The sequence below is a fragment of the Nelumbo nucifera genome, chromosome 4 (genome assembly GCF_055504915.1).
Source record: "Nelumbo nucifera cultivar China Antique chromosome 4, China Antique-T2T, whole genome shotgun sequence".
Taxonomy (NCBI): domain Eukaryota; kingdom Viridiplantae; phylum Streptophyta; class Magnoliopsida; order Proteales; family Nelumbonaceae; genus Nelumbo; species Nelumbo nucifera.
This window is the reverse complement of record NC_142652.1, coordinates 86,928,437-86,999,845: the sequence shown is the minus strand read 5'-3', so window position 1 is coordinate 86,999,845 and position 71,409 is coordinate 86,928,437. Positions and strand designations below refer to the sequence as shown.

Here is a 71,409-nt window from a genome sequence, read left to right as displayed (position 1 = left end):
GTAATGGACTTCCCTTATGAAGTCTGCTGCGAAGAGCTTCTCGACCTCCTCGTCGACCGCCCTCCAGCGTTCTGGGGCTAAGTTGCGTTTCTTCTGTCTAACGGGTCTGACTACAGGGTCAGTGTTAAGTTTGTGAGTTATAAGGCCAGGGTTAATACCAGGCATATCGGCCGCAGACCATGCAAAAATATCTAAATTTTGAAGTAAAAAACTCACCAGTTTGGTTCGTAGGGGCTCCTCGACGGAAGCACCGATCTGGAGTGTGCGAGCTGGGTCCGTAGCCAAAGTCGGGATTGCGACTGTTTCCTCTGTGGGCTCAAGCTTGAGCTTGATCTGAAATTTGAAAACAGAAATTTATTCAGTAAAAAATGTTTTATTTATATTAAAAACTTTCAAAACTCAAAAATAATAAACATCTGACTATTACTTAGAAAAAAGAGAAGAAAACAAAAAAAATATATAATATATATTTTTTATTAAATAAAATATATTTTTATTATTTAATATATAATATCAAATCGGACTTAGGTTTGGGCTGAGCTTTTTTGAAAAAACCCAAACCCAATCCAAAAGAATGGATTCGATACTTTAGGCCCGAACCCGGTCCCACAAGCCTAAATTATGACCAAGCCCAACTTATAACAAATCGGACCAGCTAGTAAGAATGTGGGAACAGCCAGTAATAGGTAGCGCAGATCCGAGCCGAAAATAAAAACGAATACAGCACAAGAGTTCCCAGACGTCCGCACGTCTCTTTCAGTATAAATGCTTAATCACTTTTTTTTTTTTTTATTTGGCTCGCTTTCATTGGGAAAGCAAAGTGCTGTGCGGCCTTTGAGTTGTTGCACTCATCTCAATCCTTCTCTTCTTGCCACTGCAACACAGAAAAGTTATCTCACACACTCAATGAGAAGGAGTCAGGGTTGTGGAAAGTTGCTTATAAACTAATCCTACTTTAGGAGGACAGAGGGTTTGGAGCAGAGGGAACATGATGGCCTCCATGTTTACCTATCCGTGCCTGACAGTATCAATCCTTCAATAAAGGAGGAATTGAGGCGGAGTCGGAGATGAATCTCTTGAAATTCTCAAAGTGCTTTTTTTTTTTCCTTGGACTGGACCTACTTTTACTCTTATTGGCACTTTCTGGTTTCTACCGACATCTCCTCACTCACCGAGTTTGTTTCAACTCGTTCTAGTTGGCTCAGTTTTTTGTTGGATTCTATTTCTGCCTCTGGTAGTACCATTGGTACTGGGTTATGCGTTTCTCTCTTGTCTTTCCCACGTAAGTCATTAACAATGGCTCAGGCTCTAGCTAGGGCTACTACTGAGTACTGACTGGCCTAGCTAGCCAACAAATAATGGAACGGCTACACCTCACCTAGCTAGCAATTGGTTTGCACTGGGTCCAGCTTCTAACAATAGATTGAATCAGATGAAACAGAAGTCGAGTTGGGGAATGAATTGCCACCTGGCAACATCAATATGTGATTAGAAGGGTGGGTGGGTCGGGTCAAGGAGTTGCACGCCTACAAGAAGAAATGAAAAAGGGGTTGAAACTAGAAAGATTACTTGTTAGTGCAGTGCAACACAGGGAGGGTGAAGGAAGGGTGAAGGCCTGAAGGGCACGCAGAGAGAGAGAGAGAAAGATAGAGACAAATGATGTATGGGCGTGTGTCAGCAGTGAGGGACATGATGAAACAGATCTGGACGAGTTACGAGCCTAGGGCAGAATGATGGCCGATGTAGGGGAATACGATATGCTCACAACAATATCTCTAGTCTGTAGTGTGTAGGCTGTACTCGTATCATACTACTGAGACCCAATAAGGGCAAGAGGAAAAGGAGTCAGTCACACACACACAGACATCCCACCGGCTCACACGCATGGAAATGGAATGATGTTTGCGTGGGCATCGAGGGAGATTTGGGTGGAGAAACTAAGAACCCATCAACCCAACACCCAACACTACAGGGTTCGGGCCTTTTATTGATAATTTAAAAACAAGGTTGGGACCTTGGGTTGGCTGCTTGCACGAGGAATGATGTGGTGCCCTGCCGAGCTTCATCCAGAGATATGGGCTCTCGTTCTCTCGCCCAATTGGATGATTCAGGGCCCATTGGGAATCGTCATTCCCTCTCTCTCTCTCTCTTCTATTTCAGCTGATTTTAATTCTCATTTTGATCATCTAAACTAAATACTAAACAGATTATTAAAGTAACAGGGAATTTGGTTCCAATTCTGATCCTAAGTCCAACTAGAGACCATCAAAGAAATAGGTTGCCACAATGAACAATATTTTGTTGCATGGTGGGCCCAAAAGGCCAAAATTCTAACAACACAGCTAATAAGGCTACAAGCTTAATAGGATAGGGCACACCAGAAGTGATTCATCATTCTTCATTCATGTGTGGGGGACACATCTAGAAATGGAGTTGGTACGAATACGTACGTACATGTACGCGAACGGACAAAAAAATACGGGTCCTATTGAAGTGAGACCTTCCAATTCGAATCCACATCCGGCCGCACGCTCGCACATGTGCATACTGCATACATCGTAATCACGCACTAAAATCTAAACGGAGGGGTTGGGTTGTGTTGTGGTGGTGGGGTGGGCCGTGAGGCTCAAGCCATTGCATTTCGTGCGCGTGGGTACAGTACCCAATTAACCATGTATCATGTATGTGGTGTATGGGTTGGTGCAACTGCTGTCTGCTGGAGATAGATCCGTAACGATGGAGGACGTTGCACGTGTAGATAGGTTGTGGACGCGTGCGAGTCCGTATGGCGGCTAAATCCAGTTGGGATGGTTGGCAACAAAGTGCAGGTGTCGCTCAAGGAGGGGCACACGGGGGTCGATATGTCGAGGATGGATTAGGAAAAGGGCCCTGATTTGTCAAGGAGTTGGGGCGCAAGGGTGGATGATGTGTCGCTTCGGTGGGGCCATCCACAGTAGTTGTGTCGGAGCACACAAAACTGAAAACCGATGAGTGGGACCCATTATAGGGTTGGGGTGAATGATGAATGATGCCTGATGCCTGATGCCTGATGCGTATGCGAGTGGGGAGATGAATATTGAAGGTGAAGGGCAGTCGCTCACACTCAGCAGCAGTGTGGGTTTGGGGCTTACTGCTTAGGGTGGGGACTGCCTGGGGCCCTGGTGCTTTTGGGCTTTAGAATGTGACTTATTTAGTTTAGTGGGCCAAATTAGGGTTTTACGTTCTAGGGTTCTTCTTTTCCACTTCAACTTTTCAGGTCAAGAATATTAGAAAGGTCAAAAAAGATTTAGGCTTTGTTTTACTGTGACGGGATCTGCTCTTTATAAGTACATCTACCACACATTAGGAATATTTTGCATGAATAATAATCAATAAGTATGGAAGATGTTCACAATGCATGATAAGATATACGTATGAAGCGCCTTTAAGGCACCAGGCGTGAGGAGCAGATTTCATCTCTGTTTTACAAAGACTTAAGAGTTGTTTTGGATCCTTCTTTTGATGTAAAAGTTGGGATTTTGTTGTTCAATTGATGGTTCAGTTCAGACGTTCGAGTCTTTTAATTAAGATTTGATAGCTGGCTGGCCCTGGCTGGAGTGGTGTGGTGTGGGATTTTGGTTGTTGACCAGAGAGGAGAGAGGACTGAGGAGGGAACAACAAATTTCAAATTCGTTGGATAGAGAGAGAGAGAGTTTTGTTTGTTTGCGACTTGCGAGTGAAGTGAAGGTACAGAAAGAGAATCAGGTGATATTCATAGGTGTATGTGTGAGAGTGAGTGCAGTTTTGTTTTTGTTTGTGTTTGGTGGTTCGCAGGTGCATGCGCGCGCGTGCAGCTTCCGAGGGTGAGAGGTGGTCATTATGGGCTGCCAGCCACCATGATATCACATTCATGACGCATATTCCGAATCATTTCCGCCGTGCCCTAAAAACTGCAAATTTTGTTCCTAACTCAACAATTTCACATCATTACTCTCCCTCCCTCCCACTCTCCTCCTCTCACCATATTACAGAGGGCTCTGTTTGGTTCTTGGGAAATTGAAACTAAAACGTCTCAATCTAATTCCAACAGTATGATTGGGTTGGGCAGAATCCGAATTCGATTCTCATTCCTGGTTTCTGATGAAATGGTATTGTCGTATTTGAAAGAATGACTATTCCCTCTCTTTTCCTTGAAAATGAGAATTTCATTCCAATTTATTCATTTCCATTTTAAAGGATTTTGATTCCCGTTACAAACCAACCAAATGGGCCCTTATATTTTCATCTTATCTCTATGCCCCCATTTTCATTGTCATTTTTTTTTTGTATAAATTACCACTTTCTAAGGGCATGAATTAAATAGGTTGATCACAGTTGTTTAATCAAGGCTTGATATAATTTATTGTTGTTAAATTATTTTTTAAACTATCTAAGTTCATCATGGGTCACAGTGAAAAACATTAAGCACATCTTACTCACAGTTTCACATAGAGAGAGGAGAATCAGAGAAATGGAACTCATCATTCAATGAGTCCTCCCAAGAAGATCTTCTGCACCCAGAAGAAAAAAAATATTAATTTCAATTGCATGATGCCTACCATGCAATCTCAGTCGGATAGAGCTTTTGGTTTTGGTGTCAAAGACTAATTATGGGGCACCCTCCCAATTTGAAGGTCCCCACTCCAACAACAATAGCATGCATTTTCTTCCTTCCTTCCATTCATCTGCTCTATTACAAACCAGTGTTCTAATTTCTAAACCAGGACCACAATGTCTGCCTTAATTGAGCTTAAGCACGATCATGGTTGAACCAGGAAGATGGTTCAGGTTCAGCACTTTTATCAACCATCATGAGTGGTTTGGCCCATTGCGTGGATTCATTCATTCAGATGTAGCTTATTATAATATATGATTTTCAATTAAGGATTAAAATATTAATACGTTTGATACCTAAAAATGGATGTATTGGTGCATATCAATATGATCAATACTTTTATCTTTTTTAGTTTATAAAGATTATAAAAATATAACTTATCATTTCAAAATTTAAAACTTTCAAATTGATATATATATATATATATATATATCAATATATTTATGTGTATTTGATGCATCAATATAAATATCAATGCTGTGTATCATTATTTTAATCCTTGTTTCTAATGCAATTTGATATAGAGATAGAGGGTTTTTCCATGGGTTTTTAATGAAAAATTTATGCTTTGGTTCCTTGTAATTGATTGAAGTCATAATTGGTTGCATTTCCAAACTAAGAGAAAATTAGACTAGCCAAACTTCTGTATGTCTTGGCTTGATTTGACTAAAATACCACTCAATTCGAACTCTATTTCCTGGTTCGAGTTGCAACTTAATTAAATTCGAGCCCAAACTATTCGCTTACAACTCGATTTGAGTTCAAATAAGTAATTGAAGTTACCTTAAGATTCAAACTCAACTAAGATCAAACCTATTCGAACTTTAAACCAAACTATTCTATTAGAACTCTATTCCATTGCAGCCCTAATCAGAAATTAGCTAAGAAATAAGAAATACCAAGGTTTTAAAAATCAACCCGGAAATGGAACCTTTTTGGCCACCAGTTTTTGGGTCAGCATTCAACCGTCCAAGTCAAACAGTTTAGGCGGTTTAGACTATTAGGGCAAATAACATTCATTTCAGTCTTATGTAAGAAAAACACAAAAAGAATTGTCAGCTAAGAAAGAAAGAAAGGAAAGGAAAGAAAAGGAGGGAGGGAGGAAAGAAGGAGAAGGAAGAAGAAGAAGAAGAAGAGGAGAGAAAAAGAAGAAGAAGAAAGAAGAGGAGAAGAAGCATCCGACGTTCACAGGCGATGGTACAGAAAACTTAGCAGCAAAATCTCTTTGTGATCTCAGATCTGCAATCTTCTCTCTCTCTCTTTCTCTTGAATATTAGTGATCACAGATCTGAGATCTTAGTCTGCTCTGCAACTGTCACTTCTTAAAACATGAACTATTGTCCAGGTTGAACGAGTAAATGGTTCAACTGCCTGAATCAGCAGTTCTCTGATCAAGTCAGTGTTTTTTGCCCAAAAGCAGATTAAGGGTAAAATAAAACCGGTTGCCTGAATAATTTTTTGACCAAACATTCCGACCATCCGGATCAACATAATTCCAAAAAAACTGAAAAATAACAAAGAAATGATGAAAACGTTACCTACACAAAAAACCAGGGAAACCTACAAAGGAAAATGATGGCTATTCCTTCGTGTCCAGTACGATCCTCCCTGATTCATGGATATGCTCATTATTTAGCTGCCACACTTGATGACTTTCTTTCTTCCTTTTTCTAGTTTTCCCAAACAAATGTTATTAATCGTAGTTCTACGATATTCCCAACTATTAGTCATGGAGCCGGGTCGATAGAACCAAAATTGAACCGAACTAACCCAATTATATAGGGCCATTACATGTCCCGATTATGAATTGGATCAGTTATTGGTTTTCCTATTTTTTTCAGATTATAATAGGTCAGGAACAGGATCTGCTTTGGTTTTGCATGAAAACCGATTTTAGACTCAAAATAACAATATTAGCATGCTACAAAAGATATCTTCTATCTAATACCTATTCTTCTCTTGAAATACTTATAAAATAATATTATCGTATTATGATGTGCAAATGTATCAATTCAAACAATAGCTGTATTCATTTTCTTTTATTTTGAAATTACAGAAAAAATAGTCAATTATAATTGGGTCACTAATATTCCTCATTAATGATTGTGTTAGTTTTGGGTCGAGGTGTTTTGGGTTACCCTTGAATGGTTTAATTGTTCAGATTGATTATTCAACTTACTTAAATAAAAATGCAGAATATGTTTTCAGGTTGTTTTAAGGCTATTTTGCATAAAAAAGCACAAAACAATTAATATTAGAGGTTATAACAAACTATTGATACACCCCAGTATGTCAGAAGGGTGCATCGGTACTTTGAATCTACCATTTTTTAAGTTTTTTATTTTTTTTTTCAGAATTTCAGAGGTGGTGGAAATAATGTTATTTAACATTTAAAACAATGACTTAAAAATAACATATTAGTGACGTACAAGTCGATAAGTTGCAAAAATTTTATCCTTAATTATAACACTTATTAAGACATGTTTTTAAGGTAAATTTGACCAAATCAGCATTTTTAAAAATCAAATTATCCAAAAATCATTTTGGACAATTTGAAGGAAAATGTAGGGAAAAGAAAGGTAAGAAAATCTTTACAAACCTTGTATTGGTTTCCTTGTCTTTCCCTTCCTTTTCCTGCCTTTTCCTTCAAACCAAACATAGCCCAAGTGTAAGTCTAACAACATTGTATTTAAATGCAATGAAATAAACCTAAAGCTACACATCAGTTGGGTTTTATCCATGTTAGGGTAGACGTGAACTGATAAGAAAACTCCCGGACCAAGTTATAACATAATAGACTTGGGGGTTGTTTGATAATAGCTGAAGTTAATGATTTATTATTTTATCTTTTAGTAAATAAAATAATAAAATATTTATGGTATAATAATTTATCCAATTTGAGCTTCAAATATTAAGGAGCCCCCAACCTCCTTAAAATCTTATTCATTAAAAGTTAAAACAATAGGCTTTTCAGTTCAGCCACTTCGATTAGCTGTTATCAAATAGGAGTTTCGATCTATTGACCACAACACATTGCTGGCCACATTCATCAGTCACACATTGAGGGCATCTCTTGTACTATGTATAGCCAATATTCCTGTTGTGCCCCCTTGGAAGAAGCTCTATTATTATATTAGTAATCCCAATTGTGGTTCTAACCAGTTAATACCTGATCTTAATTAAATAAGACTATAGTTGTCAATTCTCTTTTTTCTTTGAAATCACTATTAGGCACCATACTTCATTCAATCAAGAAATTGATACAAAAAAAGTTGACAAGGCCAATCAGAAAACGCAGAAATAATTTCTCAAGAGAACAAAATAAAATAATGGATGAAAGAGAATCAAAAGATCTTCAGCAACTGAGAAATGGTGAGATCATATCACCAACAGAAGTAAATAAGTACATCTCCAATCCACCACAGATGGCGAACGAAACTGGTAGAGGAGGATTCCAAAAGACTGTCATCACTGGAAAACAGCGAACAGATCTCACCATGAACAGTATCAATTGGAGAATCACGAACGAGACTCACCGTGAACAGCAACTATTGAAGAACTGCGAACTGAGAACTGTGAACAGATTCAAACTACGAACAAAGAAACAAAACCTGGAAAAACTCAAGAGAAAGCCTTGAGAAAACTCGAAAGGAAGGCTCTTTCAAGACAGAGAGAGAGGGAGGAGGGAGAAAAACCAGAAGGAGGAAGGGGAAGGAGAACCCAGATGGGCGGCTCCCTTCAAGATTCCCTATAGAGAGCCACCCCCAAAAAAATCCCTTTAAAAGCACCTCTAACAAAAAACCCTAGAGAAAAATCTTAGAGAGAAACCCTAGAGAGAAACCCAGAGAGAAACCCGAATAGTAGCTGTCAATTCTCTTCATCTCCATATTCTAAGGATATCTTATATATCTTTAGCAAAATGACATTTTTAAACGTCTTGTATGATAAAATTTTAGGTATATAAAAAGTTGGGAATATCTTTTTATTTTGAATAGAATAAATCAAAAGAGAGGACTTATTTAAGACTGTCAGTAGGTTAGACCCAAATCAATCAGATTTGAATCAGTGCCAAGATGGATTTTACTTCTTCTAACCCAACTAATTAAGAATCAAATTATGTAAATCTATAAATTATAATATGCATGTATATATTAATCAAGATACTGCAAATAAAAGCAGATAAATAGTGTCTGTTTACTTTGTACAGGCTTTTCCTACTTTTCCCTTATTTTTCCTACATTTTCTTTCAAACCAAATACATCATTAGTTCACAGTGTAAACCCTCGGTCTCATATTATTTCCAAACATAAAAAATGGATGCTTTAGAAAAAAAATTAAACTAAAATACAGAAAAATAATAGCATTAATCTCAGAATTTTTTAAGAGAACATTCTAATGCTTTGACAACCGTAGGATCAAGTGGCAATCTGATCAAAAGCCTCCCTCTATACAACAGTAGGTGAGACTGATGAGAACAGAGGTGGGATCCCCACATACAAGGGTCGCCCACCCCAAGGCCCATATGATAACATCATACTGATAAAAAGTGGATGTTCCCTAATGCTGGATCAAACCCTGATATCATTTTTTCTTCTTAACAAGTAATTAATTCTTTAACACTACAACTATAATTGCAACACTAAGCCCCCTCCTTTATTGTATTTATAAAAAACCCACGTCTGTATGGGAGTTGTTACGTTCTCAGCACTGTTCAAATTAATTGATTACCATTAGCTGAGCTCCTCTGCATCAAAAACTTGATAAACTAATGAATTGAAAATTGGAAAATTTAGCTTATAACTATTATTACTGTAATTCTGGGTGAGCTTGAATTGATGAATAATTTAGAGTTCTGTGTCACCCATGTCCAAGTAAAAGTGTGACACAAAAGCAAAATCTAGGGAAAATGAAAGCAGAAAATCAGAATTCAGAGAGCAGAAGGGGGGGATGAAATTAATCCTTATTTGTGTTGCGAGTATATATATATATATTAAATAAAAAATTGGGACTCCCACTAGAATGCGCGTGGGCTGAATTTCCGTTCCCCATTCCTGTCTCATGAAGATCTCGCAAAAATAATCATCATCTCACTCATTATGCCTGCAATGATTATTCTTGGTTGCCTCGCACGCATGCCCCCCTCTCCCTCCTCCCATCTCTCTCCCTCTCTCCTCTCCTCCCTATAAAATTTCCTGCACCCTCTCGCTCCCGTTCACTCTCACTAAGCAGTAGCAGCTCTCTCTCTCCATCTCTTCCACTGGTTTAATTCCTATCTACAGCTAGCTAGCTAGCTATCTCTCTGTGTCGATTTGTTTCTATGGCTCTCTCTGGGTTTGAAGGCTTTGAGAAACGCCTAGAGCTCCATTTCTCAGGCGACGACCCGGTGACTGAAGGTATCGGACTCCGGCAGATCGACATGGAATCGCTAGAAGAAGTGCTCGACGCCGTGCAATGCACTGTTGTATCGGCGGTCGGAAACAGATACTTCGACGCCTATGTGTTGTCCGAATCCAGCCTCTTTGTGTACCCAACCAAGATCATCATCAAGACATGTGGGACTACGCAGCTCCTGAAATCAATCCCTCCATTATTGTCCCACGCTCGTGACATGGGCCTGGGGCTGTGTGGGTGTAGGTACACCAGAGGCAACTTTATATTCCCCAAAGCTCAGCCTTACCCCCACACCAGCTTCAGAGAGGAAGTGATGTACTTAGAGCAGAGTTTGCCTAATAACCTTTGTTACAGAAAAGCTTGTGTTATGCCTTCAAAGGTGTCATCACACTCGTGGCATGTCTATTCGGCCAGTGATGAACGCCACATGGTGTTAGAGAACATGTCCAATGTGTTCACCATAGAGGTTTGCATGACGGAGCTCGACCGTGTGCTGGCACGTAAATTCTACCGGCGGCCCGGAGATGCTAACTCCGGCGACGTGGCTGGGAAGGAGATGACGGAATTGACGGGTATCGGTAACATCAACTCGCATGCGCTTGTGTGCGATTTCGCATTCGACCCATGTGGGTACTCCATGAATGGCATAGATGGCCCCCAGTATTCGACGATACACGTTACCCCGGAGGATGGGTTCAGCTACGCGAGCTTCGAGTGTGTGGGCTTCACCGACGACCACGACGATATCGGTGAGGTGTTGAAGAAGGTGGTGCAAGTGTTCCGGCCGGCGATGATGTCAGTGTCAACTACTTGCGTGAGCCAAGACGTATGGACGTGTGTAGCCAAGACGCTGGAGCCACTTGGGTTGAATTGCCGGAGTAGCATGATCGATGAATTCCCGGCTGCAGGGAATGTTGTGTTCCAAACATTTACGACTCGCCGGAAATAGCCGGAAAAAAAAAAAGAAAAAGAAAAAAAAAAAAGGTTTGTATTGGTAGTCATATAAAAAGGACTCATGGAGGAGATCAGTAGGGGTAGAGTTGAAGGAAAATTTTTTTGGGGGGGATTAATGGTGATCATGGATGATGATGGGTCATGGATGATGACATATGGGGATGATGATGTGGAATTAGGGCATATGGGTTTTATATGGTTGACCATAGAAGGACAGCAGAGACTGCAGAGTAAATGGAGAGAGATGTGGAGGGAATGGGGATGATGTGGAGGTTTTGATGGGTGGGATCATCATGATAATGCACCCCACTTAGGTGTGGCACGCCTAAGTTTGTGTATTGTGTAGTGGGGGGAAGTGACTCTGTCTGTTTGAGACTATTTTTTGCCCACTCCCTCCCTTATCTCTTGTTTTTATTTTTTAAAAAAAAAAAGCTTAAAAGAGGACAAACTTTTTCTCCTTTACCTAATATATATTCTGTTTCTCCTTTTATTTGTCGTTTCTAGAATCCTCTTCCTCTCTTTTCAGCATCGTATATGCTTGCTCATTTTGGTAAACAGTTGGTGGTTCTATTGAATGTACATGTTTGGAAAAAGGACCAAAAGAGTGGATTCTTTTCAGGACTCTCTGGTCCAATCCAATGTGATCAAATTGGTTCAGGATCATCTTATAAGAGCTCTTTCTAACTGGCAAGCACCCATTAGAGTGTGGGTCTCACTCTCACTGCCTTGGGCTCTCACTAGTCACTACCTATGATGGCATATGGTTCAAAGATTGAAGCTCAAAAACTAGATAGATATGGGTGGTTTTGATCATAATCAATTCACCAAGGAAGGGAGGAGACCCATTGGGGCCCACCATAAAATGGGTCCCCACCAAATAACCTATATTCTATAACAATATGTGCGCATCAGATGAAGTACGTACTTTGGATGTTTGTATCATTTGTTGAGATGGAGGTACGACTAGAGGAGGATAGCTAGCATAGCAGTGGAGGTGTGTGCTGCTTCCGTGGATGCCATTTGGCAGCTATATAAGCTTTTAAGGTCATAGAAGGATGGGGCCCAACCCAATCACATAGCATTTTGTGTGACGATCAGCAGCTATTGAAGAAAGCAAGGTCTACTTGGTATCAAAAAGAGACAAACGTTTGACATTGACTCCTCAATGTCAACCAACAAAGCAATCCTTTCAATTCAGCTTTCAGACAATCAAACATTACGGCCTTTTAAGGCTACATGTTGGACTGGCCTAATGGGCATGGGCATGTTTTATCTCAGCTTAGCAACCTTGGACTTGGATCCAACTCCAAGGTCCATCCAAAGAGCGGTCCAATTGGTGTGAATTTTCAACCCAGATGTCCCTGCACATCTCCTAACTTAGGGAGGTGTATGGGCTTGTAGTTGGCCCAAAGTAGGTTCGTTTTCAAAGGGCACGACCATTTTTATTAAATACATGAATCATGTAAGGATGAAATTGCTGGGAGAAGTTGCTATCTGACTCAGATGATTAGGTCAGCAGAAGTATTTCCCACTGGGCTGAGATGAAATCCCGCCTTCACCCTCCCCGACCTCGTGTTTTTTTAAGCCCCCAACTTCAACTTAGCCCGTACATCTTTTCAGGTCCATTAAGCCCATTAAATTTTTAATGGGCCTGGACCCTAATTCAAGCCTTATGTAATTGGAAACCTTCAAATCGGGCAACATAATTTACAATCACTACTGAGGGGCCCATTTGGCTCACGGCAATAGGGGACATGACCAACCATGAACGAACACGCCAGTATTTATACATATAGAACCCACATGAGGCAGATCATGGGTTCATAAAATGAAGCTAAATCATCCTAGTTTTTCTTAACAGTTGAAAATTTCGGAAGTAGATCTTTTTTTTTAAATACTAAAAATATTCACTTTAATTTTCATCGAAATCCCTGCCTTAAGTGCCTTTTGGTTCACCTTACATTAACTGGTGCAGCGAACTATATTATTTTCAAGAAAAAGAATATATAATCAACTTAGATAATTTCCTTCATGGTGGTGGTGATTCCCAAACAGCGCCTCAAAATTCAATTCAAGCCAGACTACAATGAGGCTGCCTTCATCATAGCTGCATTGTGGTGCCCTAGTGCCTTCCCTTCAATAAGCATGTGTTTCATGTCAGAGAATCTAGAACCACCATTAAATAAGTTTCATCAGATAATTTATTTAGACATAGAGTGGGACCTATCTGATGGTGGGTCCCCATCTCTTTAAACTAGACACTTGGTGGTTTGGGAGGGTAGCTGGCTAGAAAAAAAATATTATAAATCAACCCATTCAAATTAATTAGGCTAAGTATGTCCTTTGTCTAGATAGGTAAAGCCCAAGGATCATTTATATGGCGCATTGATGAGTGTATTGTTAAAGGCCAGCAATTTAATTAATTAAATCGTCAACTTAACCTAATGTCTACAATAAAGGTAAAGAAAAATTAATTACACGGTATATGCTCGGTTTGTTCTGGAGTCTGGACTGTAGGGCAGTAGGGGTGTCAATTGGCTCAGATTTGGTCCATTCTACTCCGGTCCAATATAAATTTATTACTGATAGATTAGGTCTGATCTAATTTAATGAATACTTTGAATTATTTTGGACCAGTTTGATTCAATGTTTGGCTGTTCAATCTATTTAATTATTCTTAATTTAGATTGTTTCCAATCCAAATCTGGTCATTAACACCTATATTCTTATTTTTTATTAATGGATTGGATATTGGTTTAATTTGACCAATTTAATATAAATCCATTATGAATGGATCAGGTCGAATCCAATCCAATAAATACTTTGGACCATTAATTGTGGATTGGTCCAATTCGTCTAAATTGATTTTGATTTGGATGGGTCCAACTCAAAACTGGTCCATTGACACCCCTATTTTGGACAAGAAAAATTAACTATTTTCTGTTTGTTTCTGTTTGAGACTGATGCTGCATTTGGAAGCAATGTAAATCAAGAACCAATGTAAATTATGATCAACGTAAAACTTCACTCTGATTCAGTTTTGCATGCATTTGGATGGAGTGGAGTTTTACATCGATAATTGATGTAAAACCTTATCAAGCATAAAGTTTTATATTAATAATCGATGTAAAAACTACATCAATTTTATCAATGTAAAATTTTGCACTCTTCCACCCATTTCGTTTTTCAAAAAGCAACGATCACTTTCAAGGTTCAGTATAAAACGTTATCAGTGTATTTTTACACCAATAACATTTTACAGTGATTCCAAACACAGCCTGAGGAACTATTTTTCCAGATGAAATATTTGGGCTATATATTCACCCCATTTACGATGGAAATTTTTTGTTTTGCTTGCATTTGCATCAATTAAAATATATTAAAAGGGCGATCAGGCAATATTTTGTCCATGGAGGGGATGGAGATATAATAGCTCTAATATTTCAGTTTGAAAAAAAAAACCACCCATTTAATATAATTTTGGTGTTAATGATTACGCCCCCGATGACTAATTCAACAGATCGCGATGTCGTTGGCATGATTTATGTAGCGCGCATCTGCTGTCTGTGACTAGGGGTGATTATTCCTACTTTCGTAGCCCAGCTTGGAAATCCAGTCCGGCCCAGCCCAAGCTGGAGATAAGTCTGGAAATTTGTATGCCAGGCTTGGGCCAACCTTTTAAGATCAGCTGACGATCTATTATAATATTATTATGTTAAGTATATAAATTTATAAAATAACATTTATAATATCTATTATATATAATATTTTATATTATATAAATTATATCATATATTTTATACATATATTAATATAATACAAAATATTATATACTTGTTAAAAATTTTAATTAATGACTTAGGCCTAGAGTCCCTAGGCTTAGATTATAACCCAAGGTTATAAAATTTAATTATATACTTTTGTTTTTATCCTGAATTGTTATTTTGAAAAAAAAAAGTTGAAATGGTCAAAGAATTGTTGATACGTGCAGTTGAGTTAATTTGTTCAACTCGGCAATGATTAGGTCGAAATTAAAAGAAAAATAAAAATAAGTATTTCAATCGGATAGTCCTATATTCATTATTTAAACCTTTACAAAACTTGTATAGGTTTCCTTGCTTTTCCCTTCATTTCCCTATTTTTTCCTTCAAACCAAATACAACTTTAGGGTTTATCGAGTCTTATTTCTCAATAGATAAGACTCTCAAACCTCAACGATTTTGAATATCTATAGTAGTTGAGGTGAGGGATGCAATCAAGGCATCCATCAACTCCCTTGTCTCTTGCATGGTTGCATTTACAACCCAAGGCTATAGCAACTTGTCACAGGGCTAATTGATGAGGTCCCATGTGGCACTCGATTGGGTCAAGTAAGTTTACGAAACAAGGCAACGAGATATAAAAAACAACAACACTGACAAACAAACTAGTGAGAAGGCACTTTGTATTACATTAAAAAATGGCAAACACAAGGGGGACTTCATGCTTAACCTTTATATTGGCACCATTCAATTACCTACCTCCCCTCAAAGAATAACTTAAGCTTTTGAGGAGTGATAAAAGGAAGCATCAAAGGTGTTGAAAAATCATATTAATAATTATAATAATGCCATTGGCATTCCCCCCATACAAAATACATAGATTGCCCCACCCAAGACATACTTAGAGACACTTGAACATCATGTCGCGGACATTTAGTTGTGACAGTTTAGTGAAGATGACCATCAATTCTTTCTATTTCTTGTTTCGGTGATTGCCGTTGAGGAGGAAAATATTTTTATCCCTCTTCTAATTTCCTGTAGTGGTTGGAAGAAAGTTAGTATTTGATAGACAAGGCACAGTAGCATTTTTTTTTTCTTTTTGGGTAGTTAAACAAAGGAGGAGAGATTAATAAAAAGGTAAGAAAGTTGGCTTGGTCATCTAAGCAAGCAGGCATTTGGAGTCTCTTTTGGTCATGTGTACTTTGGTTTACATTTTTTAGTTCTCTTTTTTTAAGATGTTAAAAAAAAGGGACGATACATGGTGTGGCATCCAAATTTATTACAAGTCTTAAAAGTTCGACAAAATCTAATGGTAATATTGGCATATTATGAAAAATTATGTTATTTATAAATATAATTATGATGTCATGGGTCAAATAGTTTGACGTAGATGATTGAATCATTGACTTGGAAACCAAGGTCAAAGTGATTCCATTTTTGGGTTAGATTTTAAAATCTTGCTATAGTAGGGTTGAGGCCAACCCTAACCCTAACTAAATTCCTTCAATCCTAATCCAATCCAATCCAACCTGAAATCAACTTCGGGTTGGGCCCAACCCAACCTTCTTTCCATCCCTTAAAATCACAGAGAACTTTTTAATTTCATATCTTAGCTCAACTTTCACTACATATGTTAATCTTATGTTTTATTAGTACTTGTTTGTTGGTGTTTTTATTGGTTCTTTAATACAAAATTCAGAAAAAACAAGTGTTAATGACTATAGTTTATTATTATTATAACTTATGATAAATCTTTAATGGGAAGCAAGTTATGGGTGTCTAACAATAGAGAGGAGATGAAAAATAAAATATGTTATTAAAGCTCAGTTTGGAAGGAGTACAGATACAAATATGTACAATGCAAATACATGCAAAATATAAGGTTTTGCACTCTACAAATTTGTATTTGTACTCTTTCCAAACTAAGCCTAAGGTTTTAATATTTTTTAGTAGAATTAAGTGAAGTGGTTATCTTAGAGAAAGACATAATAGTATGTGGTGGGGTCTATACAACTATCATGCATCTAAATAAATCAATGTATGATATATTGTATATATATTATATATATAATCTACTTATATATGACATGTACTATAGGGTCGGGTTTGAGTTGGGTTGGGTTTCTTAAGGGGTCATCCTTAACCCAATCCAAAGTAAAATGGAGTTCATGAATTTCAATCCTAACCCTAACCCTAACCTGAGCATCAACCCAACCCGACCTAACCTAATTTTTTGGGGTTGAATTTGGGCCAACTTGGTCCAAGTTGCAGTCTTAACTATAACTCTTATTATAGGCATAAAACCATGACCAGTTATAAAACTCCCTTATGACCCCCAACCAAACACAAACATGTTAGTAGTGGGGCACATGTAACCATTTGTGTATGTGAAGTCCATTGACCTTACCACAAAGAAAATATGGCTATGCAGATTTCCTTTTTTGGAGGGGCATGGACTGATCATCTCAACTATTGGATCATCATGATAAGGTATTTGGTGTTGAAAAGAGATGGGAAAAAGCAAAAGTTTGGTCTTATATTACAATTTATAATATTTGATCAATTTATTTGTTTTTAATCATTTTACATTCATTAATTAGTTATTAGTTACTTTATTTTATTTTTGGTAAATAATTAATTATTAATTACTTTATTAAATAAATTAAAAACTTTCAAATATCTAATATTAAAATAGTCAATTGCTATTTTTCATAACCAAGAGAATTTATCCAACTTCAAAAAGTAATTATTAGAGATACAACCCAGTTTGAATTAGACTTTTATAAAATACTTTCGTACTTTTGAAAGTATAAAAGTATGAAAAACATGGCATAGTATTTGTATTATGTACTTTATACTTTTAAAATTATGAAAAACCCCAAAAGCACAAGGTTAGCTTTTTATACTTTATGCTTTTGGCGAAATTGTGCTTTCATTTTCGTGCAAACGGGTGGTCACGTGACCACCCTTCGATAAAATTCTCGACCATACTTTCGCTCACCGCTGTTAGAATTGGATTGCCGTCATTGGTCTCAGACCCCGAAACCACTGGAAAACTGTCACCGGAAGTACAAATGGACATGCTTTTGCCGAACAGAAAATGATACTTTTGTTTAAAAAAAAAATACTTTTCAAATTTTTTTATCCAAACGGTTTTCAAAATAAAAATATTTTATATACTTTATACCTTGACATTTTTTTTTAAAAATACAAAAGTAAAACTCTATCCAAACATCGCCATCAAATGTCATTGGAAAAGAAGAGGCCTATGTGGTGCTCTATCATATCTAATGTTTTTTTTGTCACATATTATATCTAATTTTGTGGCAAAATTGTGTCCGTTTATCATTATTATGCTGATTTGGTTAAAATTTACCATAAAAGTGTTATATTTTATAATATTTGTCGTGTTAAATTTATTGATTTAAAATAGGTTTAAAAGATTGTTTGCAAATGCTCACTAATTTTTTTTTCTGATTTTTTCACAATTTCTGTTTTTGTGGATCGGACGGTCCAACCGTTCCACCCATGACCTAGTAGTGATCAAAAGTACTAACGTCCGTTTTGTCTGACAAGATTGGTTAAAATCGAAATAATCAGAAACTGTTCCACCCCGTTTGGCTCGTTAACGGTTCCAGGGGCCTGTTCCTGTTGTGTTTCTGCCTGCTTGTGTATCATCAATTTATTGACGTTTCAGATCGAACCGTCCGGATGGACCGGATCAGTCTTAAACCACTACGAGTTATGACGATTGCAGCCCGTGTGAGCAGAACTCGGATATCTCATTTTATCCACAGAAGGTTTCTTTCCTGTTAGCGACAGACGCATAAACAGGGAAAAGAAGTGAGGACGAGAAAAAGAGGTGTTACTCTTAACTTGTCTGGAAACTCTAAATCTAGTCATCTGTAGATGTTCTTAGGGTTTATGGGTTTTATAGTTGATTTTGATTTTTAATATAACTTATCAGTTAAATGAGAAGTGCAAACCTGAGAAATCCGTATCATATCCTTGGCAAATCTTGGCTTTTTTTTCCTGTCTGTTCTGTAATTTTTTCTGCTTTAATCTGCAGTTGGTGTTGTGAATCATAATCCTGTTTCTTTTCATTCTCCTTTTCTTTTTATCTTTTAATTATTTTTTCAATTTCATTGAATTTGGGATATTCAGTTCTGGTTTTCGTTATTCCATCGTTATTCATGAAATGATTCGTTTTTCATATATTTTTACTTCCATGTTTTACAATTTAAAAAAATAAATGCTAGTTCAGTCTTCTATTCTCACTACATTTGTGTTCTCCTTTTGTTGTTCTGTTTCATCCAGTAAGCAACTGTGAGTTGTTTCAATTGTCATTGTATTAAATTCTTACATTTAACAGACCACTGAATTTTTATTCTTCTTGTGTAGATTCCCTGATACCACAAACACTTAAAAACATGAAGGCTCTCAGCTATACTGGCATTACAAAACCCAGTTTGTTGCTTTCGCATTCAGAGTTATCCGCTCTTACCTTCCGTATTCCACAGCTAAATCCTCCATCTGTTCCCAGAGTTCCAAGTTTAGTCGGGAAGAATAATGGGTTGGTAACCAGAATTGAGTGTTCCATTGCCGAGAGAACATTTGCTTCTAGTTCTGCAAATTCATCTTTGTCAAAGTTGTCCACCACTCCTTCGGTTCAGCATCAAAGAGGCTCATCTTCCTTGTACAGTAGGCCCAGTTTACTGGAAATGAAAAATGAGAGAATTGCTAATAGAGCCAGAATTTATGAGTTCTTGAGGGGACTTGGTATTGTTCCTGATGAGCTTGATGGTCTGGAGCTTCCTGTCACAGTTGAGGTCATGAGAGAGCGTGTTGACTTCCTTCACAAATTGGGGCTCACAATTGAAGATATAAACAACTACCCCCTTGTTCTTGGCTGCAGTGTGAAGAAGAACATGATTCCTGTGCTTGATTATCTTGGGAAATTGGGAGTCCGGAAATCCACTTTTACAGATTTTTTGCGGAGATATCCTCAAGTCCTCCATGCTAGTGTTGTTGTAGATCTTGCACCTGTTGTCAAATACCTCCAAGGGATGGACATTAGACCAAGTGATATCCCTCGAGTTCTTGAGAGGTATCCAGAGGTATTGGGGTTCAAACTTGAGGGGACCATGAGCACATCTGTGGCTTATTTGGTTGGAATTGGCGTGGCAAGAAGAGAAATTGGAGGGGTTCTAACCAGATACCCAGAGATATTGGGAATGAGAGTTGGCAGGGTGATCAAGCCTTTTGTGGAGTACCTTGAGAGCCTAGGGATACCAAAACTAGCTGTGGCTAGATTGATTGAAAAGCAGCCTCACATCCTCGGATTTGGATTAGACAATCGAGTGAAACCAAACGTGCAAGCCCTTTTAGAGTTTGGTGTGAGGAATGAGGCACTTGCTTCTGTGATAGCACAATATCCTGAAATTATGGGGATTGATCTGAAACCAAAACTTGTATCTCAACAGAGCTTGCTGAACTCAAGTATTGACGTGGGTCCTGAGGATTTCTGTAGAGTTGTTGAAAAGATGCCACAGGTTGTTAGCCTCAGTCAATCTCCTATATTGAAGCATGTGGATTTCCTAAAGAATTGTGGATTCTCCTTACCACAAATCAGAAACATGGTTATGAAATGCCCCCAGTTGCTTGCTTTGAATCTCGACATAATGAAGCTTAGCTTTGATTATTTCCAGGCAGAAATGAGTAGAGATTTGGATGACCTGGTAGCATTTCCAGCTTTCTTTACTTATGGTTTGGAGTCAACAATAAAACCTAGGCATCAGGTGGTCACCAAGAAAGGCTTAAGATGTTCTCTTGCATGGCTTCTTAACTGCTCAGATGAGAAGTTTGAGGAACGGATGGATTATGAGTCTATTGACATGGAGGAGATGGAAATGGAGACATCATTCAACATGAATACACTGTTGGGACCAAGGGGAGATGAGTTGTCTTCTGAAGATGAAGAAGACAGTGACGATGAATACACATAAACTGGTATTGATGAGAAGCATTACAGAATTGTCTGTTGTGGAGAAAATACAGCTTTTTTTGAGCTGAATCTTCTTGAGAATACCTGGGACTAGTACTTGAGAAGTAGAACAGGTAAAGGATGCTAAATATGTATTGTATTTTAAATTTTAGATTGGGACCAATGTGGAAGAGAGAACATTTTAAGTTCCATGTTGATCATTATTCAGTGCATAGCTATAATAGTTTCCAAAAGAATTGATCCAATCCAATTTGCTACCATATTTGTAATTAAGTGTACTATTTATAATGGGATCAATTTTGGGCTCTGGAGAAAAAAAAATAGTGAGATATGTTGAATCAGTGTACCTCATTTACTAAGTGCAATTACTGGGTCCTCATTTGTTGACTGGGTGTACCTCACTCAACCGAAGCCTGCCCAAGTTGCATCTCTATCACTCTTAGACCTAGTCTGAATCGGGACCTGGTCTAGATGTTTCTTATAGATTCAGTACAGGGTCTACCCTGCCCTGGCTCAAACCTGAACCATTGTGACTTGTGAGACCAATTACAAGTGGTTATTGGGAGTCTTACAACTAGTGCTTGGAAAAAAGTCAGGTTAAGCATACACCACTTGGGACATATTTATCATTTTATAGGTTATTGTTCATGTGCCAAAAGGAATATAAAGGTTATGTTCTTCAATTATGACTTAAATATGACTTTTACGATCAGTTTGGGAAGAGTGCAAATACAAATATGTGCAATGCAAAACCTTCTATGCAGCATTTCTAAACCAAGGTTCAAAGTATCAATATGATACACCCCGTATCAGGCATATCGTATCCTATAGTTGGGTTTCTGATACACCCTGTATCAGGCATATCGTATCCTATAGTTGGGTTTCTGATACACCTATTTAAAGGTGTTTTCGGGAAACCAATTATTTTATTGATTAAAAATATAAAAATATGTATAAAAATGAAAATTTGAAAAAAAAAAGACTAAAAAAATGTGTGGGATAAAAGTATTGATACACCCCTGCCGATACATTTGGGTGTATTGATACTTTAAACCATGCTCTAAACCTTGCACCTGCATTGTACATATTCATATTTGCACTCTTCCCAAACTGAGCCTTAAATGATTAATGCACCTTTAATTCTATAGTAGCATTTATAATTGATTTCTTCTCATTTCCTGTAGTAAGTTCTAAGGTAACCAGTCCATGACTCCAAAGATCCCGGTTGGTTGGGACAAGCATTTGGTAATGGCCTTAGTCTATTTCCTCACTTAAGATATTTTCAAATCCTTTATTTTTTAATAAGTTTTTCTTGTTTATGTTCCATACCCTTGTTACATAGGGGTGGCAATTTCTGACCCAATCATCTTGACCCACCCAACTCATCCACTTGTAACCCGCCCAAATCCATTCATGTAGTTTAGTGGGTTTGATGCAGATGCAGAAGCAAGGAAAGAATTCATGGGGAGACAAACTTATTTTCCAATTCCTATGTCAGTTTTAGAAATTTTGGGTTATAGGATATTGATATTGTTTGAGTTTTTTATTTGTTTTCTAGTTGGTGGTGCCTCAAACATGGTTCTGTTTTTTGGATTTCAAAATTACTATTTATGGTATCTCTCGGAATTACTATTTATAATAGCTGGCAGCGCCAACTATTTGTTATATATACTAGGGCGACAACAACTAAAAAAATAAAAAGGTAAAAGTACAATAGTACCCCTGCGGTACTATACTTAGGAAAAATAACAACTTTCAACACTCTCCCTCAAGTTGGGACATAGATGTCAATCATGCCCAACTTGTCACATAAATCATGATGCCGTGAGTGGTGTAGCCCTTTTGTAAAGATGTCTGCAAGTTGATCCTCAAAACTGACATAAGGAGTGCACACTTCCCATGTGACAACCTTCTCTCTGATAAAGTGTTTGTCGACTTCGATGTGTTTAGTTCTATCATGTAGCACTAGATTAGCAGCAATTTTTATGGTTGCTTTGTTATCATAGAATAGGGTCATAGATCCGTCCATTGGAAAACCCAACTCACTCAACAGATTCTTTAGCCACATAATTTCAGCCACTCCATGAGCCATTGCTTGATATTCAGCTTCAACACTGGATCTAGCTAACACATTCTGCTTTTTGCTTCTCCAGGTAACTATATTTTCTCCTATAAAGGTACAATAGCCACTAGTTGACTTTCTGTCATTCAGGGATCCTACCCAATTTGCATCAGTGTACACTTCAACTTTCAAATGTCCGTGCTTTTGAAACAACAAGCCAACACTTGGGAACTTCTTAAGATATCTGAGAACTCTTTCTGCTGCTTCAAGGTGAGTGGTCTTGGGAGCATGCATGAATTGGCTAAGAACACTGATTGCGTAAGCAATGTTTGGGTGGGTCATAGAAAGATATAACAATCTTCCTAAGTCTCTGAAACTGTTTCACATCCTTGATAGGTTCACCTTGGCAGTCACCTAATTTGTGGTTAGGATCAATAGGGGAATCAACTGGCTTCACTCCCAATTTTCCTGTATCCTAGAGTAGATCTAGGACATACTTCCTTTGGGAAATGAAGATACCCTTTTGTGAGCGGGCAACTTCAATTCCAAGGAAGTATATTAGGGGACCTAGATCCTTTACTTCAAACTGTGTAGCAAGAAAAATCTTTAACTTTTGGATTTCATCATTCCAATCATCAATGATAATTATATCGTCAACATATACTATCAAAGCAGCAATTTTTCCTTCCCCTCTTTTCACAAACAATGTGTGATCAGATTGACATGCTTGTATCTTTTCTACTAAACCGCTGCATGGAACCTGCTGAACCAGGCTCTCGGTGATTGTTTCAGCCCATATAATGACTTCTTCAACCTTCACACTTTCTGTTCATTACCTTGAACCCGGAAACCAGGGGGTTGTACCATGTAAACTTCCTCTTCAAGGTCACCATTCAGGAATGCATTCTTGATCGGTGATTGTTTCAGCCTATATAATGACTTCTTCAACCTGCACACTTTCTGTTCATTACCTTGAGCCCGAAAACCAGGGGGTTGTACCATGTAAACTTCATCTTCAAGGTCACCATTCAGGAATGCATTCTTGATATCAAGTTGATGTAGATCCCAGTCAAGATTAGCAGCAATAGAGAAAAGGACTCTAATGGAGTTCATCTTGGCAACGGGTGCAAAAGTCTTTGCATAATCAACTCCATACACTTGTGTAAACCCCTTTGCCACTAAACGAGCTTTATATCGTTCCACCATGCCATCAGCCCTATGTTTGACTGTGAACACCCATTTACATCCAACTGGATCCTTTCCCTTAGGAAGATCTATTAGTTCCCATGTGCCATTCTTATGTAAAGCATTAATTTCTTCCTTCATAGCATCTGTCCATTTAGGTACTGAAAGAGCTTCTGCTACATTCTTGGGGATAGGAACACTGTCAATGGAAGTGAGAAAGGCCCGAAAAGAGGGTGAAATGTTTTCTTAGGAAACAAAGTGGGAAATGGGGTGTTTAGTGGTGCAAGATCTAACACCTTTCCTGTGCGCAAATGGAAGGTCAAGGTCATTAGCATCAGTGGTATCAATAGCAATAGGGTCAGGGACATCGATAAGAACCAAGATACCTGAGTGAGTATGATCCACCTCTGGAGAGTTTGATGGCATTGGATGTACAACTTCTAGGTTCTCCACAGCTCTTGAACTTGGTTGGCCTTTGTAACGACAAAAGAAGACACGAAAAGGAGGAGGATCAGGAATAGGAGGGAGCTGAACCAATTTCTCCTCATTCCTACACTCCCCCTAAGGAGAAACGGGGAAAAAAGGCTCACTCTCAAAGAAAGAGACGTCCATGGAAACATAAAACTTCTGAGAATCAGGATCAAAACAACGGTATCCCTTCTGAGTGAAAGAATACCCCAGGAAGATGCAAGGAATAGTACGAGGGTCTAATTTTCCACGAGTAGGTGACAGATTTTGGACAAAACAATGACGACCAAACACACGAGAAGGAATGAAAAGAAGGGGAGCCTTAGGAAAAAGAAGCTGATGTGGGGCCTTGCACTCTAACCAACGAGAGGGCATACGGTTGATGAGATAAGTAGCACAAAGGACAGCCTCAAGCCAAAATCGTTTCGGGACATTCATATGGATTAGTAAACCCCGGGCCACTTCAATGAGGTGTCGGTTCTTTCTTTTGGCAGCACCATTTTATTGTGGTTTTCGGGCATAAGAGCTACGGTGAAGTGAACCACGTGAAACAAAAAATTCTGTGAGATCACTATGAAAATACTCTTTAGCATTATCTGATTGAAAAATTTGGATTTCAGTTTGAAATTGGGTGAAGACCATCCGTTGAAAATCTTGGATAATTTTTGGTACTTCATCCCTGGTCCGCATGGGATATACCCATGTATATCTAGAATAATCATCGATAATGGTAATAAAATACTTGTAGCCACTCTTAGATGGTAAAGTAACAAGGCCCCACACATCAGAATGAACAATGTGAAAAGGAAATTCAGATTTATTAATTTTTTAAGGAAAACGAGTTTTACACTGTTTACTCAATTAGCAAATTTGATAAGAAAAATCCGAAACTGACACTGACTTAAACAATTCTGGAAACACCACTTTTAAAGACTCAAAAGATAAATGACCAAGACGACAATGCCATAAATAGACTTGACTCTTACAGGACTGACTCTTAGACTCTGTGACTTGAAGACCAACCTTATTCTCCAGCATGTAAAGTCCATCTGCCATATATCCTCTACCAATCGCCTTTCCCGAGGCCAGATCCTGGATCACACAGTAAGAAGGAAAAAGGTTACTGAGCAATTTAAGGAATTAGTAATACTTCTAACAGAGAACAAATTAATGGGAAATTTCGGGACATGTAAAACATCAGAGAGGGTTAGGCCAAAAGGAAGAGAAATGGTTCCTTGACCAGCTATGGTAGTGTATGATCCATCAGCTAGTCTCACCTTGTCTCTTCCAGAAAGGAGGTGATAGGTTTGAAAGTAAGAAGGCGTACCAGTCATGTGTTTAGACGCTCCAGAATCAATGATCCAGGGAGTGTCAGGGGTATGAGATGCAACATTGAAAGCTGTGGTAGAGTTACTTGATGTAGACGCAAATGAAGTTGAGGGAGGGGCATCCATTTGACGAATTGCTCTACCATAGAGCTCTAAATGGTCATAGAAGGAATTAATAATATCCTCCCTTGGGTCAGATCCAGAGACGTGAGTCGATGTCACAGTAGTAATGGGGGGCTGATTTTCCTGAGAGGCCATGTTTGCCACAATGTTCTTTCTTGTACTTTGCTGTCCTGATTTTTTATTCAGATCTGAACCTTGCTTTTTATTTAAATCTTAAGCCCATTTTGGCTTCCCATGAAGATCCCAACATGTATCTCGGGGTTTCTGGCAATGAGTACACCACAGTTTGTCTTTGTCATCCGCCCCCTTTTTAGAGTCCCCTCTCTTAAAGGTATTCCCACCACCTGTAACCATACTTCCTTTTGCTGCTAACCCAACTACATCCCCTCCAGAACTGTTCATCAAGTTCCTTCTACTTTATTCTGATTGTACAAGAGCATAAACTTCCTGGATGGAGGGAAGATCTTTGCTACCTAGGATCTGAAATCTGATGGATTCATATGCCGGATTCAAGCCATGTAGAAAAGCAAACACTCTCTGCTGAGGTACAAGTTTATTGTATAATTTTTCATCTTCGTTACACTTCTAGTCCACACTCTGATAATGATCTAACTCCTTCCAGACAGAGGTCAAGTCTGAGTAGTACATAGAAAGACACCTTTCCCCCTGTTTACAAGTGGACGATTCTGCCTGTAACTGATAAATCTTTGCATACTGACGCAGCTCAGAATAGGTTGATTGTGCTTGTTCCTAGATTTCATTTTCCGTTTCAGCCCACATAAAGTTCCTTCTTATTTAAAGTTGCATAGACACTAAAAGCCAGGACATGACCATGCTGTCTTCCTGGTTCCATCTGTCATATTCAGCACTCCTAGAATTGGGTTCTTTGATTCTCCCATTTATATAACCTATCTTTCCCCTTGCAGTAATGTACAACTTAATCCCCCTTGACCATTCCAAATAATTTAAACCGTTGAGAGGAATAACTGCCATGGGAAAAGATAGGTCGACACCCCCACTCATTCCATTCTGCATTGAGGAAACACCGGACGTAGCAGAATCTTCACTGCTCATGGTAACAGATTAAAAAAAAAAACTCTTGAGAGTGGGGCAAAACCTTAAAAAAAGGCTAACACCAAGGGAGAAAAGGGAGCCCCCCTTTTTCTTTGAAAAAACACAGGTGCTGTTACAGCACTACAGCACTAACAGGCCCCCTTTTTGATAAACACCAGTGCAGTTACAGGGCTGACAGATCAATTCTGGATTTACGCATCAAACACAGATGCCGTTACAGCAAGTACAAGTCACCTTAACCTTACAATTCAGCATAAAATCTGCTATCGCTGCACATAAAGGTCTTTATCGACCTACAGATTTTTCCAGGGGTTAGTCGACCCCACAAAAAAGGAAATACAGAGGTACTGGTCACCTCACATTCAATCAGCAGACCTAATACAGGTTCTGCCCTGGTGCAAGGCCAGAAAAAAAAGAGGGAAGAATAGAGATTACTTCAGGCGTGAGAACTGTAGATGATGGCGGCTGATCTTTAATCACTCGAACTGTAGATGGTGGCGGCAGATCTGGAAGTCTGGGCGATCTCTCCTTTTCAGATCTAATGGTCCCGCTCTGATACCATGTTATCAGTGCAGTGATGAAGGAGAAAAGAAGAGGAAGAAAGAGGAGAGAGAGCAGAAGAGAGAGGAAATATTTGAGAGTCAAAAAGCATGCTGGCAGCGCCAACTATTTGTTATATATACTAGGGCAACAGCAACTAAAAAGATAAAAGGTAAAAGTACAATAGTACCCCTGCAGTACTATACTTGGGAAAAATAACAGCTTTCAACAATAGTAAACTCACAGATTACTATTTTTAGTAATTTTTGGTGTCTTTAAATTAAGCTAGTCTTAGTGGGATTAGGAAAGTGTTATTAGAGTTGTTTTAGTAATTAGAGTCCTCATTGGAGTGTTTTTATGGGTCATCTATTGATTTGTCATGGTATTAAAACAATTAGGAGATGTTTTGGGTCAGTTTCCTAATCCAAATTGGAGACTGTAAAGGGATATCCGAGTTAATAAGTTGAGTCTATAAATAGAGTCAGTGTAATTGGAGTTAACGAGAGTGATTTGATGAAATAAAGATTGGTTCGGTGAATTCTGGTTGTTGCTAGAAAATTTTCTCTTTTTTCCCCTCTTTCTCTTATTTCTTCTTCTTCTTCTAAGCTATCTCTATCTCTTTGGTGTTTACACTGACAGCATGCATTCTACTTGCTTCTTCATCCATATCCTTCATCTCTAATCACCCACAACCCCTCATTCACCCCACAAAGCTCACCACCCAATAACCCTTGCCTTGTCCTATATCATTGGTGTAGATTGATTGACAACCCAATAACCCTTTTACACAGGGGTAGCAATTTCTGCCAACTCTCTTGACTCACCCAACCCATCCACCTGTAACCACCCAAAACCATTCACATGGTCGAGCACCCCCATAGTTAGTGGGTTGTAGACAGATTGATAAACCACTTAAATTTGGTCAAATTTAAGTGGATGGATATGGTTGGGTGATGGTTACCCGTTGCAATCTCTCATCTTTATAGTCTAGGTAGGACATAACTCCAAGAATTGATCTTTTAGCCTGTGAGTAACATTTGCCAATTATTTAAGCAGGCTATTAACTCATGCTCTTGATGTGAATGATTGTATGCTTTCTGTAGAGATGATGGGCTGAATGGGCCATAGGACATTGGTATTTTATTTATTTCTGTCCATGTTTTATTTGTTAGTTAGTGGGCCTTAGTTATGGGCCTGTTTATTTCTTTCATTACTGTTTTTAGTGCTGGTTTCCCTACTAAGGGTATACATGTAATTATACCTTTTTTACAATGAAAGATATACAAGATAATTGTGGGGGCTGGAAAGAGGTTTGAATTATTCTCTTCCTTCTTCCCTTTTTCTTCCATCTACTTTCTCCATTGTTTTCTCTCTTCCATCTTCTTCTTCTCTTCTATTTTCTATTTTATTTCAGATTATTACAGGTGGGGTCTACATCTCTTTCAAGTCAGTCCAAAAGTAAGAGTAGAGGTGGACTTAACAAAGCCATCATACCTTAGACACAAAATTAATGAATAAAAGAGCCAAAGAGATTTTTGTTCCTAATACTACAATCAACAAAGACATGAAAAATTAAAACCAGACTCTGATCTGGGCATGGCCCATCTATCTTCCTTTCTATGGTAGATATGGTATGTGATGGAAAAACCATTGGATTGGAATATTTATATCTCCAAGGTTAATGATATATGAGAAAAGGCTTTTATTAAAGATTATGAACTTTGTTAAAGAAACTGTTGATTGCTGGTTGCTTTCCCATGATCAGAGTTTTGGAGTTAGATCCCTTTCAGCATGCCAAACAAGATTCATTTTCCCTATCAGACATATCTGAGTTTTTCAGTTTGATTCCTTTCAGTTTCAGTTAATTTCCTTCTAATTATTTCATCTCTTTCTTCTTGGATTGATAGACAAGATTCATTTTCTTGGCTTGATCTCTGGTTGCTTTCCCATGTAGGGTTTAGACAAAATTCTTTTGAATTGCTAGCTTTTTACTTGTTTGGAGAAGTACATATTCATTCAAGAGTAAGGATTCATTTATTCGAACAACTTGTGTTGTTCCTTCAAGTTAATCTTTCCTGAGCATGGTCCAAAGGTGTTCACTGAATTGTTTGATTGTGAGATTATTTTTTTTCTTTTTAATAATTAATAGAATGGAAATTACGATTTTGTGATAAGTTGAGATTGATGCTGGTATGCTGTTGAAATAAGAACAAGAGTGGGAAGATAATAGGATTAGAAAAAAGTGATGTAGTTGGGAGTCCTGTTAGTCTCACACATGTGAGTCTTTGTCTCATGTAGTGGGATAGGTGGAGTGTGATGTTGAGAGCATTGTTTGGAGCAGATCCGGTTGTTGAATAATGAATATCGAAACCTATGCCCCTGAAACTTGGGGAACTCTTATGTATTGATAGCCTCCTTAACGCTGTCACCCTGTTAACACCTCCTCTAACCTACTTCTATGCTTGAAATTTCTTGCATTTCTTTATCCCCCATAATGCCAAAGAAAACAAAACTGCTAATGGTGTCAATTCATACCACATTTACTTCTTTTGCTTAAACATAATCACAACTTCCATACACCCAAGAATTCTTCCACAGATTTGTAGTTCCTTTGACAGTGAGAAACAAATGGGACTGTTTCTGAGTGTTCCAAGCATAGTCCACAGACTTCGTTGTTCAGCTCCAGCACCATACCTCTCCTTTTTGAGGTTATCAATTGTTAAACTCTTTTCCAATGTCCTATTCTCTTTAATACTAAATTACTAATACCTTGCTTGGTGTGGATTTTTGAGAATATGTAGTGGAGAAATTTTCCAAATGATTCTTAAGAGGGTAGATGAGGTCTTCCGCTTGATTGGCATGTAATTGCAAAACTACAAAAAGTTTGGTGAAAAACTCAAAAACACTAATTTTAACCCTCAAATCTTTATAACAGTGAAGAATGGAGGTCTGCCAGCTACTTATTGTTTCCATTTGTAGGCTTTATTTTTACCCCTTCACCTTTATCTTCATTTATTTTATTTCAATGAAGCATCTCACTAGCCATTTATCCTCCCACACCCATGCCTGCAAAAAGGAAACAAGTAAAAGTTTGGTTCACTGCCCTTCATTCCTAAGCTTGAAGATATGTGTGCATCTGATTCAGTCAGAATTTTTGAGATATGGAGCTTGAGCACAATATAATTGCAAACAACTGAAAAGGAAAACAAATGGAGGACAAAGGACATACCAATTCCCATGTAGTGGTTGTTAGAGTCAATTTCATGTCAAACTGGTATCCTGGAATCACAGGTTGGATCAAGGCCAATTTTAATTGATTAACTTTCTCATTATTTTTGATAGGCAATTGTTCAACCTAAACAGAGGTAGATATGCTTAGCTAAAGAGAAAACAAGTGGATGGAGTCAAACTAGCTCAAGCCACTAGGCCCAACTAAGGCATGAAGACGAGGAGATTATGACATGACTCTAGTCTCTACTCTCTAGTATAAGTGTATAACAATGTTTAGCCTTTCATGAGCAAATAACTGTTAGCAAGGCCTCTAGGTTGGTGAGGCTGCATTGGCATATGATGACACTGTTATTGGCCTTGGGGCTTGGGGTAGCTTCTTTGGTGAAATTCAGATGTTTAAACATTTAGCTCTTCGTGCTTTAAGCATAAACTCTCTAGTAACTTAGTAGGGATAGGAGAGACAATATGAAAGCCAATCTCAAAGAACCTTGATGGGCTGGGTGCTCATGTGAGTCATTGTACTTTTGGTCCTCCTATTATATTGTGTGTGTGTGTGTGTGTGTTCCATTCCAAAAGCTTTTCATGAGAAACTTTGTAATTTTGCTCATAAACTCTTGAAGGAATAGATGCCCTTGCTTGCAACTAGTGGGGGTGGGGTGGTGTGGCCAGCTGAGCATTTAAAACGTGGCTTGCTGTGTGTTCAATAAATGGTATCCGCATGTGAAATCATTCAGAGCATGCGAGTGTTTTTCTGACTGAAGGCCTGGGTCTGTGTGGACGTGTTAGTCATGCAATTGCCTTTTCTTTTTGTTAGGGTTTATGGTTTCACTTTGTTTGGGTTTGAGGTTTGTTTCTCTTCTCCATTTCTTGGCCACCCTTTTGCTGCTACTGTTCTTTCTCCTCTCTTGTCTTTCCCTTTCAAGATTGGGGCTCAGGAGCAGTTGACTGTAGAGCAGGTTTCAGTTAGGTTTGTGTGGAGGTTTCTGGTTTATTGGTGCCTTGGATTCTTTTCCGGTTGCTTCGTGGCATGACTGTTGCTCTTTTATTTATAATTTTGGCCTGTCTTTTGTTTGGGATCAAGGAGGTGTTATTTTTCTTGTAGGTTGAGCTCTACAACACTAGAGTAGCATCAATAGAACCTTTTGGTGTTTACTTAGGCGTGGATAGCATGCAAATCCACCATTGATTTGGTGTTGCAGAGCGAGATGGTGTACTAGAGGATCCTCAATGCGAACACAATGGTCGGGTATCAGATGATGTATGTGTCTGGGTTTTCTAAGTGGAGGGCTGAATTCAAGGGCTCCGATTGTGGTGGGAGGGTATCAGTTGGAGAATGCAGTTGAATTTGGGTACTTCAGGACTGGGGTTCAATTCTTTGTTCTTGACCAAACAAGCAACGTGCTCCAACTTCAACCTGCATCGTATTCACAGAGGGTCCTCATAATTGTGAAGTCTAATACTCATGCTTTGAGGATGGATTGAGATCTGCTGCTTTTTTTTTTTTTTTTTGGTTTCTAGATTAACACGTGTATTTACAGACATATAATAGCATTGGGCAAACATTTCTACTTTTTCATCTTAACAGATTCCCAAGTGACATTGAAAATCTGAGAAATCCATTTGAAATTTGACATGAGTTTTGCTTATTTTCTTGCAGGTTGAGCTTAGAATTATGAGGTGTCACATTAGCATCTGTCTTGCAACAACCAGTTGCTGCTTTCCAGATTTGTAATAGACTTCTCCAACTTTCTGCTTGGTCTGCCAGTAATATTTACAGGGTCTGCTCTTTGTCAATCCATATAATTAGTTGGTTGAAGACTTCTGTAATCCATCAAGCTGGTTGCATATTTAGTCAAATTTCATAGTTGCATCAAGTTGATATTAAATAGAATGGATTGGTGAAACAGGATTTATGTAGCTAACCCCATATAGTTGGGGTAAGGCATGGATGATGATGACTGATGCGATGCAATCTCTTCTGAAGTTCATGTAATATATTGTATTGCGCAGCTAAGTATTTGGCAAAGATTAATCTCCAATACCCAACGTACTGCTTTGTTTCACAAGCAATTGTCAAAAATCACTTATTCCATGTTCTCCTTATCCCTTTAATGATGCAATGCATTAAATGATAAATCTCACATTGTTGAGCCTGGTATTGTTGTTAGGGACCAGACCACAATGGCCACCCTGATTACTCTCTTGCCATACCTCTTCCTTGTGGCTTCCCTATTTATGCTGAAGAGTGGGCATTCTTCCATAGAGTGAAATTTGCACTTGACTCATTGTAAACTCTGATGTTGGAACTGATAGCCCATTTGCTTCAGGGGAATAGGGGTTTGGAGTCAGAATCGGCCATTCCAATTTTAACTGTTTGGTTGGGTGGAATCAGAATCCCATTTTCATTCTTGGTGGAATGGCATTCCCCCATCTAAGGGAATCTGGGAATGGCCAATCTCACCCCCTCCCTTGGAAATGAAATCTTATTCCAGCTGATTCCAATTTCTGTCTGAACTAAACATATGGAAATGAACAATTCCAATTCGGATTCTGAGGGATTTGGACTAGGAACCAAACGGACCCATGAAGGAAAGACTGCTTTCCCTTCTGCACATGAAATTGCAATATTATATGCCCTTTCTTTGAACTACCATCGATTGTACTATCAAAGATAAGTACTATGGTCAATTGTAACGACGCCTTAATTTTTTTCTTTTTTCGAACACAACCATCAATGGGCTTTTTATTGCTTGGTAAATGATGACGCCTGATCATGTTACCAGCACATGGCAGCTACTGAATTGTGTTGATCATTTTACACAGTTGGGCAATTGGTTGCCCAATTACCACAGCAAAAATATTCATTAGTTTGCATTCCTTCTTTTCACAGATTATCCATCAGTGAGTCCTCAATGAATGTTAGGAGCTCAACAAAATTGTCTCAACCAGAGATTTGCCTCACCCGTCAACAGGCATGAAAATCAGTGTGAACTCTGAATTCCATATTCCTAGTTAACCTACTGAGCCCTTCTTCATTTAGGGCCCTGCTAAAGTTTTGTTTGACTATAAAAAGTGTTGCTGCTTATTGGGTTCGAGATGAAGTACAGTTTTTTTGCTAGGTGAGATGAAATAATCGAATAATCGATGAGCAATTGTATCGAGACACCCACCAAAAAGCAGAAGACTGTTCTTGAAAGCCAACAGGGGAATACAATAGAAAAGCCAAAACTTTTCATACAAAGATATGACTTCAGGAAGGGGTTACGTTCTGAAAACCTCTTCCTAAAGAAAATTCCACTTCTCTTCCGATTATGAGACCAAAAGGTCCAAAACCATCAAATCCAATCAGACTGAGACCATTTGCTTGTTGGGTCTTCGAAATCGTTTCCCTTTCCTATGATTTTTGGCCTCTTCTATGTTCTGTTCTTTCTTGGAGCATGAATTTGTTCAGAGAATTCCATATTGTTTATGGCCTACCTAGTACTTCTTGATAGAAATCCCCAATCCTTCATTTTCGTTCCCATTTTCCATGTCAATTTAGGCTTCCTCCTTTATTGAATTTGTCTAGGAACGCATTGTTACCGAAAGGAGATCCTTGTTTAATAAAATAAGGGTTTAACGGTCGGTGCACGTTGTCAGGTTGTCTTTGTGTTAAAACCTTTGCAGAATTAAAGAAAAACGCCTCAGATTCTTCCTTTCCCTATCATTAAGGTGGTTTTGCATCTAAGTTCATCTTTTCCAAGAGTCTCAGATCAGCATCATCATTAGAATTTGGAATTATCGTAATGGGGAGGAAGTTGCTTCGGGATTTTTGACATTTCTGCAGAGAAAGCTTTCGTTCACGAAAAACCCAGATCACAATCATCTCTGCAAACCGAAATTCTCTTTTGGAGCAGAGTTCTAGTAATCCAGTTGCTTCTTTTATTGCATAACACTGGTTTCGCTTCTTCTCTATTTCGTTCTTAATTCTGTCCCAGTCCCAGAGCAGAAATTCTGTGCAAAAATAACTCACGTTAATTCCACAATGTTACTTTCTGTAAAAGCCCATTTTCCCGCTCCCACCCTGATCTGACACCATTGCATTTGCTTCTAAGGATTTCCTCAGAAGTTGCGTTCTCTCTTTTTAATTCTCACATCATGGGTTGCATACATGGTAAGTGCTGTAGTCGTTATCCATCCTCCTCTGACGGAGATATCCCAGACTCGCAAGAAGTTGGTCCGTGTTGTAGCAGCAGCAACCTCCATGTTCATGGAAATCATGGCGACGCACTCACTGAGAACTCGTTGGAGTTGGCCCTCGTGCCTTCCCACAAGTTCTGTTTGGGGTATTCGGTCCTCACTAAACGAGGCTACTACCCTGACTTTCCTGATAAAGAAAATCAAGATAGTTTCTGCATCAAGACCCAGGTCCAAGATAATCCAAACCTCCATTTCTTTGGGGTCTTCGATGGGCACGGTCAGTTCGGCACCCGGTGTTCGAATTTTGTTCGAGACAGGTTGATAGAAATCCTCTCTAGTGATCCTGCATTGTTGGATGATCCTGTAAAAGCATACACTTCTGCATTTCTAGCCACAAATTCCCAACTTCACGATAGCGAGATAGACGATTCAATGAGCGGTACCACTGCAATTACTGTTCTGGTCAGTGGAAACACGCTCTTTGTTGCAAATGTGGGTGACTCAAGAGCAGTAATGGCGGTCGAGAATGGGAATCGGGTTGTTGCAGAGGACTTGTCACACGACCAGACACCATTTAGGAGGGATGAATACGAGAGAGTGAAGCTTTGTGGGGCAAGGGTTTTGAGTGTCGATCAGGTAGAAGGACTGAAGAACCCAGACATTCAGACCTGGGGTGATGAAGAAAGTGAGTGTGGCGATCCCCCAAGGCTGTGGGTACAGAACGGGATGTATCCTGGGACTGCATTTACCAGGAGTGTGGGCGATAGTACAGCTGAGAAGATTGGTGTAATTTCTGTTCCCGAGGTATTGAAGATTCAGCTCACACCTAACCACCTGTTCTTTGTGATTGCAAGCGATGGTGTTTTCGAATTTCTCTCCAGCCAAGATGTTGTCAATATGGTAAGACCCATGAGCATTAGAGAAAAGGAACTTTCTTCAGCTTGTTTTACTGATTTATGGTTCCAATGCTTTATCTTCACATCCAAATGGTGGTGAACAATCTGCAATGTATTTCCTTTTTCTTCTTCTGAATTTTGTTATTTTCTTTTGTTCACTCCAATATCTTGCATCTTGATTGGATGGATTTCTCCAATTTCTTGTTGGGGTTTGGAGGGTCATTGGCTTAATCTTTCTCAATTTCCACTTTCTTTGCACATTGGTAGAAATATCTATAGGATTACTCAACTTGAAGCAAAGCATGTGAAAAGAGAATACAATAGGCATACCATTATGCAATGGAAAAAAGAAAAAAAAAGCTCAAATAAAGTAGGTCTAAGAAGTGATTAGTGATTACTATAAATATGGCTTCTAGACATCAAATGGGACCGTTTGCATATATCAGAAACTTAATGTTTAATTTAGCATCACCTTCAGCTTCTCTGTTGTTAGTCTTTTTGTGCAGCATAGCATGGGCAAATTCTTTAAATTATCTGCTTGGTTTACTGTGCATTCAGTATCAACCACTCATCCTCGTGAAATACATGTTAATTTTTCATTTCCTCCTATTCTCAAAACCCTAAAACCTAAATTCTCATTGTCTTCATCCATAATTACCTAAAATTTACAAGGCTTTCTTTTCTTTCCGTTAGATCTTAGAGATAAAAGAGTATTTCCTCTAGTGATTTTCTTCACTGGCAAAGTCCAATAGGTGGAAATCCTATGGATTGTGTGCTGATTGTAGCTCATGGTTCATGAAAATGCATTTTGCTCTCAGAAATACCTGCTTAACCTGTCTTTACTTTCTTGAATGAATATGGGTTTTGCACAGGTTATATATATATATATATATATCTTTTTTGGTTAAAAAAAACTGGGGTTAGAGCTGGTAGGCGTTTTCTGCTTCTTGTCTGGCTTTCTCTTTCCTGCATGGTTTTGTATATGGTATGGTTTCCCACTAGGCATGTTAAATGGCAGAAGATGGAAGTCCACAGGAGATGTCTCCATGTGTCAAGGACACCAGATATGGGTTCAAAATCAAAACCCATCTACATTGATTAAATTTAGTCAAAGGGAGTGTGTCTAGGTGCTACCTAGGAGTGTGTTACCAACCATTTCCCTAAAAAAGAAAAGGATGGTGGAAATGTTACCAGTGGAGACATATGCATATGTATCTATGTAACTATAATGTGTATATATGCATGTGTAATAGACCATTTTCAGGTTATTTCTGTGGTAGTGTTCACACATCTATGCAATGGAACCCTCATTCCACCCCCACCCCAACCCCCAACCCCCAACCCCCAAAGGAGAAGATCAACTGAATATTCTTTACCTAAATATGGAAAATGGGTGGAAATAATGGAAATAAACATTTTATTGGTATTACTTGATCGTTTTTCTCACATCAGCCTAATCAGTGCTGGTTGTTTCAGTGTTGTTTGTATGGTGTGTACAGATCCATAGCAATAAGCTTATGTTCCTTTTCTTTTTTGTTAGTTTTGAACATTGTGGGACCAAGATAACTGAGTTTGGAATTATTCATACCTTCTATCAGTGGTGGTATCTATTTTTGTTTATGTCTTTCCGAACTTTGTTGTACCCTTTACAAATTCCCCATTATTTTCATATAGGTGATGGGATATACAGATCCTCAAGATGCATGTGCTGCCATTGCTGGAGAATCATATAGGCTATGGTTAGAGCATGAAAATCGAACAGACGATATCACAATCATCATTGTACATATTAAAGATCTAACTAATGTATGAAGGGGATAAGTATTCCTCTCGCCACTGGTTTTAGGTGCAAATGAAATCAGATGTCCCATCAGGTGGTGGTGGGTGGACTGTAAGCCTATAGTGGTTTAGTCATGTTGTGATAAGAATGCAGAGGAGTGACACTGTGACACCACCTGCTGGAGATGGCTATTTATTGCAGTTAATCTCTACTGAAAGGTTGTTTGCCAGATGTTTTTGTGAGTTCCATTAGTCAGGTTCTGATGCTACTGATGGAACAAGTGGAGACGTGGAGTTACCAGCAAATCAGCTCTGTTGATGATAGGAGAAGGATTTTCTGAAATACCTGTTTCCACCAGATCAGAAGTATACTGTTGAATGCAACACAATTTTCAGAATTGTAGCCTTGTCAGCTTAATATTCTCACAAAACACACTGCATGCATGGTAAAATCTCTTAACACATCTTACTTGCTTGGAAATGGTTGCTTCCTCGTTCTGTGCTGAGTTCCTCATTGTTTCCACTTCTCTCTAATTTAAGACTGGTTTTTCTTTTTCATTGGCAGTAATAAAGTTACACGGACTTCAAGTAGTTGCCTTTCATCGCTCATTTTACTACATAAAGGGTACCAACATGCTATTCACAAATAGAAATCATGAACTTTGTTTAAATCTTTTTTCTTTTGGTTTGGGGGGGAGGGGGGGAGATGCATTTAAATTTCAATTACATGCTTTGTTCATCGTGTTTGTTTGTGTGTTCTGTGGAGAGTAAGCAAGAGAGTACCAGTTGTATGATCCTAAAATTAACAAGTTTTTTATCAAGTGAAATTTCCATTCATTAGAGTCTTTGTTGCTGAATCATGTTCTTTTGGTCATGACTCTGAAGTTGCATAATATCTTGTTTAACACTTTAATTTGCAAGAAATCTTATCTTTGTAGAAATACTAACTTATCAAATCATGGGTGGAAGATCTCTCACAAGTTTGTGGCCCCATCCCCCTGGTCTAATGAAGATATGGAACTCTTTTTAAATTTCTGGCTATAGGATGCATTTTTTCCCATCTAGAAGTGGCAGACAACAAAGGTTTTGCGGCCAAAGGGGCAAAGATATAAACAAAATATCTCGAAGTAAAAAAAAAAAAAAAAAAAAACTCCCACCGAAAAAAACGAAGCTAAATGAAAGAGCTTAAAACCGGACCGGATCGGTCATGTCTTGTGAAATGCCTTACAAAATCTGGTCATGTCTTGTGAAATCCAACTTTTTATTTATTTTAGTCTTTCTGTTCCGATTTGGCATAGGAAGCAAGATTTTTTCTTGGTAATTAATTACCAAGGTTTTTAAAACCGGACCGGACAGGAAGCAGTTCTGGGCTCTGGTTCCTGGGTCAAATGGTCTGACTGTCTGATCCGAATGGATTACCCACTGACAAAAAAAAGTCAAACTATTATCCGAGTTGACGGTTCGACTGTCCAAGTCAGCGATCCGTTGACTAAATCAACGTTTTTTTGCCAAAAAAAAATGGTTTTGGGGTGAAATGGAACCAGTCAGGTGACTGATTCCTAGTTTTTCTGGTCCGATTTTGAAAACACTGTAAATTAAGATAGATTCCATCCTCTACAACTGTTCCTAGTTTTCTTTAATTTACCCACAAGCATGCCTTAAAGATTTCATCCTCCACAATTCCCTAGTTCCTCTTCATATGTTGCTTTGAGATTTAGAGCTTATGTAACCTTCCCTAGATAGCTTAAAACGATTGCCACAGAACCAAATATTGTGGAACCGATTCAAATTCACCACAAATGAAAACGTTACCTTAGAAATTAGAATCATCTAAGAACTTGGGTGCTTTTTAAAATGGCTGCCGTTTTTTGGGCCGTTGGCTTGCCTTGATTAGCAGAACAATACCAATGCAACAAAAGGTCGAGGTAGTCTTTTACGTAGAATTAGAAACCTGTTTAGATTTAGAAAAAACAAATATTGATGTGGTAATGAAAATGTTCTACTTTACCATTGTAATTGTTCTCTAATTTAAGTGTATTTGTAGTTTCAATTTGCTGTTGGAGGAGGCATTACTGCAACTCCCATGTTAGATAAAACTAGTTGGGCTATGAGTTCAATATTCTGGGATTGATAATTCCCAACCCAAGTCTAGACTAGTTTGAGATCAGACAACATAAAAAAAAAATAATGGTGTGTATATTAAGATGGGAAACAAACAAGCTCTTGGCATGTTTTCCCTTATTCTGATCAATTTGTGATTCTAAGTATTCTGACTAATTCTTCTTCTGTAATCAAAATTTATTTACGAAGTAACATTTAAATAAAAAATTGCCTAATGTAAATTTTCATTTAAAGAAGCCATGTTTGTTGTTTCCCAACTCGCAGAGTGCGTCTTCAGCGAAAAAAAATAAAAAACAAAACTCGCACAGGGCGTCAGTCGCCAAGATGATTTCGTCGCAGCTATCATGGTGGAGCCTGTTCATATCTATATCCCACCATAACGATTCCAAGAAATCTGCACATAAATAAATTATAAATCAATAAATCAAATTCAGCTTTACATCCTATGGAGTGTGGGCGTTCACAGTTGGAGAAAGTTCCCGGCTCCCCTAACTGAAAATTTGGTCATGAGGTGACACAGAGAAGTGAACCTTTCAAATCTAAGACTGCCCATGGTTGGAAACCTGTAAGACATATCTGTTAGCCGACAAGATTGAAACCCCAAGAGGTTAGTAGTCAATTGTAGACAGGCGTGGTGGTGTGGGCCAAGTTGCAATCCTTCGGTCTATTTGGGTAACACCATTTTACTAGTTAAACCGAAAACTTTCTTTCTTATCGAGTCGCTTTGTATAGGGTATAGGCATTGACACCAAAGTGATTAAAAATTAATTCATGGCATGCTTAACAGTCAAAACTTAGGTGGCTTTTGAAAATCTAAATAGTCCATCTTAAGTTGATTTGACTAAATAAAAAAGGTTGGTTGATTTTAGTTTGCATCCATATTCTTTTAAGAATCATCTTAGCCAACCGAGGGGTGGCTCAGTTGATATGTTAGCTGGTTTATTCCCACAAAGATGAGGATACAAATTCCGCTACCACCAAATTTGGACTACTCAAACGGGCCCCAAGTGGCTTCTTAGATTCAAAGCCATATTCTCACACACTTGTCAGTCCAAGGTTCTACAATTACACCAAACAATGGCCCCTTTGTTCAACATTCCATAGCCTATGGAAGAAAAAAGAAAAAAAAAAACAAGGGATGGTCTCTATTTTATTAATGTAAGAGGGAGATGCAAAGACAATTATGTGTATGTTAAGACAAAGTATAGGAGAAAACAAACATATGAAGGAATAAAGCCCTTGTTTTTTGATTGCAACATATGAAGGGAAGCCCATGTTATTTTGAGCACAATAGATAAATAAAGGAGAGAATATTAAAGTATGCTCGTTACAGAATGAAAGAAAATGTATCAGACCCTTATTTTAGCTTAGCAAGATAGAGTCAAACAATTATGAAGGATTTAAAAAAAAAAGAAGGGAAAAAAAAAGGAAAATTACATTTTATGGCTCTCCAAGTTGAAAATTGGTCATTTGTGATGCCCTTTTATACCCCCTTTACTCCATTTATACAATATGATAGGGTTTATCTGCATTACAAGGAGAATTATTAGACCCCTTATATGGAAACACCAAAACAAGACACATGGAAATCCAAAGACAATGCCTTACTGCCTAGGTGTTGCCTTGACAACCATGAGAAAGACTAAGAGTGGTCTCAAACAAACCAGCCAAATCTATAATTTTAGATTTTAGAATAACTAGCTTTGCCTACCTAGACCTAGTTCAGAGGCTCCTTTTTATTATTAAACTGAGCTTTCTCAGACTCTTCATGTGCCACTCAGTAAAAACATCTATGTTGCACCAAAACACCATACTATGGAGCTTTCAATAGCTTCTATGCTTGAAACAAACCATCCAATGGAAACCATTAGCTCTGAGAATCTCTCATTCATAAAATCAGAAAAATACAAAGGGCAAATACGATAGGATAGGGACAATAAACATGAAGTCAGAATCCATAATTCCATCTTTCAGTAAACAGGAGAAAGAATTCTCATAATGGCCAACAACCATAAAAAGAACTATCATGAGAAACAAATGAATCAGCATCTCATGCATCTAAGAGATCGAAACCTAACATTATTAAGACTAAATGCCTCAAGGCTCATCCTTATAGCAAAGAGCCAAAGACTAATAATCTGTAAGAAATTACTCCACTCCATACAAATATCGTTGTTCATTACATATAAGATTCAAAACTCTTGTGGAGTTCTCCATGAGGGGCAAAGTTTATGCTATTCTAGTATTACATGAGAATGAAGTTGTTGATGAATCAAGAGAAATTGAAAAGCTGCCAGCATAAAGGATGGCATTCCTAGTATTTCCTTGACCCTCGGAAACAGTTTCCAATGTAAGCAATAATTTAAGATAAAATGCATTATGCAGTCCATATAATCTCACTTACAAGTTTGCTTGGTGCCAGGTGGATTGGTACAAATATTAGTTCCCTTTGTCATTCTTTTTGTTCCTTCTCTCATGGCATGCCTTTAAAGCTTGAACTTCTGTTAAAAGTAAATTAAAAACAAACATCTGATCCATTTAATATATGAGCTACAAAATTGGCATTTATAAAAGCAAGAAAACAGTACACCTCGTCAAAACTGAAAGACAAAGAAACCTAAATTTGGCTACCATAATCAGAACAACAGGACACTTAACATAGAGAGACAAGTCTATGGGGGGAAATTTAGGATTTGGATCCTTTTATTCACATTCTACTTGGCATCTGAAAAAAAGTTGAAACTATTCTTCTCTTTCCTTTTTCTAGTTTTTTCTTTTTTCTTTTTTTCCTTCCCCATGAGAATTATAAATGACAATATACATCCATGTTCCATTAGCTGACGAAAGCCAAAGACAAGTAGTTCTACCAAATGCCCATAAGAAGAGCAATGACCTATAAGAAAATATATAGTAAACCATTTCAAAAGCAGCAATTTCGAACACATAATCATGGTTGAAATCGAAGAGAATATGATAGATGAAATGAGGATGAAAAATGAAAACACACCCTTCTGGCAAGATTTCCAATTCCTATTGTTTTCAACAAGACAGTCCTGCAAAATATTACAATGGAATCTTGAAATTCTCAGAAACAGTGAAATTGACTTCTGGCCTAGGGTTTCAAACCCAAAGAAACTAGAACCCAAAACTACAACATTACCTGTAAGGAGAGGTAGAGGGCGGAGCATTCTTTGAGCTGCTTAACGTTCTCATCCTCTTCGTCTGCATCGGTCTGGTGAAGGGGAGGAGGTAGGGAAGACGATGGGGGCTGGAAGGTTGCCTTGGATTTTGTTGGGTCCATTTTAAATCTTCCCTCCGGAGGATCTCTTTCGTTGTTTTGTGATGGAGAGAAAAGTTACGACTGCTGAAGTGCTGAGTACTGGCCAAACCATACCTTTGCCCAACTGGTCAAAAACCAAAACAAGTCAACCGGTTAATGGTTAGTTCAGTTCGGTTCCGGTTTGAACATTTTTAAAAACCAAAGGACGGGTTTGATACAAGGCTAATTCATTTAATATTATAATACTATATTAATGGAAGAATGACGGTTCAGGCCAGGGTCAGAATTTTTAGGCCCAAAGTACAGTTGGGGTATGTATAGAGTGGGGGTGTTTGACATTTTGAATGTTTATAGGTCTGCAGTGGAATTCAGAAATCTGCATTGAGCCTGTCCATACTTTTCCGTATTCTATCTTAGTTTCTGGGTATGACCATCTGGATAGGAGTGTCAATTGGATCGGATTTGGTTGAATCCAATCTGGTCTAATATGAGTTCATTACAGATGGATTAGGTCCAATCCAATCCAACGAATACTCTAGACTATTTTAGTCAAGTTGAATACAATGTCTGGATCGTCCCAATCTGTTCAATTTGATTTAAATTAGATTGATTCTAATCCAAACCTGGTCCATTGACACCTATATTCTTGTCTTCTATTTATGGACATGATATTAGTTCAATACAACCCAATCCAATATAAATCCATTATGGATGGACTAGGTTCAGTCCAATCCAATAAACACTTTGGGTCATTAAGTCTGGATTAGTCCAATTCAATATGTTCTATTGGTCCATCCAATCCATCTAAATTGATTTTGACTTGAATGGGTCCAACCCAAAACCAGTCCATTGACACCCCCAACATCTAGGTAGGGAGGGGGTGACTTGTTAGAACTTTACAATTTACATATTGATGATACCATACCATTAGGAGTGGATTCGAGCCGAGCCGAATAGTACCAGGCTCGAGCTCGACTCGAGACTATTCTATAAGGCTCAAGCTCGAGCTCGAGCTCGGCTCGGCTCGGCTCGGCTCGGCTTGGCTCGTTTTATATTTTATAAATATTTTATTATAAAAATATTTTATAAAAATAAAAATTATATATAAATTTTTTATTTTATATTTAAAAAATTAAGAATTATAATATTTTTATTATATATATATATTAAATATCAAATATATATATTCGAGTCGGCTCGCGATCCTCACGAGTTGAACTCTACTAGGCTCGAGCTCGGCTCGTTTAACAATCGAGCCACTGAATTGGGCTCAAGCTCGACTAAAACCGAGCCGAACCGAGCCGAGCTTTTCACGAGTCGAGCTCGAGCAACTCGTGAAAAACTCGGCTGGTTGCCACCCCTACATACCATACAACACCAAATGGAATTTAAGTCCACCAATTAGACTTTTTCCAGGCAAAATCTATGATGTATCTGTGGCACTACGCAAATGTGGTGATTGGTGACGAAAAGTGAATCTATACTACCTATAAAAGAGCAATGCCTTTTTTTTTGGAATTTTCATTGGACGTTTTCCATCCCTTTTGTCTACAAGTATAAAGACGACATATATGTCCTAAACTGCCCACTTATAACTGTTCAGAAACTACCCATTGAGAAAATGGCTGCAAAAGTATTGTTAAAGGGATTGTTGTCATCATCATCAGCAATAACGTCAGAGGTTCTATTCAGTTTGCCCAAGAACCCAACGGTCTCTACTTCTCTCCCTTTCCACCACCCACCTCTCTCTCTCTCTGTTTTTACTTTTCTTAGTTTGTAGTGGTTTTTAATTTATAGGGGCTACCCATGTCAAAGGAAAGATCATAGGCCTCTCACAAGGTTGTTTCCATGGATTTCATATTCATGCTCTTGGCAATACCACCAATGGCTGCAATTGGCTACCCATTTTTTTTACTTGATCTTATGATTTTGGTTTAATTGGTTAAATTTTTTTTAATCAACACTAAATCGTTGATGCTTACCTATTTCTTTGTTGGTTCTATTCTTGTGGTTTGGTTAGTAAACATGGTTTCTTGTGTTTTTTTTTGTCTTCTTCCCATGTTAAAGGCCCTCATTTGTATCCAATAAACAAGGATAATGAACTGTGTCTATTAATTAATCTCGGATTTTGATATTGTAGGGCCTCATCTGAACCCGGTAAAGAAGGATTGTTGAGCTCCTTCTCTATTTATTAACCTTCAATTCTGGTTTTGTGTTTTCAGTCTGATTTTTTTTTTCTTTCACAAAACAAAATTATACATATTGGTGATCACCCTAAAATGGTCATTTTTTGTGGTAGTCACTATATTTAATCAAGTCAGAATGTTGATTTTCACCCATTTCTTTGCCATTTTTATTCTTCTGGTTTGGTTAATAAAATATAGGTTTTGGTGTTTTCCCTTTTATCTCCTTATTGCAGGACCTCAGTTCAATCCACTAAAGAAGGATCATGGAGCTCCTTCTGATGAAGAGCGGCATACGGGTGACCTGGGAAACATAGTGGTAGGTGCAAATGATTTGTCTTGTCTATAGCTTACTTTGCTTCTAGGAGTTGCTGAAATTTTCATTAAGGACATGCAGGTTTTATATTCTACCTTACCTACCTTAAACCACTATTTCAAATTCTTGCATTATGGAGTGTCTTACCAATTTCATTTGAGCTTTGAGGAGTTCATTTTACTTTCTGTCTGAAATGTAGATTCCCCTAACCGGGCAGCACTCAATACTGGGAAGGGTAGTTGTTGTACATGCTGATCCTGATGATCTTGGTAGAGGTATGGCATTGGAAACTAGTATTTCTTTGAAAGTTTCTGGTACAAATAGCTCAGTTTGTTTCCTTTAACTTCTGGCAAAGAGTATTTGAAGTTGGAGAGGTTAAGTATCCAAATAAGGTGTTTTTCTTTTCCTGGTCAGTAGTAGCTAAATAAGTTCAAAACCTTGGTTGGCATTTGCTTGTAGGTCATAAAATTTAAGTATAAAGATAGTACCCCGAGGCACTTAACAGATTCTTTTTTTTTTCATCTTATTCTTAATTAGAGAAGTTATTACTAGATTTTAAAAGATGGAGCTAGATGCTGGAAATGCTTGAATCTCTTCCTCTAGGCAGATTTATGAACGGAGAAGGTGAAAACTTAATGATCAGTTTGCTACTAATCATGATGCATAGTTACAAAGCACATAAACTCATTGGAGTAATAACATGATGGTTCATTGGTGGCCCTTGGGTGCAAAGTTCTCCATAAGGCTTCATGTCTCTTTTCACTAAATCTTGATGACTATTTCTATAAACTAAATATATTGGGGAAGAAAGGATTTTATTCCTAAAAGCTAGCAACCTCATTTTCCATCAGAAATACCTATATATGCAGTGTAATCCTATATCAAGAAAAGCAGGGTCTGAACTTTTTATGTGTCTCTCTTCTACTTTATTCATAGTTTCCTGCATTATCTTGTTAGAAACTATTGCATCCAAGTATCATAAATTCTTATATAGAGTAATATTTTCTTTACTAGACTGAATTCCTTGGTGAAGTTTATGAGTTGCCCCATGCCATGAAAGATTCATCATTTTCCAGTAGAAGTTTTGCTTTCTTCTTAATGGGGACAAATGGGATTCCAGTTTGCTTTCTGAGTAACATGGAGCCACAATTATGTTAAGGATCTTCAATGCATTTAAATCCTATTGGACAAGAAAATAAAAACATTCCCATGATAACTAAGATGAGATGCATGTCTCTGCATACAAGGAGTAGGCGTATAGTTTGATGCTTGTAGGGAATTATTAAGCCAGAGGAAAAGAGACTCCTTAATAAGCTTTCATAATTGATGCATGTCTCTGCATACATGTGAAGCTTTTGAAGAGGTCAAAGGATGTTGTGAAATTAAATTTGGAAATGGAGCATGAATATATTTGTGAATGGAATGGATGCATTTCTCCCTCGAAGGTAGTATCTTTCTCTAGAATATAGAATATAGTATCTTTCTCTAGAAATGCTCCAGAGAAGCTCGAATAAATGACAAAACAAAAATACCAGAAATCCTTTGATCATTGTGAAGTATTAGATAAAGGTGGAAACACAGCAAACAATGCAGATAGCTAAAGAGAGAAATTTGTCATTAGTACTTTGGTGTAAGTTGCTAATTTTCTAACTTTTGTGGTTGTGTTTTACTTGATTTTTTTTGAGTTCATAGCCAACAATAATACCTTTTTCCCCATTTCAAAACAAGCTAAACCTCTTTGCACAGTCAATAATGAGAATATGACTTGTAGCTATGGTGAATTTATTGATTATGGCACATTGACAACACTGGCATGGACTTCCCCCCCTCCCCAAATTCACCCAACCTTTTTCTAAGGTGGATATAAAAAATATGTTGGTGAGTCTGTTGGAGTGCTCTAATAGGTATACTAGAAGTGTGATTTGAAACATGTTTTAGAGACTTGATTGAGAATTAATTTGTGGTGTCTCTGTTTTCTGAGGTAAAATTCATCATGGAAGAGATAAGTATCTAAAAATGGAAGTGGAAAATTTTTCATATTTTCTTTTGATGAGTATTTTTGCCAACTTCCAGTACCAAAATTCTTTCTTCTTTTTGATTTCAACCAGAGCCATAAAGCATATATGGACAACTATCTTGTACTAGATTAACATCACTCCATCTTTTCATTCTTTCCTGAACTGGTAATTTTTGTATTCCGTGTGTCATGGGTAATTATGGGGAAGTAAAAATGTTCAAGATATGGAAGGGAGTCCACTGTGTATATTATTTGTATAGGACCACTATGTCTTGTTTTTAGACCATTTGACATATACTATAGGCTTTTACTAAATGGTCATGTGTTATGGATGCATTCCTTGGGAAGACGTACCGTTGCCGTCGGCAGCAACAGGAACCTGACCCACCGCCAACAGCAGCAGGGATTCAATGATTCTCATCCTACCCAGTTCGGCAACAGCAGTCTTATCTAGATTAGATTATATCATCTTGCTTGTTCTTATCTTATTCTATTGCTCTTATCTTATCTTTAGTAGATTATTAGATTAGGATTAGCTTATCTTATCCTTAACAAGATAGAACTGGAAGTCTCCCTATTCAGCAAGGAGACTCCTTAAGATTAGGACTCTTGTAATCTCCTATTTAAGGAGACACCATTGTTAAATGAGGATATCGAATATTCAATTAAAGAAGTGAGTTAGGAGAGTTGGTGATCTCTTGAACAAATCACCAGAGGCGCCAAGATAGGTTCATCAAGAGCAGGAAGGAACAAGGGAAAATAGGAGGTTTTCCCCGTGGATCGACCCATGACAAGATCCTATTCCCGGGCCCTCAACAACTTGGTATCAGAGCAAGGCGTCATGGGAGATCTAGAGCAGCTACCATCCAGGGTCCACGACCTCGAGCACCAACTCGTGGAGACCAGCTCCGAAGTACGTGAGATCAAAGACGAAGTGAGGGAGCTGCGACGTCTGATGGAGCTATTCCTTTCTAGCAGGGAAAGGAACTCTGAAGGAGGGACAACCGCTAACGACAGCCGACCAGATCTGCCAGAGTCTTCCGGCGAACAACAGTCCGTTATCCAAGGAGCCGCAGTCATCCCCAAGTATAGCAGGTTGGAATTCCCGTCGTACAACGGCAATGGAGACCCCTTAGGCTGGTTGTATCGCTGCGAGCAGTTTTTTTCGGAATCAATGGACAGATGACCGGGATAAGGTAAGTCTAGCCACCTTTCACTTAATAGAGGAAGCACAACTTTGGTTTTATCGGTTAGAGCAAGAAGAACCCGGGCTCAGTTGGCCCCAGTTTAAGTCCTATTGCCTTCTTAGGTTCGGACCCCACTGACCAACAACCCCTTGGGCGAGCTGATTAACCTTAAATAGACCGGCACAGTGGCTGAATACCAGCGACAGTTCCAAACCCTCCTCGCGAGGGCATCCTCCGTGCGACCCGACCAACAAGTGGATATGTTCACGGCAGGGCTAGCATAACCCCTGCGGGTGGATGTCGAGATGTAGAATCCCCCAAATTTGGTCACAACCATGAACTTAGCCCGTGCGTTCGAGCGCAAGCTGCAGCTCAGCCGTGGAATTTTTAATGTGGGTCATCCACCAAACTCATGGGTACCCCCAAGATTAGCAACAACGACCCCCTCTTCTGCTACCATCCGGGAACTGAAATCTCACACAACCACCGCCTCTAGACCAGTGACAAGTACAGGTAGTAACATGGCCGCTCCACCCATTAAGCGTTTGACCAGGGCAGAAATGGCAGAACGCCGAGCGAGAGGCCAATGTTTCAACTGTGATAACCTCTACTCAGCAGGACATAGATGCAAGAGGCTTTTTTGCCTCCTCATCGATGAACAAGAGGAGGATGAAGGAGAACCCATCATATTCGAGCCAGAGATCACTCTCCATGCGATCATCGATAATAAAACCTCTCAGACCATGCAGTTACAGGCACAGATAGCAGGTCAACCGGTACGCATTCTTGTCGATTTAGGGAGCACACACAACTTCATAAGTGAACATGCTGCCCTTCAGTTAAAACTCCCAATGGAACTCCGGCCGCGACTACAGGTAACCGTCGCAAATGGTGAGAGAGTTCATAGTCCAGGAATTTGTAAGGACGTGCCGATACAGGTCAATTCTGAACTGTTTCTTGCTGATTTATTTGTACTCTCTTTGGATGGGTTCGATATTGTTCTTGGGGTCAAATGGTGAATTACCCTAGGCCCGATTTTATGGGACTTCAGCGCACTCACAATGACATTCCACCTAAATGGGAAGCAAGTTTCATGGCACGGTTGCAGGGTTAAAGAAAAGACACCACAGGTCCATGCACTTCTGACAGAACCGGCAGCCATGGAAAAACTCCTCGCCGAGTTTTCAGATCTATTCCAGGAACCCAAGGGACTCCCTCCTCCCCGAGCTTGCGACCATCGTATTCCTTTGGTGGCGGGTTCAGCACCAGTCATTGTCCGGCCTTATCGCTACCCTCACCTACAGAAGGACGAGATAGAAAAATAGTGTACAGAGATGCTGAAACAAGGAATCATACGCAAAAGTCACCCCCCCTTCTCTTCGCTGGTTTTGTTGGTGGCGAAGCAGGATGGAACGTGGAGGTTCTGTGTTGACTATAGAGAACTCAATGACCGGACGATCAAAGATAAGTTCCCTATTCCCGTTGTGGACGAACTGCTGGATGAGTTGCACAGTGCTCAGTATTTCTCTAAGTTGGACCTCAGGTCTAGGTATTTCCAGGTTCGCATGGCTCCCAGTGACGTGAAGAAGACTGCCTTTTGCACCCACCATGGCCACTTTGAATTTTTTGTCATGCCATTCGGTCTCTCCAACGCCCCATCCACATTTCAGTCATTAATGAACGAGGTATTTCAGCCCCATCTGCACAAATTTGTTTTAGTTTTCTTTGATGATATTCTCGTTTACAGCAAATCATGGGTAAAGCATGTGCACCATCTGCGGACCATTTTTGATCTCCTACGGCAACACAAATGATTCCTCAAACGGTCCAAGTGCTCCTTCAAGGAGCGACAGGTTCTTTATCTCGGCCACGTCATCCATGGGCAGGGTGTGACAGTTGATAGTCCCAAAATTCAGGCTATAAAAGAATGGCCCAAGCCTCAATCAGCCAAGGCCTTACGCGGGTTCCTCGGATTAATGGGCTACTACCGCAAATTTGTCCAGAACTATGGATTGTTCGCGGCCCCGTTAACCAACCTGTTAAAGAAAAATTCCTTCCGGTGGGACGACGCAGCCGATGAAGCTTTTCTGACACTGAGAAATGCCCTATCTTCCACCCCAGTCTTGCAATTACCAAATTTCGCCCTCGAATTTACAGTCGAGTGCAATGCCTCCGGAGTAGGTATCGGGGCCGTATTACAGCAGCAAGGGCACCCGATTGCTTTCTTCAGCCGCAGACTGGCCGATCGGCATCTGAAGCTTCTAGTCTATGAGCGCGAACTAATCGACCTAGCCCGAGCCATCCAGCACTGGAGGTCATATTTGTGGGGGCGGTCGTTTGTCATCAAAACTGATCATTACAGCCTCAAATACCTGTTAGAGCAATGTTTCACCACTTCCCCTCAGCAGCATTGGGTTAGCAAACTGCTCGGGTTCGACTTCCGGGTGGAATACAAGGTGGGGTCCTCAAATCACGCAGCTGATGCCTTATCTAGGCGAGATGAAGACGCGATGGCTCTGTGTGGCATTTCCCAACCCCGGATCTCTCTATTTGACGACATTAAGAAGGCAGCACCGCAGTCCCTAGAATGGTCGCTCTTGGTCCAGAAGATCCAGTCCGGCACTGCCGACCCCAATTGGTCACTTCAAGACGGGTTGGTACTATATAAGGGACGAGTTCATCTTCCGCCAGACTCCCCATTGATTTCCACCATCATCACCAGCATCCATAACTCCACCCATGAAGGCGTTCAAAAAACACTCCACCGCGTCTGGGCTGATTTCCATTGGCGAGGTATGAAGACTTCTATTCGAGATTTTGTCCAGATTTGCTCCACGTGCCAACAGCAGAAATGGGAAAACCTACACCCGGCAGGCCTCCTTCAGTCCCTTTCCATTCCGACACAGATCTGGGCCGACATCTCCATGGACTTCATTGAGGGACTACCCAAGGTAGGTGGCAAATAAGTTCTCTTCGTGGTAGTCGATCGCTTCTCTAAATACGCCCACTTCATTCCTCTATCACACCCGTACAATGCCACTTCAGTTGCCCTCGCCTTCTTTACACATGTTTTTCGCTTACATGGGTTACCAGAATCCATCGTCAGCGATAGGGACCCGGTTTTCACTAGTGCCTTCTGGAAGGAGTTATTCTGGCTACACGGCACCACCTTGGCCTACTCATCGGCTTATCAGCCACAGACTGACGGTCAAATGGAAGTGGTCAACCGCACAATCGAGATGTATCTCCGTTGTTTCGTAAGCGATCAACCGCGACGGTGGGTGGATTGGCTCCCTTGGGCCGAGTACTGTTACAACACAGCCTACCATTCTTCCCTTGGCATGACTCCCTTTCGCGTCGTTTATGGCCGGGATCCTCCCCGCTTGCTGTCCTACGAGCCTGGTTCTACTCGTTTGGAAGCAATTGATCACTCCTTACAAGAACACGACGCCCTCCTAGCCGGCGTCCACCTTCGCTTACAGCAGGCCCAACTCCGCATGAAGCTCAACTATGACAAGCACCACCGGGAACTGTCGTTCGATCCAGGACAATTTGTTTGGTTAAAACTCCAGCCCTACTGGCAACGCTCCTTGCGCCACAGGGCTGCCCCGAAGTTGGCCCCTAAGTTCTATGGGCCCTTCAAGGTTCTACGATGGATTGGCAGTGTTGCCTACCAGCTGGAATTGCCAAAGACCAGCCGGATTCATGATGTCTTCCACATCTCCTTATTGAAGCCATTTACGGGTGCCCCTCCGGACCAAGTCCCCTCCCTGCCTCCCTTGAAAGATGGCAAACTGGTTCCCCAACCTAAAGTTCTCACCCGCTCTCGTCACAATCGTGGAATTATTGAAGTCTTGGTGGAATGGTGTAATTTACCATCGGCCGAAGCCACATGGATCCCATTGGCAGAGTTCCACGTCACATATCCGGAGTTCGAGCTTGAGGACAAGCTCGTAGTCCAGGAGGGGAGTAATGTTATGGACGTATTCCTCGGGAAGACGTACCGTCGCCGCCGGCAGCAACAGGAACCTGACCCACCACCAACAGCAGTAGGGATTCAATGATTCTCATCCTACCTAGTTCGACAACAGCAGTCTTATCTAGATTAGATTAGATCATCTTGCTTGTTCTTATCTTATTCTATTGCTCTTATCTTATCTTGTTAGTAGATTATCAGATTAGGATTAGCTTATCTTATCCTTAGCAAGATAGAACTAGAAGTCTCCCTATTCAGCAAAGAGACTCCCTAAGATTAGGACTTTTGTAATCTCCTATTTAAGGAGACACCATTATTGAATGAGGATATCGAATATTTAGTTAAAGAAGTGAGTTAGGAGAGTTGGTGATTTCTTGAACAAATCACCAGAGGCGCCAAGATAGGTTCATCAAGAGCAGAAAGGAAAAAAGGTAAAACATGAGGTTTTCCCCGTGGACCGACCCGTGACGAGATCCTATTCCCGGGCCCTCAACATCATGCCTAGCCTATTGACTTAAGCAAAAAAGCATTTTAGAAGAGATAGATCACTTCTGAAGATACTAGCTAATACCCACTCTTGGAGATTCTTGTTTTTATATTTTCGATTGTCCAAAGAGACAAAGAAATACAGTACCTTAACGCTATGTTTGGTTTGAAGGAAAGAGTAGGGAAAGGAAGAGAAACCTACACAAGATTTGTAAAGGTTTCCCTTCCTTTCCTTTCCTTTCCCTACCTTTTCCTTCAAACCAAACATAGCCTAAAGGGATAAGAACATTACCCTGGAATGGTCTTGAAGTTTTGTCATTTCAAGGTTCTTTATTATCATAGCCATATCTATTTTAAAATTTAATTCGCTTCATTTAGATTTTTTTTTTTTTTTTTTAACAATGAGACAACTTCATACTATTGATAGTTAAAGATTACATGAGAGTTTCGGCTAGAGTCAAAGTGAGTAGTTACTCTAGCTTTACAACCTAAGTAAGCTAGAATATGGGCAGCCTGATTTTTTTCTCCATTAACAAAACATGATGATTGTTGTTATGGACTTCTCTTTTGAGTCAAATATTCAGCAATTTTTTTTCTTCACAAATACCACCTATTGTTATTAACTTTTATTCATTTTAACTATCCTTTTAATATTTACCTTCTTCATAGGTTCAAGCTCATGGGTCAGATGTCCAGTCCAACCTTCCAACAGAAACACAAGTTAAAATTGACAAATTATTGTTTTTCATTTTTTATAATTCATGCTGCTGTCATATGCTGGTTTATTTTATCACTTCTACCAAGTAACTTGCAGATAAAATCCACAATTATCCCTAAAGTTTTTCTTTTTCTTTAATATCTTTTCTTGTTCAGGTTGGTGCAGTGCTCGAGCTAATCACTATGATCCTTTGATAGCCCATCCTGCTCCATTTGTTTCCCAAGAAAAGGCTGTTGATGTACTCTGAGGAAGCCATTTAATCGTTCAATTCTGTGGCTTAGAGGTTAAATACACTTAGCCAGATAGAGAGTTTCATTTTGTTTATTTCTTTTTATTTAAAAATGCTTTGGCAGTAACATAGTCCTTACAACTCTTTTGTGGATTGCAAGGAAAATTCCATTGCACACTTTCCATTTTTAACCAGATTTGCTTTTTCTGGTTAAAAATCAAGAATGGAAACGGAGCGGGTTCGTGGTGGGATCACACTCCTCGTCCCCAACCCCAAGTTTGGAATATATCCCCATTCTCGACCCTAATCCCCATCTGATACCAATCCATTGGCAAAGAGTTTATCCACATGAAGCTTTGATGTTTACTCTATAGAAAAAGGAAATAACCCCTTGACCCCATTTTATCATTCTATAGAGTTTATCCACAATTTTTTTTCTCTTTGTTTTTCTTTTTTCCCCAAATTTTGGAAGGTTTAGAAAAAGATAATAACCCCTTGACCCCAATTTTTAGATAAGTAGGGCATTTCACTTTTTTATTCAAAAATCTATACTACCAAGCGCAAATGCCCCTTCTCTTTGGAATTTTCATTGGACATTTTCTACCTACTTTGTCTAAGCATACAATGGGCATAAAGAGGGTATATATGTCCTTTACTCTCACTTCATAAACTGGCCACTTATAACCGTTCAGAAATTGCCCATGAATTGTAAATAGTTTTGTCTTGGAGATACTGCCACGTGCAAATGCATGTACATGTTTACTAGTAGGTTTTAACATTTTTTTTTTGTACTTAACACAACACACACTAACTTTTCAACATAGGTGGTGAATAGCAGGATTCGAAACTGCATCTCTGGTGGAACTACCCAGCTAACATGCCAACCGAGCCACCACTAGTTGGTCTAACATAATTGCTTGAGATATAAATTTAACATGCATGCTATACTTGAACTGCTTTTATTTTTTTTAATTTTCCTTCTTTTTGAAACAAATTATTGGCCTTTGATTTGATGCTTTTGGCTCATCTGATCAAGTTTAAAACAACTATAGGGTCTTGCTCGATTCATCTTGTTTGCTTTATCCTTGAATACTTTCTAGAAATTGTTGAGAAAACCATAGAGAAAACCATACTTTCTAGAAGTTGTTTGCTTTATCCTTGAATCCTTGAATGCTTTTGTGAGTGCTTAAAAATAAGTGCTTATTTGGGCCATTAAGTACTTATTGGTATTTGGAAAATAAGCACAAAATAAGTGCTTATTTTAAAATTAATGTCTTATTATTTAAGCCCAAATTTCCAACTTTTTTAAGTGTTTATACAATAAGCACTTATTCAATTTTTTCTTCCAAAATTATCCCTAGTTGAATTTTAAAATACCACTTGTAAGATTATCCCTAGCTGAATTTTATAAAGGTACTTTCACAAAAGTTCTTTTACAAAAGTACTTTTATAAAGTGTTTTCATAAAAGTTTTTTTATTAAAGTGTTTTCATAAAAGTACTTTCATAAAATTGCTTTCGTAAAAGTACTTTTATGAAAGCACTTTAGTAAAATCACATTTAAAAAAGTACTTTTACGAAAACACTTTTAAGAAAGTACTTTTATGAAAGCACCTTAATAAAAGCACCTTTATGAAAGCACTTTTATGAAAGTACTTTTAACTTTTATGAAAGCACTCTATATAAGTACTTTTGCAAAAATACTTTTACAAAAATACTTTGTTAAAAGTGCTTTCGTAAAAGTACTTTTATAAAAGTGCTTTTGTAAAAGTGTTTTCATAAAAGTACTTTTAAAAAAAGTGTTTTTATACAAGTAATTTAATAAAAGTACTTTCAAAGGGTATATTTTGAAAATTTGAAAGAAAATCAAGGACAAAATAGTCACAAATGCTTATTAGAGAAAAAGGTTACCAAATGTCCAATATAAAATAAGTGTTTATTTTTTAAAATAAGCATTTGAAAAAGTTGGGCGCCAAATGCAAATAAGTGCTTATTCGAATAAGCACTTGTTTTTAAGCATTTATTCAATAAGCACTTATTTTTAACTTAAACACTCCCAAACATGGCCTAATACCTGTAAGCATGCCCCATATCTATTTTTTTTTACCTTATAGGGGGCGTTCTTTTTTCGGATTTTGAGAGGGGGGAAAGTTGGTCAATGGGATTTTGGTTCCCATTGACCAAGAATCCCTATTCTTTTTTCAGATTTATGTGGGGACCAAGGAAAGTTTATTTTCCTGGGTATAGTAAGTGATACCCATCTCCTAAGTGGGTAAATAACTTTCTCACCTAGGGGTAAAGTTGCCAACACTTGAATGGGACAAAAATGCCCTTTTTAATAATGAATTTTTATGACTAAAATAATCATTGCTTTATTTACATGAGAAATAAAAGAACATAGGTAAATGCACTTATCCGGGGAAGTGTTCCCTACGAAAAATTTACCCAGATAAGTAATTTAATGAAAAGCAAACGGGGCCATAGTACAACTAACCTACTTTCAAGGACAGTTCTCCCTTTTAATATTTCTGCAGAAGGAAACATAACTGGTGTGGCTTATCAGACATCTCAACCATCTCAAACGAATAACCAGGCGAGTCATCCCTAGTCACAACGAGTCAATGTTTCATGTATGTCTATTTATGGTAAATCCTATCTATTCGGTTTGTTCAAGTTTGCCCAGCCTTATTTCTACAAAAATAAAGTCCCTTAAATTCTTTTAAAACTTGATGTGATACGAATAGTCATCCTTTGCTTCTATCATGGTTCTGTTCGTTACTAGCAAGTAAATCCATGCAAATGCATGAATTTGAATAGAAATTTGGTTAGATTTGAATTAATAAATTTGGATTTTAATATTAGTTTGGGTACAGATTAGTTCTATATTTAACGTTAAGTTGGTTATTAACCTGATCCAAACCAATCTTATTTATACCCATTAAGAGAGTCCAAAAAAGGGTGAATCAAGATTTAAGAGGAAAGAAGATATTTAATGGGGGAGGGGAAATACTACAATACCTAAAGAATAAATTCTTCTTCATGTTTTATCAACACCCGATGCACATAATGGGATGCAAAATGTGGTGTGATCATATCAAAATAAATCAACCATGCTGTGCCCATATCAAATTAAATCACCCATCTGTGGTGTGCCCAAATCAATTCTTTGCTCTATCTCCTGGTTTGATCTACCATAAAAAGGTATATGAGTAATTAGGTAAATCTTACTCCTTGTTTTCTTGCAATCACCTAGTCAGGATCATTATTTTAAAAGGCTTAAGCCTTGAGGTGAGGTGTACAAATTTTGCTTCAAGGCTTAAATTTCATGACTTTGATGTGAGGCTTAAGCCTTTATCAGAATGAAGCCTAAGCCTCAAACCTCAAGGCCTAAAGTGTAGCTTGAGGCATAAAAAGGTGTAAGCCTCAGGTATTAATGATTACTTGGTGATTTAATATAAAAAATATAAATATTTATAATTTAAAACATATAAAAACACTTCAATAATTATAGGCCAAATGAAAAAGTAAAAAAAAACAAATAAGGCAGATCAAATTCTATTAATTTTTCTTAATGTTTTAAGAGAGTTCAATGCAAAAAAGACTAATCAAGCTCTTAGTTTCTTTTAAATAAATCGAGTAGGACTTTTCTTATCATTCTAAATGTAATGTCCCAAATTTGTTATTTTTCTCATTTATTATTATTATTATTATTATTATTATTATTATTATTATTATTATTATTATAGATCAAATCAACTAAATTGTTTCCTTTCTTCTAAATTGTTTTTTTTTTACATAAAATGTGAAATGTTTATAATTGTTAGTTGATTAATTACTATTTTATTTAATGCTTAAAAGACGAAACTTATTGCTTATAAACTTCTAGTTTATGGATATGTGTACTTTCTATAATTTTAATTTAGCATATTATATGTTATTTTCATCAATTTACAAACTTTAATTGATTTTTCCTTAAGTTTTAAGTCTTACGCCTCAATTATGTCTTTATCATTTTAAAACCTTGGTCATGACAATGATAAAGCTGGAGTAACATATGTGAAGTAAGATGAATAAGGAATATCTTATCATATTAACGGTAAAAGAATTAAAGAAATTGAACAATAGGGTCCATTCTACACCTCACAATGTTATAGTAGTTACATACATAATAGTTATAGTAGCAAAACACTTTTCACTTTTTACCTGGAGGTACACCTGGCAATTGGGTTGGGTGGGTCTAGTTGTGGTTGTGTCACACTTCGGGTTGATTTCAGGTTGGGTTGACTTTTAGGTTGGCCAACAAAATGCTAGACCCTAACCTTAAATGTTTGGGTTAGGGTTGACCCATGGGTCAATTTGGATCATCCCTAAAAACAATTGGATTTTAAAAAAATACATGAAAAATACTAAAGTTAAAGGAATTAACCTTAACATTCCAAACATAAAATAAAAAACTTGAACATTCAACAATTCAAAGAGTAAACGATAAAGAATAAAGACTAAATAGTAAAGATTAAAGAGTGGAAACTTCTAACAATACATAAATAGTGCCAATTAGACCTGACAATCGGGTCAGCGGGTTGGCCCATGATCCAACTCAACTCAACTCAGTTTTTACAAGTTGGATCATTATCATATTCAGGTAGTTAAATATGAGACTCTAACCCTGTTTTTATGGGTTAGGTTGGGTTGGGTTCACAAATTGGATCAACTTTTTGCTAGGTCTATTTGGAGTAGCTATTATTTTCACTTTTCCCCATATCCTTTAGTTTAAAATGCCACAAATGCTAGAAAGCTTCGTGCATGTGACTCTTTTACCCATTGTGTCATCAAGGTTATGACCCATTGACAGTCCATGTCAACATTTCTCTCCTTGCTCCATTACCCCCACCCTGCACTCTCTTAGACTTCCTCTCCTTCCCCTTCCCACCACTCTCATTGAGCCACGTCACCATTCCAAACCCAACTATATATATATATATATATTGATTACTTGGTCTGAGCTATTTGGGATATTGAAAGGGGTAAAATGGATATGGTTTTAATCTTTGGTTTTTTTCCTTTTTGGCAAAGTGACTTCTTTTAGACCTGAACCTGTGTCCTTATACTTGTCATGGTATAGAAAGAATTTTGACCAATCAAAAGCAACCCATGAATTTTGATAAATAATACCTTATTTACTACCACGTTTATGATTCCAAACAGTTTATTGATAATTATTTTTTAGATATCATATCTTTTCCATATCATAGTCAAGCCCATATGTATATTAATAGACCTTTGCAATACATGGAATTTAATAAAGCAAAAAGAATCTTATAACATTTGTAATTGGACTAAGATGGTTTAGAGTCTAACCCCGTATTGTGTATCCCCATGAAACTAAAAAAAAAAGAAAATATGTATAACGTATTTATCAAAACTAGAATAAACTCATTATTTGTAGTTCCAAAACTGGGCCAAAGCCCCCATCTACCCAATTGACTCTTGAGGCCAAGTTGGTCAACACATACACCAAATAATTAAGCTGTCATAATTCTTTTATTTAGAAATTTAAAACTATTGATTATGTAAAGAAAAATATGGATGCACGTAAAAATGTTGAAGTGGAAACATATCATATATAGCAATTAATTTTAACTAATATATTCAATAAAAACAAAATGTTCCACTACAACTGGTTATCTTTGGTTTAACAGAAAAAAAGGAGAAACCATTAAAAAATCTCTATTATATACTTCTCTACAATCCACTTGTTCTATTATTAGCAAGTAATATGTCACTTGCTTTAGTTTATAATCTCTATACATTGAAGGCAACTCTAAATAATGTATTAATGTTACCCACACGACACACATACACGTCTCTCAACTCTAGCATGCATCCCACAACCGAGTAATGCAGCTTTTGTATATAATTAATACATCAACTATAATAAACACAATGTGTTATGTCTCCTGGTTGTTGGCTTTGTACTTCTTCTTAAACGTGAGTTTTGGTCTTTTTTTATTTAATTTTGATTTTGATGGGTCTAGCCTAAGGTTTAAAGTATCGATATATATTGGCCCGTATTAATCAATATACATCGTGCCGATGACTTCTTAATACATCCCTTCAAGAGTTGTATCGGGTCAGGCACTGGTTCAGAGGATAATTGGGTCTTAAACCAATCCCTCTGAACCGGTTTTAAAAAATAAAAAATAAATAAAACCTAAAAAATGTACCGCCTGTATCAGTACTTGTGTATTGGCCTGTATCGATACTTTGAACCTTGGTCCAGCCCAATATGAAAATTCACTTAAGAAACAAGTTAAAGTCAGGCCTAACTTCACCTTAGCAGATACATCTAAGAATTAATATTCTTTACGTTATTAGATATTAAAATTTAAAAAGCATATATATATATATATATACCCATACTAATTATATAAAACACATATATACATATAAACAAACTCCTTGGGCAGACCACTTTTGTCATCCATTCTGTCATCTTCAATAAAAAAGGATTTATTATTATATTGTAAAAGAACAAAAGAGGTTGAAGTGACACTAGCCTCCCCAATATTCTCTTCACAAAAAGAATAAAATAGAAAAGTGATTTGGGCACATCCCGATTTTTATAAAGAGGCACACATTTAATCTAATCTCCATAAAACAACATCTCCACTTTTACAATTTTGTCATGGTTTGTTTGTCATTTGCCCATTTGGATGTATTCAAGCTTGATAATTTATTTTTTATTTCCATTTTTGTTGTTGATCCTTCGTTATTATAATTTATGTTTATTTTATCAACCTAGAATGGTGCCCAATTATTATTATTATTATTATTATTATTATTATTATTATTATTATTATCCAAATAATAAAATTAACCAAACCTTGTAATAAACAGTTTTAGGCTAAAGGAGGATGTCAACAAGGCCCTAGTGCAGAGTGTAGTAGACATGGTTTGTTGAGTGTAGAGTTGAGTTCATGACTCCATTTGCCATAATGTTTTCAACCCGTCATTGATTCAGCCGGTTGAATTGTTTGAACCATTATCCAACTAGGATTCTGGATTCCAGGTTTGATTCACTCAAGACCCACCATATGGTCAAGAACCGTTCGACCCGGTGATCGGGTTGTATATGCAATGCATACAAACTTTTGGAAGCCATAACTTTACACTCCAATGTTTAGTTGTTTTTTTTTTATTTTGGGTAATTTTTAGAGAACTATGCATCCCAAGGGCCATAGGTGCCTTGTTCTGCTATTTTCATGAAAAAAAAACCCTTTTTTAATCTCAAATTATAAATTTGAAATTTTTTATAAATAAAAAAATAAAATAATATAAATTAAATATAAAATAATATATATATATATATATTATAATATGTGTGTGTATTATGATAGTAATAGTTTAAATTTTAACGTGACACCTCGAGTCAGAGTGGTGATGGAATCTAGTAAATTCCTTGACTCTTGCTTGACTCATGTTTCACTGAATCCACCCGGCCCGTAACTTCAAAGTGTCCAGACGGACCCTTTATTCTATACATGATTTTAGATATTACATTACTTTAAAAAATACATAAATTGATGCATTGAATATAAAAAATAATAATAAGAAAGATATTTCTTTCATTAAAAAAATTCAAATAAGTTTATGTAAGAATCAACGACCCATCTATTATATTGTTGCCGCGTAAGAAATCTGTCATGGCCAATCAAAACTATCTATCAGTTTGGGGATACTCTACCCCTATCCATATTATATCCATATATCATTGTTGGAGCGAGCTTTATTTTGGTAGGGTAAACCCCTTTAGACTGGGTTTAGGCCATCTCTGATTTGTAACTTACCACTTGTTCGAAGAAAGAATCAGTACGTCCAACCAAACTAGGAGACTACAGTACAGTCTCTTCCCTTGTGTGGATCAGTTGATAATGGCTTATTCTGATTGTGAGTCCCAATCAATGCTCAAAGCAAGGGGATAGACACAAGTAAGAGTCTGTGTTCTCCAGCCACATCATTTAGCATTGGCATTGGCTTGAGATCGATTTGGGGCAAAATCTATATCCTTCATGACCCAAAACAAAAAGAAAGAAAGGAAGACAAAATCAATCAATGTCAAAGTTACGTTTGCTCGTCTGTGTATACCGGAGCCCGCCTCGCACCAAATGAGACGGGTTTTCTCCCATCGTAACATCGTAACAGGGACGGGTGGGGAAAGGAAAAACATTTTTTCCCCAAATCAAGAATGAAGTTTGGATGGGGTTGGCATATAATTAATTCCCCAATAGGCAGATTTTCCAAACAAAATTAAAATACCTTTAGGTTTATTACCAACTTCTAAAATGCTATTCAGTTTTCTTTAAATTCCTAAAAGCCTATAATTTCACAATCTTGTTTTTAAAATATCCTAAAATTTTATAATTTTATCCTAAAAATACCCCAAATTCTCATAATCTTATTCTAAAAAATATCTTATAATTTATAATATATATTTTTAGATAATTGCCTCAGCACAAAAAAATTCAAAATTTTTTCCCCTCTCTGCCCTAAACCCAACGGGTGAAAATGAGGAGGAATGCCCCGACCTGAATTCACCCCGCTGCGATTCCTAATTAAAACCACCAAGCACACAGATCAGATAAATCAGATATGCCATGCCGCCCACAGAAAGTGGTTTCTCTCTTAGCTTTCTCCGCCCTCCGGCTTGGGCTCGTAGTACTCGGTCGGCTCAGGACAAACACATCCTAAACCGGTGAAGGGTGATTGATTCCTGTGCTGGAGGCTGGAGGCTGGAGGCTGGAGGCTGGAGGCTGGAGACTGGAGCGAGCCGGCAATAGAAAGCCGATCTCCATAGTTCGTCCATAGGGAGCCGATGATATAAATAAGGAGGAATGGACCTTATGCTTATCTGTCGCCGAATAGGAAGATGTTGACAAGTATGTGAGGGGCCACATATAAAACAATAGGATTAGGGTGATGACGTGTCAATCGGATTACGTGTCTATCCGTCTTTTCAAATTAGATTTTTTGTTTAATGGTTGGACCCCACGTGGGATGGAATCTTGTTGTAGCCATGGACAATGGACAATCGGACATCCAGACTCATAACGTAAGCTATGGTGTCATTTGGCGATACGGTGTTGGTCGGTCACACGTGAGGGTTCGTGTTTGCCGCTCAACGGGTGGAATATCGATGACTATTATTATTTTACAAGGCCAAGAGGGAGGATTGCTGAATATCGATGATTCACACCACACGTGAAGGTGAAGTAGTGGGTACTGGCATGGGTAGGTTATAGCTCCACTTGATCATCTCTCTTTAAGAGAGAGTATCACTGTATCAGTTGTCCGAACGCCGCAGAAAGACACGTCACCAGGATATGTGCATGTATTAATGTCCACTTGCGGGCTATATTTGTCATGTAGTCCACCAAATTTTGCCTTGCTCACTACTTATATAAGGCCGGCAGCTTCAAGAGAATCAGAGAAAACGAGAAAGCTGTAGAGAGTTAAACTTTGCTGCAACGACGCAAGAAACAATGAAGATGAAGGTAATACTCAATATTCATATTGCCGTTACCCGCAGCCTGCTCGTTGTAGCGTTAATATACAGCGTTTTTCTTCCTTATTCCTCAATTTCATCTGCTATTCTTCTATTCTGCATGTGTTTACGTCTGTCTGCTGTGCGTTTGGGTTTCTCTCATTGATTAGTTATTGTTGCACTTGCACACAGAGGGTGTTCATTTTTGGCAAAGGAAGGAGTGAAGGAAACAAGGGCATGAAGGATTTGGTGAGCAGCCATATATACATATCCAAATATTTCTTATTTAACTTGATTACTTAATTTTCAGAATACATGCAGTTTGCATGAAGGATTTGGTTTTATGATTTGGATACTGGTCAATGAGAATGCAATGGGAAGGTTTTGATAAAAGAAAAAACTAAAAAATCATCCAGAAACAAGGAAATGCATTAATGAATGGTAATGCTTCTTAGCCAGTGCTGACTGCTGAGGTCCATGCCTATCAACTAGTCTCAACTTTAGCCGGTTCCTAGCAATGGACTATAGAGTATATATATAGGCTATATATGGACAAGCTTTCTTTTTCAGAGGTTTTCTGAAATTTTGTCCAAACAAGAAATTCAGAGTACACGGTTCTAGTTTATAATATATGATATATTCAACAAATGCCCTTCATTCTAGTCACATCCGACGACAAGCCACTATACTAAATTACAAACTATAGTCTGGATGTGCTACTCACAGTCACAGAGTGTTTTTCAAACCAACCGCATGACAATGTTTCAGTCGCACATTGAAAACATCTCCTTACTTTTTATTTTTATTATTGAGGGGGAGATGTTCTCAATACACGGTGAGATGTAACATCAGATCGATGTGAGAATTCGCAGGTTAATTAATTATGTAAATTAAATATTAAAAGCTTTGTTTTTGTTTATTGAGGAGTGACAAGTCCCGACCCAATTTTCTTGTTTGGACGTACAGAATAACCAGCCAATCACTGTGCTTCGTGTTTTTTTAACTTTTATTATCATCATCGATCTTTTCAACAGGGCCCCACGTTTCTTGATTTATAGTGAGCATGAGGAAACATTCTAATTCTTTGCTTGCCTTTGGAATGGGGCCCATTCTTTAGTCTTTAGTCTTTAGTCTTCAGTACTTTGGGTCTGTGTGGATCCTGAAGTCAGTACTCATTAAACGGCCCGGGACCGTGCAATTTAAGCCCAGGGTGTGTATTGGGTTGGGTTCGGGCCTAATTTAAAGCCCATATCACATGCAATACCGATATTGTATTGGTAAGTGCAGCTTGTGATTATAATTTACAAAAGCATAAAAATTGTTGTGTGTTGTTGAATTGCAGTTAGGTGGGAAAGGGGCAAATCTTGCTGAGATGGCAAGCATTGGGTTGTCAGTACCGCCGGGGCTCACGATATCAACAGAGGCATGCCAAGAATACCAACAGATTGGAAAGAAATTGCCAGATGGACTGTGGGAGGACATCTTAAATGCTTTGGGCAATGTCGAGAAACAAATGGATGCTTTCCTAGGTGACCCTTCTAAGCCACTCCTCCTCTCTGTACGGTCTGGGGCTGCGGTAAACTTCTCATCCTGTCCTGTCTCTATTCTTACTTGGGTCCCCTTTAGTTCAGAAGCTTCCACGTGGCAATGTGGTTGGCCCCACATGTCCCTCTTGCCACGCCACGTGTATCTAATAAATCATAAAAATAGATGATGCATGGCTGTAAATGAATTTGTTCATGTTCATGTAGATATCCATGCCGGGCATGATGGATACTGTCCTTAATCTTGGTCTCAACGATGAGGTGGTTGCTGGTTTGGCTGCAAAGAGTGGAGACCGCTTTGCATATGACTCCTATAGACGTTTTCTGGATATGTTCGGAGACGTTGTAAGTAGTTTCTCATGTGTGATACACATTCTCAATCAACATTTCACTCAAATCACATTTTAGAATTATAATTAATGTATGTTCACACTATTATAACTCTCTCTCTCTCTCTCTCTCTGCAGTTCTGAAAAAAAATGGAAATGATCAAATGAATTCTTTGTTGAAGCCAAAATTGAAAATGAATTCAGTTCTGAAATGAGCTCATTTATATCTTTGCCTAGCAACCAAAATGACTCCATTTTGGTCAATATTTTAAGAACCGACCTGGAACCGGAACCGTTTGGCCAGCGGTTGACAGTCCACATCGAATGGATCAGCCTCCGATACAAAATTAAATTAAAATAGAAAAATAGCCCAAAACCGTTGTTCGGGTTGAGTGGATCGAAGAATGGGTCAACGGCTCAACCTCCAGGGTCAGCGGGTCACTGACCAATTTAACTGTTTTTGGTGAAAAACAGTTTGGGGCTGAAACGGAACCTGTACCCTGACCAATATCTGGGCCGAATGTCTAACCATCCATCCAGGTCAATAATCACGGTTTTAAAACCTTGATTTTGGTTGCAAATTTGTACTTCGAAATGCAATAAAAGGCTCAATTAGGAAAGAGTACAAATACAAATATGTACAGTACAAATACATACAAAATAATATAGAATACAAGTTTTTGCACTCTACATAATTGTATTTGTACTCCTGCCAAACTGAGCCAAAAAACCACAATCTAAAAACTTCATCTGATGTGCATGTGATAATGCTTGTTCTTGTTCTTATGAACCTTAATTCAATGCTTTACATTTTGTGACCTTCTATTTAAAGCTTCTGATTTATTTTTAATGCTTGGAGGTCATGGGCATCTCACATTCATTATTTGAGGAAAAGTTAGAGAGGCTGAAGGATGAAAAAGGAGTGGATCTTGATACTGACCTTACAGCTGCTGATCTTAAAGAGCTTGTAGCACAATACAAGCAAGTCTATGTTGCAGCCAGGGGTGAAGAATTTCCTTCAGGTACACCGACTCTCCATGTAAACTTAAATAAGCCTTGTCTGTTCTGGGATTATTAGTAGGATCTCAGTTTGCCTGAACAATTTATCTAAGTGACAGGATTTCTGTTATTTCCATCAAGGATGTATCCCAAACACTTATATTTTGCTTACATATTTCTGCAGATCCAAAGAAGCAGTTAGAGTTGGCTGTCAAAGCAGTCTTTGACTCCTGGGATAGTGCAAGGGCTATCAAGTATAGGAGCATCAACAAAATAACTGGGTTGAAGGGGACTGCTGTTAATATTCAATGTATGGTTTTTGGAAACATGGGGAGTACTTCTGGAACAGGTGTTCTTTTCACTAGGAACCCAAGCACTGGAGAAAATAAGCTCTATGGAGAGTTTCTTGTCAATGCTCAGGTGCACAAATCCTACTTCTATCTTAATTTTGTTATTATATGTGTGGAGAATCTGTTCTAATTAGATAATTTTGTTGAGTCATTTGATAATTAACTTGTATTTAAACAGGGAGAGGATGTTGTTGCTGGAATTAGAACACCACAGGACCTAGACACCATGAAAAAATACATGCCTGAAGCTTACAAGGAACTTGTGGAAAACTGTGAAATTCTGGAGAGGCATTACAAAGATATGATGGTAAAGTTTCCCAATACAAGAAGATATTTCTTCACTGGTTTTACAACTTCTTGTTTTTAATCTCTTCATTGTGATCTAAATTACATGCTTTCTTTTATCTTAGAGAACATGACAACTAGTGTTTGAGAAAGGGAGTTTAACTTGGTGTGTGGCACTGTGGCTGAGATTTTCCTAGGGCAGGAAACTGTAAACAAATCCTGTTGGGTTCTAATTAAATTAATCAAGTTAAACCACAGGTCATTAATGGACCTGAGACCCAGGAAGCAGACTCTTCATTCAAGTAAATATCTGATTCTCTTCTAGTGACCACCTAGTGAGTAAATAAAAAGAAAAGAAAGTTAAACAACAAAATTTGATTACTGACACAAAGTTTAATGTATCAATTGACATTTTCCATCCGAAGGGAAGAAAAGCAAATCATTTCTCTAGCTCCACATTATTTTTGCAATCTACTTTTGAAGGAGTAAAATGATTCTAATGATGCCTTTTCCTTCTTTCTCTCATTCAAGAAATAATCAGGCTAATGGTCACATGTGTTATGGGCCCGCGAATAGGATCTCATCACAGGTCGGTCCACGGGGAAAACCTCCTGTTTTCCCTTGTTCTTCCCTGCTCTTGATGAACCTATCTTGGCCGCCCTAATGGTGATTTGTCCAAGAGATCACCTAACTCTCCTTACTCTCTTCTTCACTGAAATTTTCGATGCCTTTATTCAATATTCTCAGCTCCTTAAATAGGAGATTACAAGAGATAAGAGTCCTAATTTTAGGAAGACTCCTTGCTAATTAGGAAGACTCCCTACTAATCTATCCTACTGAACTGATAAGATAAGACTCCCTTAATCTATCCTACTGAACTGATAAGATAAGATAAGATAAGACTCCCTTAATCTATCCTACTGAACCGATAAGATAAGATAAGTCTCTCTTAATCCTAATCTAATATGATAAGATAATCTAATCTACTAACTTAATAAGATAAGATAGGAATAACAAGATAGTCTAATCTAATATGCTGAATGGATAAGACTGTTGCTGCCGAATTGGATAGGATGAGAACACCGGATCATTGCTGCTGCTGCTCCCAATACGCGTCGACATCAACATGTTAGGACTTTTAGTGAAGTAGTTGAATGTATGTATACTTAGCTCTATAACAGAACCCCTCAGATATTACCAACTTGACAAAGCTGCAATGTAGTGATTGTTCACTTGTCACGATAAGTAGAAACTTGCAACAGATATTATAGGCATTACAAATGTCTTAACACCTCTCAGAGCCAACTTGCATGCAGACAGAGACACAGATATAGAATCTATGCAGTTGCCTTGGTTAATGTTTAATTTTTAGTTGATGTATATAATATGTTATATACCCTTTTTTATCATAATCATACATTACAAAATCTCAAATGGTCTTTGAAATTGGTGATCTTGATGGCTGATGCTAATAAATCGTCCAAAAGAGATCTAATTTGTTCGATGCTGGTTCTAAAACCTTGAACATCTATTAAGGGAAATCTTGATGTGCTGGAGATTTACGAGGATTTTGAAGTAGTGCCAGTTTAGTAACTTTGAATATTATTTGTTTTTATCTTAATTCCTGTCAGAAACCTTGATGTGAATCAGCATGTGAGACACATGGCTTCCACATAAGGCAAGCCTCCAAATGTATTATAAACTTGGAATGTCTCTGAAGAAACTGCAAAACATAATAAACCAATCTTATACTTGAAGCTAGAGATGAAATTCCTTTCCTAATGTTTTTCTTAATTTGGATGTAAGGTTCATCCTGTAATTTTGAAAATTTTTAGTGTCCTATACTGTGAATAAGTCATGTATGGCTTACAGAATCCATGTGATTCTACCATGACAGGATATTTTGATTACTTGATTGGTTTTGATTGGTGGTTTATGGTCGTTGTTGTTATTGTTGTTATGATGACAATGATGTTCTTTTTCAATTTTATCATCTCTGCTGCTACTGAGAGGGGTTTCCTTTGATTATCCCAGGATATTGAATTCACAGTTCAGGAAAATAGGCTATGGATGTTGCAATGCCGAACAGGAAAGCGAACTGGAAGGGGTGCTGTAAAGATTGCAGTTGACATGGTTAAAGAAGGTCTTGTTGATACTCGTTCTGCTATGAAGATGGTTGAGCCACAGCATCTTGACCAACTTCTTCATCCCCAGGTAGACATGTTAACTGCACAAGATTCCCCCCAAAAGAAAACACTGTCATACCTACAGAACTGGGAACTTATAACTTGCTTTAGTGTACATTGACTCTTACCATAATCAACTGTATGATTTTAGATTTTATGAGCCATTCATATTGGAGAAAACAGTACACTGGTATTTGAAGTAACATCATGGGCTGAGGATACCATCTCAACCCTTGGTGCATAAAGTTAATATTACTGTGGAAGTGTGACGTTACACTTTTGTGTCTCTCATCAGTTTATTAAATCATATTACTATTTGAATCATGATATTCCTGTGCTTATATGCATTAACTGAAATAAATAATTGCACTTTCACTCACAAATTTTGTTGACACACTGCATACTATGGTAAAAATCTTGATGACTTTCTGCAATAGCATCATGTGTGTATTCAATTCAGCTGGGCAGGTGGGTCAGACAGGGCAAGTAAAGCAATAGGCATATGAATCAAAGAGAAAAAAAAATCTATAAAATGAACCATCATACAATGCCCTGGCATAACTTGAAAATTTAAACTGAAAAGCCTGAGCCAAACCCTGTTCAGGCTGGGTTGGGCCTTGTCATCTTCATCTTGTATAAGAGTACATTACATCAGAGCACTTGTAAGACCTCACTCCACACCTTCCTACATTAGCGAGGTGCTCTAACAACTAAAGCCTACACTTCAATAGTTTCAAAAATTAAAAAAGGTATTGTAAGTCCAACCAAGATTCAAGTTTATGTTAGGACTCCTTGTCTAAACCAAAACTAGGGTGCAAAAAGATCTATCTATACAGAAAAATAAAGCAGGAAAGCTCCCAATACCAGGTGTATACATTTTTACCTTAGTGTCTTGATGGAACTTGGAAGCATGTGTTTTGTGTACTTATGTAAGTATTCACATATCTGCTTAACTGATAATAAAAATTTCTTGATTAGTTTGAGAATCCATCTGCTTACAAAGAGCAAGTTATTGCCACTGGGTTGCCTGCATCACCCGGAGCTGCAGTGGGTCAGGTTGTTTTCAGTGCTGATGATGCCGAATCATGGCATTCACAAGGAAAGGATGTTATCTTGGTATGTTCTTCTCTATTAAAATTTGTTGTTTATTATGTTCTTGATATATAGGTTGATTGAGAATATCCAGTTTGATAAACTTGAAAATACCTTATTGGTGGTTACATGTTTTACTGTTTTAGCACAAGGTTTGCAGACCCAAAATAATGCCTATTGTAAAGCTGATAGAGATACGCAGAGATGATCCTAACTGATTGTTTCCTAACTCGTAAAAATCATGTGATATTATTAGAAGGTGATAATTGATTCATGGTGCTATTTTTGGTCAAAAGAACTTTCTGGAATGGACTCATCACCATAATATACTCGGGAAAATTTCATCTTCCATATATGTTTTTCTTTGCTTGTGTGTGTAATTTGTATGAATGCATGCATGTTCATTTATCTTTATCTTTAATCTTTCATTTATTTGCATTCAGTAAACGGCATTTCCTTATGGAAGTTCCTGAATGATCATATCAAATTTATTGTCCATGAGTACTTCATATAAAACCTATCAGCATTTAGGCCATTTTCAATTTTATAATTGGAACTATCATCCATAATGGGTTGTTTGTGGATGAAAGGTGAGGATGGAGACCAGCCCAGAGGATGTTGGGGGCATGCATGCAGCTGCTGGCATCTTGACAGCTAGAGGTGGCATGACCTCCCATGCAGCTGTTGTAGCTCGTGGATGGGGAAAATGTTGTGTTTCAGGCTGCTCTGACATTCGTGTAAATGACAGTGAAAAGGTGAAATAAATGCTTCATTAATTGAAGAATTGATGTTTAAGATATAAAAGAATTCACTATTTATACTTGGGTTATATTACTTAACAAAGCAGGTTGTTATAGTTGGAGGCAAAATTATTAAAGAAGGGGAATGGTTGTCACTTAATGGATCTACAGGAGAAGTGATATTGGGGAAGCAGCCACTCTCTCCTGCTGCCATGAGTGGTGGC

At 38.1% G+C, this 71,409-nt stretch overlaps 5 protein-coding genes across 11 annotated transcripts in view; 4 read left to right on the top strand and 1 right to left on the bottom strand.

The window, feature by feature from the left end:
* The first annotated feature begins 9,754 nt into the window (after positions 1-9,754).
* Positions 9,755-11,468, top strand: BUD2 (Adenosylmethionine decarboxylase family protein). The gene has a single exon (XM_010280839.3). It carries the CDS (start codon positions 9,951-9,953, stop codon positions 10,971-10,973), a length of 1,023 nt encoding a protein of 340 aa, XP_010279141.1. The 5' UTR covers positions 9,755-9,950; the 3' UTR covers positions 10,974-11,468.
* A 7,019-nt stretch (positions 11,469-18,487) lies between these two features.
* Positions 18,488-32,857, top strand: BSM (Mitochondrial transcription termination factor family protein). Of its 3 annotated transcripts, none has more exons than XR_737895.2 (3): positions 18,488-18,601; positions 19,141-20,856; positions 32,412-32,857. XR_737895.2 is itself a non-coding variant. In XM_010280844.2 (2 exons), exon 2 carries the CDS (start codon positions 19,170-19,172, stop codon positions 20,742-20,744), a length of 1,575 nt encoding a protein of 524 aa, XP_010279146.1. In that variant the 5' UTR covers positions 18,488-18,601; positions 19,141-19,169; the 3' UTR covers positions 20,745-21,036. The 3 variants fall into 3 exon arrangements, 1 of the variants encoding a protein (XP_010279146.1); XR_016085879.1 differs by lacking the exon at positions 32,412-32,857 and adding an exon at positions 31,857-32,336; XM_010280844.2 differs by lacking the exon at positions 32,412-32,857 and having other exon boundaries at positions 19,141-21,036.
* Positions 32,858-33,498: 641 nt separating this feature from the next.
* On the top strand, positions 33,499-38,434 carry LOC104613152 (putative protein phosphatase 2C 35). 2 transcript variants are annotated; one of them, XR_002023534.2, is made up of 3 exons: positions 33,499-35,833; positions 37,504-38,054; positions 38,174-38,428. XR_002023534.2 is itself a non-coding variant. In XM_019200400.2 (2 exons), the coding sequence occupies exons 1-2, from the start codon at positions 34,892-34,894 to the stop codon at positions 37,639-37,641; spliced, it is 1,080 nt and encodes a 359-aa protein (XP_019055945.1). In that variant the 5' UTR covers positions 33,499-34,891; the 3' UTR covers positions 37,642-38,434. The 2 variants fall into 2 exon arrangements, 1 of the variants encoding a protein (XP_019055945.1); XM_019200400.2 differs by having other exon boundaries at positions 37,504-38,434.
* Positions 38,435-39,923: 1,489 nt separating this feature from the next.
* On the bottom strand, positions 39,924-43,121 carry LOC104613156 (Cox19-like CHCH family protein). 3 transcript variants are annotated; one of them, XR_016085886.1, is made up of 5 exons: positions 42,890-43,121; positions 42,737-42,782; positions 42,134-42,230; positions 41,167-41,255; positions 39,924-40,123 (listed from the first exon to the last, which is right to left on the bottom strand). XR_016085886.1 is itself a non-coding variant. In XM_010280869.3 (4 exons), exons 1-3 carry the CDS (start codon positions 43,028-43,030, stop codon positions 42,169-42,171), a joined length of 249 nt encoding a protein of 82 aa, XP_010279171.1. In that variant the 5' UTR covers positions 43,031-43,119; the 3' UTR covers positions 39,924-40,123; positions 42,134-42,168. The 3 variants fall into 3 exon arrangements, 2 of the variants coding, with proteins under 2 accessions (XP_010279171.1, XP_010279179.1); XM_010280869.3 differs by lacking the exon at positions 41,167-41,255 and having other exon boundaries at positions 42,890-43,119; XM_010280877.3 differs by lacking the exon at positions 39,924-40,123 and having other exon boundaries at positions 40,953-41,255.
* Positions 43,122-63,567: 20,446 nt separating this feature from the next.
* PPDK (pyruvate orthophosphate dikinase) overlaps positions 63,568-71,409 on the top strand; it is a 13,211-nt gene continuing 5,369 nt past the window's right edge. The window contains exons 1-11 of one of the 2 annotated variants that reach the window (XM_010280885.3): positions 63,568-63,670; positions 63,853-63,909; positions 65,003-65,236; positions 65,412-65,549; positions 66,393-66,555; positions 66,717-66,952; positions 67,061-67,189; positions 69,202-69,381; positions 70,332-70,469; positions 71,036-71,200; positions 71,293-71,409. The exon at positions 71,293-71,409 is cut by the window's right edge and continues 45 nt beyond it. In XM_010280885.3, coding sequence (XP_010279187.1) covers positions 63,659-63,670; positions 63,853-63,909; positions 65,003-65,236; positions 65,412-65,549; positions 66,393-66,555; positions 66,717-66,952; positions 67,061-67,189; positions 69,202-69,381; positions 70,332-70,469; positions 71,036-71,200; positions 71,293-71,409 — 1,569 coding nt within the window. In that variant the 5' untranslated portion in view covers positions 63,568-63,658. Of the gene's footprint in view, positions 63,671-63,852; positions 63,910-63,989; positions 63,999-65,002; positions 65,237-65,411; positions 65,550-66,392; positions 66,556-66,716; positions 66,953-67,060; positions 67,190-69,201; positions 69,382-70,331; positions 70,470-71,035; positions 71,201-71,292 lie in introns of those variants that run through there. The other variant, XM_088903044.1, reaches the window with a different exon arrangement.

Bases quoted from the DNA above. Each gene is read 5' to 3' on its own strand.
- BUD2 (XM_010280839.3), top strand. From the start codon at position 9,951: ATGGCTCTCTCTGGGTTTGAAGGCTTTGAGAAACGCCTAGAGCTCCAT.
- BSM (XM_010280844.2), top strand. From the start codon at position 19,170: ATGAAGGCTCTCAGCTATACTGGCATTACAAAACCCAGTTTGTTGCTT.
- LOC104613152 (XM_019200400.2), top strand. From the start codon at position 34,892: ATGGGTTGCATACATGGTAAGTGCTGTAGTCGTTATCCATCCTCCTCT. The intron at 35,834-37,503 runs GTAAGACCCATG...ATTTTCATATAG, and splicing joins GCCAAGATGTTGTCAATATG to GTGATGGGATATACAGATCC.
- LOC104613156 (XM_010280877.3), bottom strand. From the start codon at position 43,030: ATGGACCCAACAAAATCCAAGGCAACCTTCCAGCCCCCATCGTCTTCC. The intron at 42,783-42,889 runs GTAATGTTGTAG...AATATTTTGCAG, and splicing joins CCCTCTACCTCTCCTTACAG to GACTGTCTTGTTGAAAACAA. The intron at 42,231-42,736 runs GTGTGTTTTCAT...TACTTTTAACAG, and splicing joins TTGGAAATCTTGCCAGAAGG to AAGTTCAAGCTTTAAAGGCA.